The 72,089-nt window shown below is 31.8% G+C and overlaps 5 protein-coding genes and 1 non-coding gene across 6 annotated transcripts; 2 read left to right on the forward strand and 4 right to left on the reverse strand.

Moving 5' to 3' along the window:
- Positions 1-14,242: 14,242 nt before the first annotated feature.
- TRNAI-UAU (transfer RNA isoleucine (anticodon UAU)) lies at positions 14,243-14,316 on the reverse strand. Its single transcript has one exon. It is a non-coding gene; the product is annotated as a tRNA-Ile (tRNA).
- Positions 14,317-20,790: 6,474 nt separating this feature from the next.
- Positions 20,791-21,726, reverse strand: LOC104880030 (transcription factor LAX PANICLE 1). Its single transcript, XM_010655132.3, has one exon. It carries the CDS (start codon positions 21,490-21,492, stop codon positions 21,007-21,009), a length of 486 nt encoding a protein of 161 aa, XP_010653434.1. The 5' UTR covers positions 21,493-21,726; the 3' UTR covers positions 20,791-21,006.
- A 7,452-nt stretch (positions 21,727-29,178) lies between these two features.
- Positions 29,179-29,970, forward strand: LOC100265996 (uncharacterized). Its single transcript, XM_002271181.4, has 2 exons — positions 29,179-29,643; positions 29,793-29,970. The coding sequence occupies exons 1-2, from the start codon at positions 29,218-29,220 to the stop codon at positions 29,865-29,867; spliced, it is 501 nt and encodes a 166-aa protein (XP_002271217.1). The 5' UTR covers positions 29,179-29,217; the 3' UTR covers positions 29,868-29,970.
- Positions 29,971-34,780: 4,810 nt separating this feature from the next.
- LOC100243686 (BAG family molecular chaperone regulator 4) lies at positions 34,781-41,675 on the forward strand. The gene is made up of 4 exons (XM_002271040.5): positions 34,781-35,241; positions 35,987-36,243; positions 36,317-36,463; positions 41,233-41,675. Exons 1-4 carry the CDS (start codon positions 35,052-35,054, stop codon positions 41,428-41,430), a joined length of 792 nt encoding a protein of 263 aa, XP_002271076.1. The 5' UTR covers positions 34,781-35,051; the 3' UTR covers positions 41,431-41,675.
- Positions 41,507-44,348, reverse strand: LOC100248822 (ammonium transporter 3 member 3). The gene is made up of 3 exons (XM_002270968.4): positions 42,700-44,348; positions 42,329-42,614; positions 41,507-42,243 (listed from the first exon to the last, which is right to left on the reverse strand). Exons 1-3 carry the CDS (start codon positions 43,345-43,347, stop codon positions 41,747-41,749), a joined length of 1,431 nt encoding a protein of 476 aa, XP_002271004.1. The 5' UTR covers positions 43,348-44,348; the 3' UTR covers positions 41,507-41,746.
- A 9,893-nt stretch (positions 44,349-54,241) lies between these two features.
- Positions 54,242-57,029, reverse strand: LOC100250641 (ammonium transporter 2). Its single transcript, XM_059738932.1, has 4 exons — positions 56,177-57,029; positions 55,769-56,054; positions 55,570-55,673; positions 54,242-54,825 (listed from the first exon to the last, which is right to left on the reverse strand). Exons 1-4 carry the CDS (start codon positions 57,008-57,010, stop codon positions 54,373-54,375), a joined length of 1,677 nt encoding a protein of 558 aa, XP_059594915.1. The 5' UTR covers positions 57,011-57,029; the 3' UTR covers positions 54,242-54,372.
- Positions 57,030-72,089: the final 15,060 nt, after the last annotated feature.

The raw sequence follows: 72,089 nt of genomic DNA on the forward strand, positions 1-72,089 counted from the left end.
GTGAATTTAAGTTGCTATTACTTTGTAGTTTTTATTTTTCTAAGGACTATTTCTATGTGAGTCTTGACACACAAATTAAACCCTAGGTATAAGATGAACAACTAGTTTAACCTTGAGACTTTGACTAAATTATCTTTATAGCATGGATTGAATTTGAATTATGTTAAGATACCTTGAAAAGAGGCCAATGAGCCCATAATTGAAAGAAAAAAAAATTAAAAAAAGGTTGATGAATAAAAAAGTTATGTTTACTTTGAAATTTGAGCAAGGCTTGGGGAGTATATGACTCAAAGGTCTTTAAAGCCTAATACACTAAGCCATGTTAGTTTAGAGTCACCAATCTCAATGCTTGGTACAAGGGTGGATGGGTAGAATATGAGCTCAATTATAGGTGCTAAGGTATCAAACCCTATTTGTAGAGTCTGGGGTGAAGTCCAAGAAGTCAGTAGCTAGTGAAATAGTCTCATAAACTCAGTGCTCTATGTCTTTTGGTTAGGAGTCATCAATGGATCCTCACTACATGGACTATATACTTAGGAGATACCATTAGCATTGCCCTCTTATTATAAGTCTTTTAAAAAAAATATAAATAAATAAAAATGGGTGTCTTCTTGACCTATGAGAGAGTGATTGTATTGCTTGAGATGATTTGAGTGAGTTTGGGGTAAGGATTAGTTTTAAATAGCATATCAAGGTGCTATCTTAATTAGACTCAAGATTTGTGTAGAAAGATTGCTTTAGGGAGTGGAAATGGATATGTCTTTGATGTTTTAATTTGCATGACATTCTTTCCATTAGTAAGAGAAAATAGGGTAGGATTTTGATGATGTCTATGGATAGTAAGGTGTGTTTTTTTGTCAACCATTTATGCTATAAAAATTTTAGACATTTTCCAAATGATTTACTTATGTGACTAATGATTTCTTTTTTAGTATTCTTTTTGTTTAATGTCACTGCCAAGGACTAGCAATGTGTTGGTTAGGAGGAATGATTATTACTCAAAAAGTGCATATTATTGGTTTTTATATATTTCATACTTATTCTTGGGTAGTAATCATGCCTAAAATACTCAATTGACATGTTGCTCATGCAATGACTACTAACATTTTTTCTGAGTTATGGAGTGATTTTAAAATGCAATTGATGTCAAATTGTGCATAAAGAAAAAGGAGCTCATAAGAAGATAATGAAAATGATGTTCATGATGGAAAAGTGCTTAAATTTGTGCAAGTAATGAAGCCAAGATAATTGAAAATGTTCAAGCATGAAAATATCGGTAACTTGGTTTTAAGGATATATCGGTTAATATCGGTGGATATTTTGACACAAAATATTGATAGAGTGAAAATTATAAAAACTCATAAAAATGTTGGAAAACTTTTAAGAAATGATATAAGAAGTAATAATAATACCTATATTATAATTGAAACATAAAGAAATTGATATATAAATTATATAATTTATGACATTTTATAATATTAATAGGTGATATTTAAAAATGCATTTAATACGAAAATGATAATTTGTAGAATTTGAAAATAAATTTAATAATAAAATGATAATTCATCTACTTTATGATATATGTATGCTTATCATATTTGTATATAATTCATGATTTTTCTATTTTTAATAATGAATTAAATGGAATTTGAAAATAAATAAGTAAAATTAATACATTTATTGAAACTTTATTTTAATGTTTTAATTTCTAAAATATATATAAAATTAAAGTGTAAACATAAAATATATAAAATGTAGGCGATTATATTACTATGTCATATGTTTGATGATAAATACTAATATATCGGTCAAATATCGAGAAACTCACGAAAAAATCGCATCTCATCACAATAAATACCAATATCTTTCCAAATATCACAGTAGGATCCACCGATATATCTCGACTATATATTCCCATTTTTTAATACTTGAGTCTCAAAATCAAAGCAATTTGTTTTGAGACTTCGATTTTTTAATACTCAAGTCTCAATAGCAACTTGTTTTGAGACTTAGATATTTTTAGAGTTATTTGTTTTTTAAATTTTTCACTTTTTGTAAGACAATTTTGTTTTGATGGATTTTTTTTTTACTTCATAACAAGAAAAAAAAATCAATTTTTCTATATTTTTTTCCTTTTTGGATCTTTAACTTTGTTATAATATTCCAATTATATTTTTCACACAAAATAAAACCAAATTCATTTTTTAAAAATTTTGCAGAACTTATGCCTTAAAATAAATCAAATTATCTTAATTTTGTGCAATTTACATGAAAAGCTAATTTACTATCAATTAATAAAATTGTCATTAAGAAAAAAATTAATAAAATTGAAATATCTTGATTTTTTATTTTTATTTTTATTTTTTTTATTTGTTGGTGAGGGGAAGAATTCTCCAGAAAGATTTTGAAATTTTTGAGTGAAAATTGAGAAGGGAAAAAGAAAAAAGTATAAAAGGAGAATTTAAAAAATTGAGAAAACTTTGAACCTTAAACTTTTGAAACTTTGGAGGAAAAAACGAGATCTCTAGAATTTTATTTAGGACATATGAGAGAGATTAAAGAGTGGAAGACTTGTTTGGCCAACAAGAAAGTTGTTGGAGAGATAAATTTGAGTGGAAAAAGGAAAGAATTCGCAGCCACTTTGATGCTACGTAGTATTTGATTCATGGAGAAAATTGCGTGTTTGCTAATGGAGCTCTGTTAGTGCGTGCTGCATATGGAGATTTTTTATGGTGGAAATTCAATTGGAAATGGAGAATAATTATGGCTGTCCATGGTGATTTTTGGTGGAGAATTATGGCCATTCATAGTCACATCTAGTGGATAATTAATGGCTTGAATGCTGAATTTTTAATGGTAAGAAATGAGTTGTACTCGGTGAGAATCAATGGCTTGAATGATGAGTTTTAATGGTGAAGAATGAATTGAATTCGGTGGAGAAATTTTGTGGATAAATGTTTTTAAAATAACGGAGAATTTTTTTTAAGGACAATTGGCTCTTAAAATTAAGATTTGATCCATATAAGTTCACTATTTAAACTCAAGACCTACAGAAAATGTGGAAATTGAGAAGAAGGATATAGATTTTTTATATTTCCAAAAATGATCTTTATTGACTATGGAAAAAAAAAACATTAATTTAAATTTTATTCATTTTGTAAACTTCAATAACTTTTAATTTAATTTAGTAATTTGGAAAAAAATACACCTTTTTACAAAAAAATAAAAATAAATTATTATTATTATTATTATTATTTAAAAATCAAACATCTTAGAAAATATATAATTTTTAAATTATGTATGTAAAAAATAACTAAAAATATGTCAAAATTATTTTTTTTTAAATGATATATATATTTTTTTTAAATAGTTTTCTACAAATAATAAATTTTCAGAATAATTATTAAAAAATTAAAATAAAAAAGTTTGTCAAACATTGTGATAGAAAATACTCAAAATAGTTTTGAATGGTATATTGGTCTCTTCACATTTTATATCATTTCCATCAATTATGCAACTTTCATGGATCAAATCTTAATTTTTGGGCTCAACCGGTTCAAAACACAATTATTCCTTTTTTTTATGCCACTTTTGAGTCGTAATGGAAGCTTGATTTTAATGGAGATTTCAGCCACTTTTCAGCTGTAATGGAAGCTTAATGTAGTGAAGAAATTCAGCCAATTTAAGCTAAAATGAAGCCATGTTTTAATAGAAGAGATGACTGCCACTTTGTGCACGTCGATGCCTTGGTTTAATGGAAGAATTTTGTCCACTTTGTGCTTGTTTAATGCTTTGTTTTAATGGAAGAATTCCGTCCACTTTCAGTCATGTTATTACTTTGATTTAATGGAGAATTTTAATCACTATGGTCTGTACTGATGCTTCGGTTTAATGGAGAATGGCAGCCACTTTGTAGCTTAGATAAGTCACACACCCCGCTTGGAGATCACTTTACCAAGTTTTGGAAGAAATTTCAGGTTAGTTATATTTTTAGTATTTTTTTATTTATTTTAATTTCTCCTTTTTTTTCTTGATTATAGAAATATTAGGACATGTTTGGTGTGGATGTATAGGCCACACATGAGTATTGTTGAATTATTAATTAAATGTTGTTTGATTACATCTTATTGTTTAATAAATTATAATTGAAATTATATTAATTTTCTTCAATTTTTTTTTACACTTTTGGATCATAATTTGCTACCTAAATTAGGTTATAATTGGTCACTTGTATAGCTGCACTTTAGATCCTTAATGTAGGACACTTGAGTTTCACATTAGTTCACTAGAATTCACATTCATACACTTACACTTTTTCTTTATTATTTGTGTTCGATATTTTATGTGTTTTACTATTTTTAAAATTGTTTTTAACCCTTTCCATAAATAAATTAATCCTCAAATTTCCCTTTAAATTTCATCTTAGGTCATTTAGATATGAAAATCTATTTTTCAAAGGTTATGCTACCAATTTCAATCGATATGCACTTTTACATTAATTTTCAAATGAATTTCGATTTTGAAACACATGAAATAAATCCATGGCTCTACATCAATGGAGTAATTCCTTTCCTTGGTGAGGTTATCTAATAATCACATAAGGTTAAGAAAGCATGGATAATTTCCATGGACATTAATTGGGGAATTGGTAAATCCCTACATTAAAGTTCTTCAAGAACAAACACTTTGTTTGATTTGTTAAACCTTTGAAATGAAAAATTAGATTTGAATTATTTATAGGCATTCTAAAAATTTTATAATGATTTCATGATATTATACACTTCCTAAATATGTTAATGAAACTTTGTTTAAGTCAAAAATCATTTCCAAATTAGGAGATATCAATCAATCTTTTCATGAGTCCTTTTTCATTCTATTCTAAACACTTGGAATTATTATATAAAATTAAATTATTGAATGATACCCTTAATTTATTTTGATATTTTTTTCCTTAATATATACTTCTTGAATTTAATTTTATACATATAAAATGTTAAAAAAATTATTTCTCAAATACGAGATATGGGTTTTTTTTCTTTGCACCTACTGCATAGGTCCTTCTCTAGAGTTAGGGGGCTATTTATTTAATTTTAAATATTCTACGTGAATGATCATGCTCTGTGATTATTTTTATATAAATTAGACCTATTAAATAAGTTTTTTTGAATTTTGGTAAGATTTTAACACATATCTAAGTTAGCTAAATAAATCAATCTTTATATGCTATGGAAAAATGCCCTGTTCTAGACCAATTGTGGCATTATGAAAGTTGTTACTAATTGAGACATAATTCATTAATTTGGACTTTTGGTTTGTAATATAGACACATAATAAAGGTTGACTAATTTTTTGGGATTTATTTTGCAAAGTTTCCTATTCTGATCATATGCTGATTAATTTGTGTAGTGATTCTATTGTGATTTAATCTAGTATTAATTGAGATACAATTAATTAATTTGACTTTTTGGATAATGATCTAAACATATTAAAGATATTGCCCAATTTTTATTTGGATGAAATAATCTTTCTAGATATTTCTTTAGGAATTATTTTGTAGATACTTTTATTCTGCCATATTAATGATGATTTACATGTCTTTGGTAATTTGATCATGCTTGACCATGTTTGTGACTTCTTTTTATGATTGATTCAGATTGCATATATATTCAACACATAAGTTGAACTTTCTTTTAGATCAAAACTCTTCATTTAATATTTTATTTAGATTAACTCTTATAAAAGAATGCATAAGTTAGCTTGTAAACATGATTATTGAATCTTATTCTCTTGAATTCGTTCTTTGTCATCTTTTACTCCATGATTAGAGATGTATCAAGATATATCATTAGGTTTTGCTTATGGTCTTAAATTAATTACTATTAGTTGTGAATTAAATCATTTTTTATGCAAGAGCTTTATATGCTATCGAGGTACACTTCCTTCCCTTATCTCCTTATTTTCATTAGTATGTATGTTATATTATCATGACTGATTCATCTTGCTTAGCTTGATTTCTATGTTGTTATATCCTTGCTTCATGATTTGGATGAAATGCATATTATTTATACTATGAGACTATTGCTTGTGAATTAACTCTTTTGTTTTATGGCGGTGCTTAACATGCTATTGAGTTACGTTTTTTTTTCCTTTCCTTGTGAAATTCTTTGAGTGTGAATAACTTACTTGATTGATCCTTAATTATGTTTTCACTATTTTTTTTATATATTCCTTCATTCTTTGGTATCTACTGATTTACAAATCAATTGTCATACTTACCTCAATTTAATTAGTAAAGACCTATTTTAAGGCTTTGAAGAGTGTTATCTTATGGTACCTTCCCAACAAGTAACTTGGACTCGGTTTTCAAAAACATGATTTTCCAAATAAGGAGTCATTTTAGGTTTTTATTTATAATTTTTTTTTTCCTTCAAAAAATAAACAAAGATAAGTGGTGAGTCCAATTTTTCACTAAAAAGCAAGTCTTGTCATCAAGTGGGAACACACGTGAAAAAAATGCAAGTTCATACCAATACTATCATCATCTAAAATACCAACACACCTTACCCCACTCTTATCACCATTAATGTCGTTGCACAATTTCCTCTCAAACTTACATCCATGAATTACCTCACATAGAAACTACATTTCCAATCTCTCTTCATTGGCTATGATCTACTTGGTTATAATAACAACACTAAGCCTTGCCCAACTACCACCATTACTACCAATGGTGTCACCTCACCAAACTTGATATTCTCTCTCATGATTCATCAAAGATCAATTGATTCTCAATGCTATCATTGGTTTTCTCTTTCCATCTATTATGTCATTTATTGTTGGGCTCACCACCTCTTGTGAGGCATGGACCATTCTTAGCAACACATGCTAAATTATCTCATGGTTGCCTTAAACAAGTGAAAATTCATCTTAAAAACCCTATTCAAGGTTCTCAAAGTGCTGTTGAATTTCTTCAACATGTCAAATCTCATATTGATGAACCTGCTATTCCTAGAGTACCAATGGAGGAAGAAGAACTCACCAAGAAAAATTTGGATGATCTCAATGATGAATACATAGAACTTATCTAGGCAATGCAAGCCTATGAAACTACAATTACATTTATAAAACTACATGAAAAATTGTTGAATTTTAAGGCCTCTTTGTAAGCTCCATCATCTCAACCATCTTCTTTTCCAATCACTGCAAATCCAAACTGAAACACCATTGGGTGGCATCCTTCCACCATTGGTATCAACCCCAGAAGCAGGCGCCCATCGCCCTTTTTCAACGACCCATTGTAGCCAATTGCACCTCGGCCCCAACGAGACCACCCTTTACCTAAGCCATTCATCAGATGTTGTCAACTATGTGGTACTTAAGGCTACAAGCAAATCGGTGCCCCTTTTTTCAGTTCACCACAATACATTCAACTCCTTCTTCCATGGCCATAGATTTTATTTCTCCAACACCATGGCCTCCACAAGCCAATGTCGCTACTACTGCTCCTAACATTACTACACCTCCGTCATGGCTCCTTGATAGTGGTGTCTCTCACCATATTATTATAAATCTATGGCATCTTTCTCTTCATTCCCCATATAGTGGCTCTAATGACATCTTAATTGGTGATGGAATGGGTCTTCCCATTACTAGTTCCACAACTCTAATGTCTCTTACTACTACTTTTACTTTAAATAATGTCTTTTATATTCCCAACATGACAAAGAACCTTATATCAATTTCTCAATTTTTTTCATATTGATAATACCTCTATTGAATTATTAACATCTCTTTTTTTTTGTGAAGGATCTTCGTATGAGAGCCATCCTTTTGAGGGTTTAGACGAATGATAGAGTATATTAATGGCCGATTAATTCTATTGCTAGTTCCACTTCGTTAATTGTCTTTTCTAGTGTCAAAACCACTTTGTCCGAGTTGCATCATAGGTTATGTCATCCCACTTTCCCAAAGTTAAAACATATCATTTCTAGTTCCAATATTATTGTCTTTTGAGTCTTAACTTTATTTGCAACTCTTGTTAATGCAATAAAAGTCATAAATTATTGTTTTCTATATCTTCTCTTACTTCTTCTTAACCTCTAAAAATTATATTTTATGATGTTTAGGTCTTTTTGATACTATCACATGATAACTTTAAATATTATGTCATATTTGTTGGTTACTACACCAAAGACATTTGGTTCTACCCACTTAAGCATAAATCCCATGTCTATGATGTCTTTATCTGATTTAAAGCCACTATTGAAAACCATTTCGATCATAAAATACTTACCTTATATTCTAATAAGAGTGGTGAATATCAAGGACTTGTCTCCTTTCTGGTTCTTCATAATATCTCCTACCACACTTGCCTACCTCACACACTAGAACATAATAGGTATTTTGAGTGTCGTCATGAACATATTATCGAAACGGGGCTCTCATTACTTTCTCATGTTTTACTTGATCTGTTTCAATATTGGTGCCATTTGTTTACTACCACCATCTATCTTATCAATCACATGCCCACTCCCACGTTAAATTTTTCCTTTCCTTACACACAACTCTTTGGCACCTCCTCAAACTATTCCAAACATTAGGTCTTTGGTTGTCAATGTCATCCTTGGCTTTGGCCCTACTTCACTCACAAATTAAACTCTCGCTTGAAACTATGTGTTTTCTTAAGCTACTCTCTCACTCAAAGTGTCTATCTATGTCTAAATCATTCCATCTCTAAAATATTTGTCTCTCATCATGTAAATTTTGTCAAGTCTGTGTTTCCTTTTTGTTTTCTCCAAAGTTCTCTACCTCGTCCTCAACTCACCACCATATCCACATGGATGCTTTCCATTCCACTTCCTACTTTCTACTTCGTCCCTAGTTCACCATTGTGTCCATATGGGTGTCTTCCATTCCACTTCCTACTCTCTACCTCATCCTCTGTTCACCACTATGTCCATATTATTCCCCCTTCCACTACTCTTATATAATGATCTAGAGCACTACCTTATGGCAACTTCTCTTCCTATGGTTGCAACCTAACCTCACCAACCCACCACAACCACCCTACCCACCACATTACAACCATTCCTCATAGAAACCTTTGTTTTCCCCATACATGATGTCTCTATTATCCCCTCATGTAGCCTCCCTACTACCTCACAACCCTATACCTTCAGCCCACCATCCTCTCTTTCTAATACCCACCCTATGACCTCCTGATCCAAAGATGATATTCGTAAACTCATATACAAACTAAATCTCTTTACTCAAGTTTCCCCTACCACAAATATAAACCCCACCATTACCACCTAAACCCTCAAGGATCAAAAATGGAATCAGGTCATGTCTAAGGAGTATGATGCCCTTGTTTGGAATGGAACATGGAATTTAGTTTCATTTATACCCACACAAAATCTTGTCAGGTGCAGGTGAATTTTTTGAACTAAGCAATACCCTAATTGTTCCATTAACAAGTTGGTTATATAAGGATTTCATTAATAACTAGGAGTCAACTATCACAATGCATTTAGTCTGATGATTAAGCCTACCACCATGTGTCTAGTTTTCTATCTTGTTGTTAGTTGTGGATGTTTTCTACGTCAATTGGATATCAACAACATTTTTATCTAAGGTCATTTTATAAAAGATGTATATGGCTCAACCCCCAAGCTTTACTGATGCAAATTATTCATCTCATGTGTGCAAGCTTCATAAGGCTATTTATAGCCTCAAGCAAGCACCATTGGCTTGGTACCACAAGTTTCATTGGTTTCTTGTTTCGTCTCCTTCTGACACTTCCTTGTATGTCCTCAACACTGCTAGTAAAATTATATATCTTCTTATGTATGTTCATGACATTATTATCATAGGTTATTATGCTCTTTCTATCCAATGTTTTGTGGACCTTCTTGCGCAATGGTCCTCACTCAAGGACCTTAAGCCTTTTGCCCGTTTCCTTAGTGTCAAAGTAATTCCACATCAAAATGGGCTATTTTTGTCTCAATGACAATATGTTATGGATCTTCTTGCCAACACTAAGATGACTGAGGTGAAACCTATCTCCACAATGCTTCCTACAAGTATGACATTCTCCCTTCATGTTGACTCTATTTTTTCTAATCCAATTGAATATCATATTGTTCTTGGAAGTTTTTAGTACTTGTGCTTACACAACTTGACATAGCATTTACAATATACAAACTATCTTAGTTCATGCATCGACCCCACTATCGAACATTGGGCTTACGTTAAGTGCCTATTGCGTTATGTATATGGCACTTCTAATCATGGCATTTTATTTTATCAATACTCTCCACTAGCTTTACATGCTTTCTTCGATTTGATTAGGCAAGAAACAAAGATGATTTTTCATCCATTAGTACCTACATCGTGTATCTTGGACATAATCCACTTGGAGCTCCAAGAAACAACACACAGTTTTCCATTCATCCACAAAAGTCGGATGTAGATTTATTGTCACCATTATTACTGAACTTAACTGGATGTGTTATCTACTAACCAAACTATATGTTCAGATTCCTTATCCACTTGTGATTTTTTACGATGATGTTGGTGCAATGCAGTTGTGCTCCAACCTAGTGTTTCACTCTTGCATGAAGCATGTGGCCATTGATTTTCATTCATAATTAGATTTAAAATGTTGTTCTTCGTGTTGGTCGTGTGTTGTCAAAAGACCAATTAGCGGATGCTCTGACAAAACCACTAAATTGCAATCGCTTTTTTTTGCTCAAGATCCAAGATTGGAATCTCCGATTAGAGCTCCATCTTGTAGGAGAATTTAGCAAAAGCTAATATTTATCCTTATTTAAATATCAATATTTATTTATTATTAGTTTGAACTAGAATAGGAGATAGAACGGTGTTTGAAGTAGAATAGAAGATAAAGTTTGAATTAGAATATGAGATAGACTTGTATTCAAATTAGAATAGAAGATAAGTTTGAATTAGAGTAGAAAATAAACTTGTTCTTTATTTAAATATTCATCAATCATCAATAATAAGGTTATACCCTATTTTTCTTTATCTTCTTCTTTCTCTATAGTTGTCTCTCATTGTACTTGTTTGTGTATGTTTGTCCCTATTAATCTAACATATTGGTATACTAAATTCATAAGAAAAAAATGATAAGTAAGATATATCTATTTCAAGTCCCTTAAGTCAAAAAAAAAAAAAAAAAAAGATAATTATGATACTTAGAGTATTAAAACGAAGACTTGGCTTGGTTAGTAAGATTCATGGCAGGTTGTATAGAAAGGTTACAAAGAGCCACAAAAGGAAGCTAATCTATCCGAAAATCAAAGGTTTTTGAAAGATACAGGGAAAAAAAACAAGAAAGTTTTTACTTTCATCTATCACAATGAATGAAGGTACCTTTAAGAAACTTTGAAATGCAACCATTGCCAACGAAGTATGAGAGATATTATAAAACACATGCAATAGAGTTAATAAGGCAAGAAAAGTTAGTCTTCAAACTTTTAAAGAAGATTTGAGAGTTTGAGTATGGAAGAATTGGAATCAATATTTGATTATTTTTCAAGAGCATTGGTGATCGAGAATGTAATAAAAATTTTGCCAAAATTTAAATAATATTCACATGATTGAAGAAAAAAAATCAAAATTCACATGATTAAAAAAATACTTTCATTATTTGATTATATTATAGTGATTATTGAAGAGTCTAAATATTTGATTTCTATAACCATTGATCAACTTATAAGATTATTACAAGCTTATCAAGAAAGATTAAAAAGGGAAAATCAAGAAAAATTGGAACAAGTTCTTGAAACAAATATTACATTAGAGGAAAGAAAAAAAAAAATCTTGGTTACAAAAAATAAAAAATAAAAAATAAAAAATAAATAAATAAATAAATAAATAAATAAAAATAAAATAAAAACCAAAATAATAGTAGATGTGGTTGTAGATGTAGAAATAGGAGAAAAAAAGGCTTCAATTTATCAAATAATGAAATATAAGTCAAAATTTACATTCCTCGAAAGGATGCAATTCAAGGCAAAATGAAGGGGGAGTGTATGAGAAATATCAATTTTAATGATATATTTTTCAAAAAAAAAAAATGGTCATTATACATATCAAGGTAAAGTGATAACAATTGTGCAATGGATATGTATTTTGAAAACATGTCTAAAAAAAATTTCGAAATGAAGCAACTAAAAGAATAAAAAGGCCTCTAAAGCTTATTCTTGTGGATGCAATTCATTTAAACTCTTTCGATAAGAATAAATATTTTTTATTTATTATTGATTATTTTAGTAAAAACAAACTAGGGTGTATTTTTTGAAATAAAAATTTAAAAGTGCTTTTAAGACATTTAAACCATTTGTTGAAAAAAGAAAGAGGTTATCATATAAAGGTGATAAGATACGACAAAAAAATGTAAATTTATATAAATAAATAAAAATTGAAGAATATTATGAAAATCATAGGACTCGTCAGTCTTTAACTATTTAAAATTCTTCACAATAAAATGGAGTTATTAAAAGAAAAAAATAAGTTATTTTTAACATGACCCAAAGAAAGTTAAAACATAAGAAAATGCTTAAATAATTTGTAGTTGAAGAAGTTAATTAAATAATTTATTTGTCAAATTATTCTCCTAATCAAAGTTTATAAAATAAAACATTATAACATATATGGAATGGAAAAACAATCTAGTTGTGTTCACTTTAGAGTGTTTGGAAATATTACATATGATCATGTGTTGAATAAAACAATCAAAGTTAGATAACAAGAGTGAAAAATATATTTTCATAAGGTATAACTTAAGTTTCAATGGTTACAAGTGGTACAATTTAAGTGATTAAAATATCCCTATTAGTAGAGACACCAAGTTTAATGAAAAGGTAACATATGATTAGGGTACTCAAAAAGACAATTATGATACTTCTCCCCAAAAAGAACAAACAACAAATCACCACTCCACATCCAATACCACTTCCATCAAATTGATCAAGTTCTAATAACATCACCTTCATTAGACAACTCAAACAAAAAAGATATCATGTATCATGAGTCTACAAGAAATTTATAAGGAAATATCAAATGTAATGAGTCAAGCTTTGTGGTTACAAGTTATAAAAGTCAAACAATAGAAATATCATCATTAGTAGATATGTCAAGTTTAATAAAGAAGAGATGTGGGATTGGAGTATCCAAGACAATAGCTGTAATATCTCTTCACTTTTTAAAGAAGTACAAATAAGAGAAGGCTTTCAAAAGATCATTATTCCTCTTCCATCATCTCCTCAATTAAATAATATCATCTTCATTGAAAAATTCAAACAAAATAACACCAAATTTAAAGAGTCTGCAAGAAATTTATAAGGTAATAAAAAAATATATTTTCACAAATTGCAAGTTAAGCTCCAAATGTTACAAGTTGTATTATCTAAGTAATAAAAATATCATCACTAATAGATATATCAAGTTTAATAAAAAAGAAACATAGGATTGTGTGCCCTAGAAGACATCTACTATATTTCTCCACTTTTGAACAAGGCTCTTTTTTAATCACCAACCTCATCAATTAATGAAGTTTCATTAACATTATCTTCATTTGATAGATTAAACAAAAGAGTGGTAACATCTCAAGAATCTATAAAAAATTTGTTAGATGACAAAAAATCAAAATGCTCTTTCTTTTGTCTTATTGTAAATTTAGTATTAATAAGTTTTAAAGAAGCATTGCAAGATAAAAAAAAAATTAAAAAGGAAAAATAAAGGATTCATTGAAGCCTAGCTAGTAAATTGGGTTAGGCCTGAAACTAGATCTCTTGGGCTTGACCATCTTATAGCTTTGGGCTCATCTTGAACTAGCCGCAGGGGTCTGTTCCATCCTTCTGTCTCAAAATAGACTATATGTCTTGCATCAAAATAAGAGTAGGAGCTGAAACCCCATATCCCTCAATGTAAATTTGACGTAATTCGGGCCGCACTCAGCAAACCTTGAGCTCAAATTTGGGCCAAATGTGCCATGGCCATGATACAGCTGTTGGGCTGCAATCGGGCTGGCTTAAAATAAGAGGGAACCTTGGGCTCGATTTTGGGCCAAATGTGCCATGGCCATTATAGAACTATTGGGCTGTTATTGGGCTGGCTTGAAAAAAAGAGGGAATGGGAGAGGTAGTAATAGTAGTCAAATTGAATTTGGCTACATCAACCAACTAAGATAAAAAAAAATTGAAACATTAATGAGCCATGGTCCCGGCGGGGCTCGAACCCGCGACCTTCGGCTCATAAGACCAACGCTCTAACCAACTGAGCTACGGGACCAAGACATTCATTAAAATTGAAATCTCGTTATTTAAATGCTTCTTGGGTCTGTAAGATATCGTTTGAGATGGCCGTTGACTTCATTCAGACCAGCTTTGCTTTCTTCCGTCTGCATTAAGCTTTACATTGATTCACTTAGAAAGTAAACTAATTATTTTCTACATTCCACATTCTTCAAAATCAAATTTTCATAATTCTTTTACTAACACAAGGATGATAATCTCATAACGATAACGGATTAAAATTTACATAAGGAAAAGTTGAACAAAATTTACCCTAAGTTTATAGATGGCACTCTTTATCTATATTCAAATTATCCACGTATTTTTTTCTTTAATTTAATTGTATGAGTCTTGTGAAAGCTAGGGAAAAAAACATTATAAATCAACGATATTGTCTTAATTTCATTAAAAAAAAAATCATTGATTTTTTATGAAAAATCTTAACAAAACAGTCTAGTTGATAATTAAGTGTAGTTCTAAATTGAGATTACTTAGAAAAAATAAAGGCTAAATTGAAATACGGCTAAAATACAAAAGTGATTTTTACAATGTATTCTTATAGATACTTGAATTTCGTATTATCAATTATTTGTATAGGAATAGGTATATATGTGAATAAATCCTTCAAGATAAAATATTGGCAGTGAGTTATCCCACACTACCCACTTTAGGGTGGTCTCCATTGTTTTGTTTTCATATAGGCTTTTTGAAACCTAGACTTCTATTTTCTTATTATGTTACCTATCTTTGGGTAGATGCACGCTTTTATGTGGAGCGAAGTCTCCTTCCCACTTATAGTGGAAGCATCCACTTGATGATGTCAATGAAAGGAGGGGTCATCCCAACATGTTAAGATGGGTGATGAAGGGTCACATCCCCATCTTCACTTGTTGCCTTCAGTAACTCCTCGCATTGTTGAAGGGAGACTTGTATCACTTTTCTTCATCCTTCATCGTAAGGGAAGTCCTTTTAAGATTAATATCATCAAAACGTTTTACCCATGTAAGTTTGAGGAACCTCATCTGGTTTGGTGCACCTTGATTGTAGGTTTTGTCGGTGAAAAATCACACTAACTAAACGTAATGAAATAAAATCAAATAAAGAAAACAAAATATTTTATATATTTTGGCATAACCATCTACGTTCACATAAAAGAGAGATCAAATTTATTAATAAATTTTAATAATACACACTTCGAACTCTCTCAATACACCCTTTGTTAATCACTCTCTTTCACTCTTTTCTCTCTTTTTTCTTTTCTCTCCATAATTCTTATATAAACCACATATTTATAGAATCTTGTGAAACTGATAGTTTTTTATCCTAGTCAAACTCGAAAAGAAATTTATTAAAACAAAAACTCTACTAATATTAAATTTCCTATAAATAAATAAAATATTAATTTGAGTTAAATCCCAACAATCTCCACCTTACTTGAATTGAATTCTCTCGATTCTACATAATTAATGAAAATAAACATATGTCGAGTTCAAACTCTTGTCAAACTTGACTTAAAAAATTGTTTTTATCTTCCTTATAACTTCATTTCTTCTACAATTACTTTCATTTTTGTGCCAATGAGTACTCTTAGCCAAAAATAAAGTCATCATCATCTTCTCACACTCTTCTACTTTGACAACTTCATTAACACCAACAAAAGATCCTTTATGGAATGGTTCCACCTTCATTACTCTACCGAAATCTATCTTCCTAATCAAAGTGTATAAATTTTTCATCTTTTTCCCTTTTATAACTATTAAAACACCTTTATTGATTAGGAAGAAGGTATCAAACCACTCATAAAATAGACACATATGAAAAGAACATTTAGAATCTAAAATCTAAAAGTCAACAAAATTTTCATCAACTATAATAAAGAGAATATCACCTTCTTTATCAAACTCTTCATCAACAATATTACTAGAATTTGAAGTCTCTTGGGTTTCAAAAATTTTCCCTCTTTTTAGGTACTTGGTCAATTTTTGGCAATACCTTTTGATATGACCCTTTTTGTGGTAGTAATAACTCTTCATATCCCTTCAAAAGTGTGAATGAGAATGATCATCTCTTCCATTATAATATCTCTCTCACAATTTTGTCCAATCATGTCGTGATTCAAAATTCATCATAAGAGCTTATCCAAACAAATTACTTAACTACTTAATATTTTTTTGTATATAAAAGAGCATTTGACATTTCATCCACTATCAACGTTGTATTTCTAACTAAAAGTGTAGTCATCATTGTATTATATGATTTTGATTTTGTTGCGACAGTAAAAGCTTTCATGCGAATATCGTTAATCAAGAAAACAAAGATAAAACAATAACACATACAGTACATAATGTTTTAATGTGGTTCGATCAACCATGCCTATGTCCACAAATGAGAGAGAATTATTTCACTATATAATAGAGAACATTACATATAATAAAACCAAAACATTACAGAAGATATAACCAGATACAACTATTGGGTTCCTGAAACATCACATGTTTTCCCACTTTTTGTATCCTTACCCTACCACGAACCCTCTCACTCCACCAAGTACCTCTCGATATTCCTCACATCTCTATCCACCTTGTACAGTCTTTATAAGTTTATCTCTATCTCATAAATTTTTCCCTTCATGACCTAAAATATTTATAGAGATATTTCCAACAATCTTCCTTATTTCATAAGGAAATCTAATATTACAATATATATCAACCTAGAAATAGTCTATATAATATTCTTTACAAAAAAAGAATTTATACTAATGAGGAATTTAAGACACTTCCTAACAATCTCCACCTTTAACCAAATTCCATGAAGTCAATCTTCAAACTCTCCATGATATAAGCTTTTTGTATCATATCATCACAAGAGAGCAATCGACTCCACCTTCATTGAAATTCTTGTTGTTTTCATCTTATGTGTTTTGTGATCTTTTTCTCTTTCAAAAATCTTCAACTCATACCAGTTTGTTATAACGGCGGAAGTTTTGATTCAAACATCGTTTATCAAGAACATATATAGATTTACGTGGAAAACTGTAGACAAAAAAAGTCACATGAAGAGGAGAAGAATAATCCAATATATCAAAAATTAGTACAAAATGAGAGAGTATCAAGTGGCTACAATATAAATCCCTGAAAACCTATATATCATCTCAAAAATATAAATGGGAGAAAATAAATAAATAAAGCAAGGAAAAATCATATTTTATACATATATCGCACTGCGAACTTTTCGAGTTGAACCAAAAAAGGAAATCGGGTCACCAAGCTCTAATGGATTTAAATGCCAATAAAATAATGACTTGATCTTTTTCATTAATCTTAACCTCTACGTTTAATAATTAGGTGATACACTGGCTAAATTTATTTTATATGATTCTTAACATTTATTTTTCATTCATCTTCAATTCGAATAGTTGTTTCTTTATATATATATATATATAACCTTTTTTTCTAACTTCTCCCATAATTTAAAATGAAACTTCTCATTCAAAATACTAAAATTTATTTTATGAATTAGACTTAATCTAATGGTACTTACTACTCTTGCTTCTAATTCTCTTCTCATTCCTTATTTGTCACCCTCTTTAATTTCTTGTCATATAATGCTTTGATAAGTTCTTGTTACATCAAAACATCTTTAATAATACTTCATTAAATACCAAAATTATTTTTTCTATCAAATGAATCAATATCATATTTTATTCTTAACATCATCTTCAATATATATATATATATATATATATATATATATATATTACCATCTTCACATTTTCCACTTTGATACCACTTATTACAAAAATTCACAACATCCTAATATAATAGAAAAATAAAATAAAATAGAGAAAACCTGCTAATATTACATGATTCGGTGAAATCACATACGTGGACGTGGACGGGAAATGAGCTTCAAAGGCCACAAATCTAAAGAGCTAAAATTTTTACCATATTAAGCATTTGCTTTTTAAAGAGTAGTTCCACTATTCTCCACTTCCTCTTATCTGTCAATCCACTCTACTCTTCCTTCAAACAGGGACCTTCCCATCAAAGAATTCAGGAATAAATAACCCTTAAATTAAAGTGATAAAAATTCAAATTTATGATTCGATAATCCAAAATCGAAAATTAGAACAACAAAGTTCAAATTGATATATCATTTCTAATCTTGAGCTAAATTTAATCAAACGCACAAATGGTACAATATGATTGAGGAAGGTTTGGAAAATTAAGAAATGATTGTAGAAGCGATTGACAAAGATCCGATTGAAAGAACTGAAAGATAAAATTGAAAACAAAGTGAGACTACTAAATATTTTAAATGAATTTGAGCCTTATATTTGAAAATTATACCACTAAAATTATTAAAGAAAAGAAAAAATTTAGTGATTAAGAAAGAATAAATAAGATTGAAACAAAAAAAATGTTTGATAAAACTTAATACTTATTGTTTAATGAATTAAGTGGATTTTAAATTAAGTTATATTTAAATTATTGACTGAAAACTTATTACTAAAATTGTTGAGTCTTGAGCCCACAAAATGGCCAAGGTAGGGGGTTGGGCTTTGTTATAAAATAACGGGTCCCAATGATGGGCTTTTGCCAAAAATTTATGTATAGTGGAGCCTTCCATGCTTATAAAAAGAGGGGGCAACTTGAACCATTCAATTCATGTAGAACCGTTCAATTCCATTGGGCCACTGGTCCAATGGTTGATTTAGGCGGTTCGTGACTAGTTCAATGCTCAAACAATTTAATAGAGCAAACCGGACCAAAAAATGCTACCAATCGACAGTTGAACCGGTTGGACCGGCTAGTCCAACCCAATTTTCAAAAGAATGGCTTTAAGATGCAGTGATGCTTGCATCTTCTATGAGGATAGTTTTTATAAGCATCCTATTCCTCTCAGAATCCGATGTGAGATTGCTAACAGTAATCAATGGAAAATAATTAACAAATCCACCCAAGAGAGTTTGAACCTTGACCCAGGTTGAGTAACCAACCTAAGACACCAATCGACTACAAGCCTTCTGATATCTAATATGTCAAACAAAACAAAATATATCCAATTTTAAAAAAAAATCATAATATTAAATAAAAATAATATAATATTTTTAAAAATTATAAAATTAGTTTAAATTAAATAATTTAATTTTCTTTCATTTTTAATATATTCACATTTAAATATTATAAATATTTTATTTAAAAAAATTTAAAATATTAATATGATTTAATTTGATAATATCAAAGATAAAAATAATATTATTGATTTTTAATTTATTTATATATTTTTTAAATTTTTTATAATTATTTTTAATTTTAATAATATATAAATTACATATTTATGACATCACCGATTTGATCGCAGTTCAACCAAATCGTAAACCGATAATTTTCGATCAGTCCAATTTTAAAAGCATTGCTTAAAACATATTCTAAATTATAAAATTTGTATATTTATCCTTATAAATCATAATTAGAATAATAAAAAAATTGTAATAATAGGAATGATAAAGTAATGAAAAAGTTTGTAAGTAAGGAAAATAAAAGTAAAAAAATAAAATAAAAACACAAACTTAAGAATAACTTATTTTTTATTTTAAATCATAATATTAAATTATTTTATTATATATATTTAATTTATTTATTAGATTATTTAAATTGATTTACCAAAAACCGAGAAGGAATAACGAGATCTAGAAGGATGGGCCAAATTGAAAGAAGTGATAAATCCATTAGCTTCAATATCTTTACTAATTCTATGGTGCCAAATCATTCTAATAGTTATGCAAAGTAATAAAATAAATCATTAAGTAACATCCGTGGCAGAATATAATTCATCATTGCGCATTGATATATCAATGGTTTCCACCAAATTTTTGTTTAAACTTTAAAGCAAATCAGCACTTTTCCCAAGTCAAGTCTTCAATTTTTGTTTAAACTTTGAAGCAAATCAGCACTTTTCCCAAGTCAAGTCTTGTACGCTGGACGACTCTTTCGCTTACAAACAACATAATTCTGGTCTTATTCTGCCTCGGCAAACTACACTCTTCTTTTCAGATAAACATTCACCGCCCAGAGAAGATATCGGATGCTACATACGATAATCTCCCTGCCCATCAAATGGTTGAGTCCTTTTCACCAGTCGCATTCCATGAAACTTTCTTATACTGGTGAAACAAACAACTTCACCTTTTAATACCATACACAGAAGTCAAAAATTCATTCTTCAATGTTGAAAATACTTCACAACAAGATGTTGGAGATACTACTTTGAGATATAAAGATGATCAAAGCTTGCAATGTGTCCAACTGATTTGTGCATATATACCAATTGTTTCAAGTAATACCCATCATTTCATAATGATAACTAAGACGTGGGAGAGAAGAAAAAAAGCTGGCCTGTAGAAAATTCATGACGCGGACCAACACAAGCTTCTGTAGAAGAGTACAAAATCATTCAAGGAAGATCCACAGAAGCAAAATTTAACTCATAATTACACATTACTTTGATCTTCTTTTAGAGTTATACAGAGATTACTGGATAGTGTAACTATCTAATTAGTCGATCCCATGAACAATATTCAGAACCACATAATATATAACAACTAGCTAGTTTTGATTCAACAATTACAGACACGGGCCTAAGCATCCAGAGACATAAGGACAGGCGAGAGAAATAGACTAAAACACTAATAGTAGTTCACGGACGCGTCAGAAAACATGGTTTCTTCACCTTGAAAGCAATAAGAATCTCGTACCGGCGCTGTAGTGGTTATGTAAGGTTGCATCATGGCTAAGGTTTCATCAGGTGAGTAGAAAGCTTCTTGTTGGTGAGAAGGAAGAGAATCTGACTGGTAGAGCAGAGACGGGTCATCGTCCACGAAGTTGATCATGGTTTGGTGAAGCCATATCTGGGTCTTGAGGTACTTGACATAGTGAATAGCCTCCTCCAACATGGAAACAGTGTCCATCTTGGTTCCACCAGGAACCAAGCTCTGCAAGATCTTGAAGCGGTCACTGATGCGGTGCCTCCTCTCTCTGGCCGCCACGCTCTGTGGGTCGGTGGAGAGCTTCACCCCTTTGCTTCTCTTCCCACCCTTCTTCTTATCCTTGCCGATGTTTGCCACTGAAGAGGACAGCGAGGAGCTGGGGTTGCTGCTGCTGGGATAATCCATTTTGAAAGAGCCTCACCACAAGCCTTCAAGACGTTTTGGAGCGTAGAAGATGAGTCAAGTTACCTTCAATTCATGTATATATAATAGGCAAATAAGAAAAGTGGCACGTTGATTTGAACAAATAGAGATATCGTCACATGAGTTCAGCCGATCTTTAGAGCAGGATACGGGTGTCTAACCTAGGGACATAGAGTATCAGAGTTAGGGTCTAAGACGCTAGCCCTTAAGCCAAGAGTGCTGCTTTGCCTTATTTGCTCAAACTTTAATTATATATATATGGTCATACTCAGCCTCAGGTATCTGTCTTGGGTCTAGCATGTGGCCCTAGGAGGCCTCCACTAGGCAGCAGTGGCCCTCTAGAGTCGGCAAGAGAGAGAGAGAGGAAATCAGTGAATTCGTCTTTACAAAGAAGTTGGGTAGTGGGCCTTGTGGGTGGTGGGGTGGGGGATGGGGGGTGGGTGGTGGGGGTCCTCGCTCTGAAATGGAAGTGGATGTGTCATAGTTGCAGGTGAGTCTATATCTAAGGACAAAATCGTTGCTGGGCTTTTACTGTACGAACAATGCTTTTTCCCTAGGATATATACTGTTTGCTGAAAGAGAATAACTATTCATGTCCCCAGTCATGACTACTCTTTTGCAAGAAAAGGGTAGAGGCATAATGTCCCTTCACCCAGAGCTCTTCTTTTAAGGGGTTAATTTTTTTTTCCCCTCTTTTTTTTTTTTGGGTCCTAATTTTACTTGATCCAACGCTGCATTCGAGCTAGATCCACTCTCTAATCACTGAAAAAGGTGAAAACTCCATGCTCCAAACGACACTGATCCAAGTGTTGTGTCTTGGTTTGGTTAATCGATTTGGAAATCATTATTGGTTGAACCTTCAAATCCACCGGGGGTGTTTTCTCCGGAATAAATGTGCAGTTGTAAGTAGCAAAGAGTCAAACCTTTAATTAATTTGACTGTAATGAATAACATAAGTAATATTAGCTTTACAAGTTCAAAATAATTAAAGCCCAACAAACATACAAACAAAATTCCGCTCGGCACTTTTAAGGGGAACATATCATTTTTCAAACTCTTCAATAAAAAACAATCTACAAATCCATCTTCTTGATTCATGTCATGTCATTTAGTGCCTTGCAAAAGTAACTGAGAGAGCTTGACAAAAAAATTCAGCACTTTTCTTTCAAGGGTCACGAGTGTTTCTCAGTAGATTTGGTCACAGAATGTTAAATCAATGTAACCGAGGAAAGCACTAGAATGGTGTTCAGATAATTTCACTGAAGTTTCAATTTCCTGCTCCATTTTCAAACTTTTCATATAATTCACATGTTCTCATGTCTGAAAATGCATTGAAGAAAGATTTTCTGAAAGTTGAAACCACAAAATGAATAGAAGAGAGAGAGAGAGAGAGAGAGAGAGAGAGAGAGAGAGAGAGGGCCACGGTGCAGGCAAGGGCACATGTGGGCTCTCCGGTATTCACGTTAAGAGTGGGGTGGGTAGAAGGCTAATAATTCTTTCTTGTTCAACTCAAGTTACCTGCTTTAGCTGTCCACTCAATCCTCCTCCCACATCAGTCACAACTTTCCCTAACCTTTAGCTAGCCCAAACCCTTTGGGTTTAACAGACCTAGCCTTTGACTCCAAAACTGCAAAAATCCACCATCAAACCAAAGATCAAAAAAGAGACCAGAATAGTGGGGTGTCCACAGTGGTCAGTAGTGCAATAGAGTTTGGATTGGATTTGGCCATTTGATGTGAATACTGAATGGAGAGGAGAGGAAGAGGCAGCGGGGCAGACAGTGAAGTTGGGTTTCACGTGGAGGGTAGCAAATATGTGGTTGCTTAGCCATTAGTGGTGGAGACATAGAGGGTTGAATAAGGTATGCTTTTGGTTTGGTTTGAAGTTTGAAGCTTCAAGTCGCTATCTATAGGCACACATGCATCTTCTTTTAACCCCCTTAGTCAATACAGGTAACTGTTGTTCCTGTTTTGAGTAACAGAAACGCTACCTAACCCTAGTAAGTTGACACCCTATCTCCAACGTCACTGCTTCAGTTTAGCCCAAAGTTTTTGACTTTTTTTCTTTTCCTTTCTTTTCGTTCGACCGTATGTAACTTCAAAATACCTATACACGAAACTATATTTGTTTCTTTAAAAAATCAAATACAAATTTTTATAAAACCCACTTTTAAATGATCGAGTCCTTTTCATGTGCTCTAATCGATCAATCACCCATTTTTCTAAAAATTTAAACTTACAAGTTACAACTCTCCCTCTCGTATGTAGGCTATATCAAGTACTAAGCACAATTTGAATTTATATCAAATAAAATAAAACTCAATTTTAATATCATATTGAACTATCAATTTTAGTTCAGTATGCGTACCATACTCTTTAATAGTGACCATATAATTGACATAGCATTATCCAAAGCATAAGGATTATATTGTATTATTTGAATTGATATATTGAGGGAATTTGTAAAATTATTATATGAGATGAGGGTTAGGAATCGAAATTTTTTTAATGTTATTTGTATTGCTACTAATAAGATGAGTATGAGATAAGGATAAATCAAATTTAGATAAGTTTGTAAATTCTTTTGGTAATTTTCATTCAATGCCTTTAAAGTTTTGGACAATTTATTTGATTTCATTGGTTTAAAAATTTATTAAATATTTTTCTTATTTTGAGTGAGAGGTAATGTAAATAAAAATAACAAATAAAAATGATAAAAGGTGTATTTAATAAAATTTTAAACTAATGAAAATTAAATATATTTAACCAAAATTTTAGGAAAATTAAATGAATTTAACTCAATTTTTTTACGGCACAAGCCTCCTATCCCAATTATATATATAATTATTTTTTTAACATGTGAAATAAAAATTTCACTTCTAAAAAAATAAATTAAAAATTTTATGTTATTTACTTATTTATAAACTATATTTATTTTTTATTTTTAAAAAATAAAAATAAATTTAAATAATAGAGACAATGGTTAATTATCACTAACCAGCTAGTAGTAATTTCTTATGTGAAATATTAATGTAGTTAAATAATTATAATTATATTTTAATTTTATTACGTTATGTAACGATTCGTATTCAACTGTATAAATATTGTCCGTTTTAAGTTTAAATAAGTCATCATGTAATAACTTTAACATGTATTTATTAGGTTAAGAAGAGTTCGTACTTGTATAACATAAAAAAAATTCTCCAAACAGACATCTCACGAGACCAAACGAATACCCACATTGCAATTAGAGATCAATTTTGATATTATTTGTAATGACTTGCTTTCAATTGTGTAAATATTATCCATTTTTTATTCAATGGATCCTTACAATTTTTAAATTCGTTTACAATATTAAAAAAAAGTTCATACTTATAAAGTATTTTCTCTTCTATCCAATGTGTAATATCATGACTTAAGAGGTGTTAAGCATCTAATGTAATAGATTTTTCAATTTTTGAGAAATTTTTTTTTGGGGGGGGTGGGGGATTTTTATTTTTTCTTAACGTGTTGATAATTGTTCTAATTTTTCAAAATTATCACATTGATGACTTAAAAAATTAACTTGATTGAACTAAAAAATGAAATTGTAATAACTATTTATGAAAAAAAAATTCAACAAAAAAAACTAATTGATTTGATAAAAGGAATTAAAAATAAATTTTTCAATAATTTTTTAATTTAATTAAAAATATAATAAATATACAATTGTCAAATAAAAGCTTTAAAGAAATTTTCCCAAAAAATTTAAATAAAAAAATAATTGATATAAAATTTTATTTTAAAACTATAAGTTTCAATAATTTTTATAACTTAAAAAACTAGTTGAAGTCCTGTACATTTAATATAATTTATAAAAAGTCCTCCTATCAATTTAAGATACTTTTTGTGAAAAGTTAGTTAAATATAGTTAGCATTATTGGTTGTTTTATCCTTACGAAAGTTGTATCCAAAAGTTTTAATTATTTTTATCATTTTTTACCAAACTTTGTATCAACATCCATGTTTTTATAAAATTGAATCATCAATGTTTTTGCAATAATACTTTGACTAATTTGATCATGCCAATAAAGGTTGCTAACTTAAATACAAAATAATCTTTTCCCCCAATGTATCAATGCGATCAACAAATAGTTGGGATAGAATAAGGGTCACCTCCTTGTCTCCCATAAGATTGGAATAGGTGTCACCTATCCCAAACTTGTCTCATCCATAGATTGATTTGATTTATTTTATTTAAAGACGATTCATATATTAATATTAATATGATCAACAAATAGTAGAGATGATAATGGAATGAAATTAGGGTCACCTCTCTCCTATAGGATTGGAATAGGGTCTACTCCCTTGTCTCCCGTGAGATTGGAATAGGGGTCACTTGTCCCCAACTTGTCTTGTGCAAAATCTATCTTATTGACTTCCTTAACAAATAATAATGACTTATTTTTTTATGACATAATTTCTTTTTTTTTATTCCTCTATCGAAAGTTTATAATTTTCAACCGTTATTTATTCTACTTAAAGATAATTCATGTGTCAATATGATGCACGAGTAGTGATAATGACTCTACTAAGGTGATAATAAAACTTGGACAGTTGTCTTGATGCAAATATCAATAAATGTTTGAGACAATATAAATGTAGTTTTTCTTTAAAGGTGAATCTAGTGTTTGAGATTATATGAATGTGATGTTTTTTTTTTTTTTTTTTTTTTTGTGAAATGCTTTAAAAATCTTGTGCAAATATATCTTATTGACTTCCTTAACAAATAATAATGACTTATTTTTTTATGATATAATTTCTTTTTTTTTTATCCCCAATCGAAAGTTTATAATTTTCAACCGTCAGTTACTCTACTTAAAGATAATTCATGTGTCAATATGATTCACGAGTAGTGATAATGACTCTACTAAGATGATAACAAAACTTAGCTTGAAAGTTGTCTTGATGCAAAGATCAATAAATGTTTGAGACAATACAAATGTAGTTTTTCTTTAAAGGTGAATATAGTGTTTGAGATTATATGAATGTGATGTTTTTTTTTTCTTTCTTTTTGTGAAATGCTTTAAAAATCTTGTGCAAATCTATCTTATTGACTTCCTTAACAAATAATAATGACTTATTTTTTTATGACATAATTTCTTTTTTTTATCCCCAATCGGAAGTTTATAATTTTCAACCGTCAATTACTCTACTTAAAGATAATTCATGTGCCAATATGATTCACGAGTAGTGATAATGACTCTACTAAGATGATAACAAAACTTGGCTTGAAAGTTGTCTTGATGCAAAGATCAATAAATGTTTGAGACAATACAAATGTAGTTTTTCTATCTAGTGTTTGAGATCATATTTATTTATTTTTATTTTTTTTGTCTTTTTGTCTTTTTGTGAAATGCTTTAAAAATCTTTCATTCAACAGTGTTAGATGTACTTTTGATTAAATTCATCAATATTGAGTTATAATGTTATACTTGTGGTGGATAAAAACTAGAGTGTTTGATAAATTGATTTAGAATCATTTAATCATTTAATTTAAGTTATTAAATATATAAAATATATTTAGTAAAGTTATTTAATATTATAATTTAAAAATAATTTGTTTTAATTTTCAATTTTTTTATATACATGTCCATTTTAAAGATCATCAATTTTAAAAAGAAAAAAGGAAAAAAAAAAAAAGAATGCAAGACATTTTCTTTCTAAGGGCCTAATTCACTCTTCTAGTTGGTCTTTCTTTTTTCTTTTTTTCTCAAAAGGAAAAATAAAAAGCTCAACTTTTTATTCATTCAAGGTGGAAAAATTGTCTGGTAAAAAGTACGTAGGTTTCAGGAGAGGGAAAAGAAAATAAAACATCTATGTTGACTTTTGCGAAAAAGAAACGACAGAGGGGGGCAAAAACTAAAAACCAGCATTTAATTTTATATGATTTTGAAAAGATAAAAAAGAAAAAAAAAAAAAAGAAGAAGAAGAAAGGAGAATCAAAAGGCTTTTGGGTGGATGGAATAGGGATCTGACTTTCGCCTTACTTTGAAGCCAAAAAAAAAAAAAAGAGAGAGATTTAGATGTGGCGAAGAGGTGAGTAGTTGAGACTGTAGACATGGCATCTTAAGAGGAAGCAGAGGGTGATGAGAGGATTGATTGATGGATAATGGGCTTCATGAGTCCTGAGTCATGACCCATCGCCATGACCGTACCTGCGTGCGTATTTATTTATTTTTATGTTTTTTCCCCATGAGATCACCAGCTTGAGACGTATCAGAAACACCGGGAACTGTCCAACCATTTCCAAATCATGTCCTTTCCCTCTTTTATTTCACTCTTAACTCTTACCTGCTTTTCTTTTCTCTTTTCTCTTTTGCTTTTTGTACGGATGGTCATTCTATTCCCATATTCAACACATCCACATAAACACAATACCAATTATAATAAAATTTTAAAAATTTAAATTTAAATACCATCTGATTATTAAACAAATAAATTTTAAAATATAGATTTAAATACTATCAAATTATTAAATAAATTGTATTTTATATAATATATTTAATAATTAGATTGAATTTGACTTTATATTACTCTACATATTAACCTTTCATTATAACATATTTATAATTTAATTGACATATTTATTTCAAATTTATATTAAGAAAACTAATATGATTATATTCATCAAATCTATGAACACATATCACATTTGAGTTGCATTGAGTGATGCATTATTGAACCAAATTCAATTCACACTGATAGAGACAGAATCATTAAATAAAACCTTACTACCCTAATTTTTTCCTATCATAAATTTATCGTAAAATCAAACTTTAACCTTTACATATTATGAAGATTCATTCGACACAAATTTCATCCAAATATAATTATATTCAACTCAGATCTACGAGAACATGTCATATTCGAGTCATATTGAGTGACATATGGTATCAAACCTTACCACCATAATTTCTACCCACATATTCGCCGCAAAATCAAACTTTAATCTAAACAAAAAATTACTTATAAAATCGTAGACCGGGTGCAGGCCCATCATCCTAACAAGATTTTGATCCCTTCAGACTATATTTAAAACTTCAACTTTTTGTAAAATATAGTGCAGTAAAATTATTGAGGATTTTTAGTTTCTTATGTTTGGTGTATTCTCTAGTTATGAAATAAACTGACAGCTCATACAATGGTTTTGAGCTTCGATTAAGCCACATGGGCCGAGTCTGGGTAGGTCTTGGCCCAAGACCTACCCAGAAATTAGCTTTGGGCTAAACCTGAAGCACAGACCCTGACTGCCTTATATAAACAGACCATAGCCCTACCTGCTCCGACTTGACTTGAATTTGAAAGGTTGGATTTTAATTTTGCAAAAATCAAAGACATTTGAATTTTGAACCGAGGCTAATTTAACAAAAGAAAATTAAAATTAGTAAATTTTTCTTGACCTCGTTAACAATATGTGGTTATGATTTTTGGCAGATTAAAAATTCATATATTATTTTATTCACGCAAATGAATCACAAAATTTCATCAACCCCACAACACCCCAGCTTCGTGACACGTGGGAGACACGCGTTGATATACCACGAAGCTCTCGTCTTCTCTCGATACTTCATCCAACACGCGTCACCTGCTTCCATACATGTAAATAGAGACTCGGTTCTTTAAGAACAAATTAACTCCAGATCAATCCAGCTTCGGAGTTTAAGCCATGGCCAGCGATGAATTTAGACTGGTGTCACCCCAAGTAAACAACGAAGGAAGATTACCAAGAAAGTACACAGCCGAAGGCCAAGGTGCCCAGAAGCACATATCTCCGCCCTTGGAGTGGTACAACCTTCCAGATGGAACCAAGACTCTGGCCCTCGTGGTTCAGGACATCGACGCCCCCGATCCCAAAGACCCTATTGTGCCGTGGGTCCATTGGGTGGTGGTCAACATTCCACCGACCCTGAAGGGCCTGCCAGAGGGGTTCTCGGGGAAGGAGGAGGTCTACAGCGGCGATTATGCCGGGATTAAGGAAGGGTACAACGATTTCAAGCTGCCTGGGTGGCGCGGCACCAAGCTGCCAAGCCATGGGCACAGGTTCGAGTTCAAGCTCTATGCTTTGGACGAGGAAGTGAAGCTTGGAAACAAGGTAATATATAAGTGTTTGAGGTTGACGTGAATGTGTGGGCTTTGCATGCATGCAATGCTATTTGGGTGGTGAATTTCTTGGATGATTCAATTGGAATTTGCAAGATTCGAATCCGATTTTCATTATTATTTTTTTTTGGGTGTACGCAGGTTACGAAGGATAAGCTACTGGATGCGATTCAAGGGCATGTTTTGGGAGAAGCCGTCTTGATTGCTATCTTCTAGATATTGAGTTTTTCTATATGCAGTGTCTCTTGCTTTGATCTTGTCTGGTTTTTTGAGGTGTGATATTAATGCGATTTTATAAAAATTTGAAGTTCCAAGGTAATATCACTTTTTCTTTCCTGTATTTGTGTTTGGAGAACAATATCCAAGGGAGTAGCAGCAATATGAAGGTAGCCCACACATACCGCGTATGGACTCATCCTTTTCACAAGTTCAATCGGAAATGGGGTTAAAGTGGATTTGTAAGAACTGCCTGGTTCTGCAAATTTGGGCCTTGGGCATATGGTTACTGATGGCTAGTCTTCTTTCAGTTTTTGAACTTGAAGCCTTTTAGGGAAGGAAAATTTTGATTCAAAGTCTAAATATCCATGTTTTTTAAACCGTTCCTTTTATTGAACAGACCACCTCTCTCTTTTAGATTATTCACAAGTTCAGCTTTCATTGATTCTTAATTCATAATTCATGGTTCATAAAGTAAGTTTGAAGAGCTTCTCCAATGACAGCTTTTGCTTGAAAAAGAGCGAGTCTAATACGTGATTTATCAAATACTTTAGATAAGGTATATAATATCTTCTGTTCATTTTTACTTTAACTAATTTTTAAAAAATTTTAAAATTATTTTTTCTAAAAAAATTATTTTTAAACATAAATTACATAAAAAACAATTATTTATTTATTTATTTATTTTATATTTTTGTATTGTTAAAAACAAAAAATAAAAGCTACCAATTCTAGAGTGATATTTTTATTTTACTGTGCCATGTATATTAATGTGGTTATCCAATCATATTAAGATCCGTGAAATTAATAATCAAAATTTTATATTAAAGAAATCTTATGAAGAATATTAATAATTTAAGAAAAATATTAATAATTTAATTTTTTATTCTTCTTAAAATTAAGGGAGAATTGTGTTTTAGGTTTAAGTTCAAAAATTAAGATGTGCTTCATATATCTTACATAATTAAGTCCAACACCCAAAAAAAATTTGAAAATTGAGAAGAAGGATATGGTTTTTCATTAATTCCTAAAATACCCTTAACCCTTACATAGACACACAGTGAGTGTGAATTTTATTTTATTTTTATATTTTTTTCCCTTTTCTATTCCCTAATTACTCATTTCTAACTTTTTCTTTTTCTTTTTCTTCCTATCTATATTTCTATTTTATGACAAATAAAAAGCAATAAGGTTTTTCTTTTTCATTGTTTCATTTTTAAAGATATTGAATCTTTTTACTCTTATCTTAAGCAAGAATAAAAATTTTGGGATTTTTCATCCAAACATTTTTTATCTTTTTGTATTTATCTTTTAGTTTAATTTTCATTTTTTATTTTAAATTTATATTACCCTTTCATTTATACTTTTCTCTTATTTTTAATTATTTTTTATATTTTCTACATTAACCATATTTTAAAATTTTAAAAATATACTATCACTTCACTCTTATTATATATATATATATATATATCCTTTTAGCTTTTTAATTTTTAATGTTTTTATTTTAAAAAAAATTAAAAGATAAATTTATTGAAAAAAATAACTAAGATATGAAGTTCTAATATTATATTAATAATTTTTCTTATCTAGATAGACTAATGTAAAGTATTTTGACTCACAACAAAAAAATTGTCAATACAATTTTTTAGTGAAACTTTAGAAATTAAATTTCAAATAAAATATATTATGTAAAATTTTATCTAAAAATTATTGAAAGTGGTATTTAATTTTTTTTATTGACTTTCAAACTTATCTAATTTTTTACTTGAAAGGTAATAGAACATGTTTACAAAAAAATTAGTTTTTCATTTTTAAAATAAATGAGTATAAATATATTAAAAGAATTAAAGATAATTTTAGTAAAAAATTTGATAAATATGATTATAATTTAAAATATAGATTCATTTGGATAAAATTTCACAAAAAAAAATAGTGGAAAGAAATAACATTGCTCAAACTACAAAAACAAAATATGCAATTACAAAAATTTGATGATGAAATTTAAAAATAAAATTCGAAACAATTCTTGAGCGAGAGAATTTGAGTGCGGAAAAATCCTTGGGTGGAAAAAAATGGGAAAGTTTTTCAAAATCACTTGAAATCCTTAACAAAAAGCAATCTTGTACACCCTTGTACAATTAGTAAATTTGTCTTGTACAGTTAATGTAATACCTTTGTACAATAACTCAAACTTCATACATCATCTCATAAATATCTAACAATAAGTCGGTTAACCATGTTTGCATTGGTTTTGTTTTAAAAAAGAAGAAAAATTGTTGTATAATTTTGTTTTACAATCATCATAAGTGAGGTACCTATTCAAATGACCATATACAAGTTAGATAAAGTATATGAGATGAATGTATGCTTAACCAATGTGTGTAAGGAATGTCATCTATCATCAATTAGGGGAAATAAGTAAACAAGTTTTTTCAGAATCACTTAAAATCCTTCATAAATAATAGTCTTGTACACTCTTGTACAGTTAGTATATTTATCATGTACATTTAGTGTAAATACCTTGTACAGTGACTCAAATTCCATATACCCTCTACTCAATGTATAACCATAGGTAGATTAACCATGTTTTCATTGGTTTGGTTCAAAAAATAGTGGAAGATGGAAAAACAAAATTTTTTCTCAAGCATCATTAGTGAGATAAGTATTCGAATTGTCATATATGAGTTAAAAAAGTGTATAAGATGAGTGTATGATAAAGGAATGTGTACCTTGAGAGTGTGCAATTCTTATATGACAAGACAAAAAAAAAAAATTGTTCAAAATTAATTGAAATCTTTCACAGAGGATAGCCTTGTATACCCCTTGTATAGTTAGAACATTTGTCTTGTACAGTTAGAACATTTATCTTGTATAGTTAATATAACATCCTTGTACAATGGTACAAATTTCATCCCTATGCATACATTATGTGCCAAATGTGATGTGTGAACTATGTTTCCAATGGTTTGATTTAAAAAATGATATAAAACGTAAAAACAAAATTTTTTCATAAATATAATTATTAAGGTAAGTATTTGAATTATTAAATGCGAGTTAAATAAAATACATGAAATAAAAGAATTTGTGGTAGTAGAGCATATAATCCTTAAATGACAAGAAAAAAAAAATTGTTCAAAATGTACAGTCTTGTACACCCTTTGTACAATTAGTGTAATAACCTTGTAAAATGATATAGATTTCATATATATGCAAAAATTATATTTACATGAGTGTGTAAACTATGTTCCCAATAGTTTGACATTTAAAATAATTAAAACAAATAAAACGTTATTTTATTTTATTTTCAATGCAAAATGTAATTAAAAATAAGACAAAGAAATTACTTAAAAACTATTATTTAAGCCAAGTTTATTTATTTATTTCCTTTTATTTTTGGAAAGAAAGAAAAAAATAAAAATTTTATTTAACCATAAGAAATATAAATATAAGATTAGTTAGAAAATACAAAATTTATTTATTTATTTCATTTTATTTTTGGAATTAAAGAAAAAAAATAAAAAATTGATTTAACCATAAAAAATATTAATATAAGATATGTTAAAAAATAGAAATAACCCCAAATTTATTTACTTATTTCATTTTATTTATTTAAATTAGAAAGTAATTTATTTTAATAGATCAAAAAGTGCATAATTAATCTATTACTTTGTTAATTATGGATGTATTAAAATTTTCTATTAAACAAAAAATAAATAAAGAAAATAAAATTAAAAGAGTAATAAATATATATAATTGAGTTATTTAATTATTTTTCATGTAAAAGATAGTCACACAAAAAATACATAATTGACCAATTCCTTTATTTAATTATAAACATTTTATATTTTTTCATTTTATTATTAAAATAACTAATGGAAAAAAATGGATTTCATATAAAAAATAGTACTAAACAAGGTTTTCAATTTTTATTTTTAAAAATAGTTTTCATTTTTTAATTAAGTGTTTTTTCAAAAAGAAAATATAAAAAATATAAACCGTATTACCATTTTTCTAGAAAGTATTTTTTAAAATAGTTTTTGAACATAATTTTTCTTTATTTATAATTTAAATAGAAAATAATGCTTATTTTCGATTATTTATATAAAAAATTTAAAAACAATAAAAAATCCAAATTGTTAAAATAGAATTATTATGGTTGCGTGAATAATGATGCAATAAAAACAAAAAAAGCTTATGTGAAAGGTAATTTAGTATTTTAGTTCATCACTATTTTATATCCTTAAAAGGTAATATATGAAAATTTGAATGGTATATTAGTCTCTTAACATCTTATATCATTTTCATTAATTATGTAAGTTATATGGACCAAATGTTAATTTTTGGACCCAAAACACAATTGTCTTTAAAATTAAACTTTCTTATTATTTTAAAATTTTTAGTTTTGTGAAATAAAATTAATTTAATTAAGCAAAACATTCAAGAAGGGGTGAATCGAGTTTTTAAACTTTTTTGAAAATATCCTTAATAAAACAAGTAACAAGATAAGGATATAAACATTGTAAAATAAGATTTTATAATGATTTGTCAATTTATGATTGTGCCCATTCTTCTCAAGCTTCTTTTGAGTGAGGGTTTTACTATATTGAAGCTTCCAAGCCTTTAAGTTTCCAATGACGGTTACAAATCTTTCTTCAAGTTAAATCCCACATTCTCTCAAATGAAATTAAATTTTATTTCTAAAAATAAATAAGAATGATTCAAAGGTTATTTTTTAGGAACTACTTAAAAAAATATTTTCTAACATACCATTACCGTGTAGAAAATAGTTTCAAAACATACCATTACCATGCTATAATAATAATAACATTTTTTTTTCACCCAACAAATACAACAAGATAGAGACAAAGATGGACTTAATAATATAGTTGGAATCCAACTTAATATATCGAATTTCAGGAGAAATAATCTTAAATTCCAGGAAAATAAAGGAGCCACTAGCAATCCAATTCATGGGATGTGGATGCAACAAGAAGTTCCACTGACAGCGGAGACAGATAGGCAGGCAGAAGTGGGGCTCCTAAAACGACGACGTTTTGACTCTGCTGGCACTTTGGCACCGATCTCCCTCAGCCGTTATTACTCATCCATCCTGAGTTTTAGTAAAAAACTGTGATAAAAGGAGAAAAATAATCGACTGGGAAGCTGTTGGGGGGGTGGGGGAAGATGAATAGGGAAGAGGATTTGGAGTGGGAACTGAGGCCAGGTGGGATGCTGGTTCAGAAGAGAGAAGATGGTGATAATAATGGTGGGGTTGGTGGTGGTGATTCTGGGTCAGGGTCGGCCATGATCAACATCAAGGTCTGTCATGGTTCTAACCACCACCAACTCCATGTCCCCATTCAATCCACTTTTGGTACTCCTTTAACCCTTTCCTTTGGGTATTGCTTCTCAGGAAAGAATGCCAGAAAAAGGGAAGGAAAAATGATTCGATTTGGAATTGTTTTTTTTCCCCTTTCTTTCCCGAGAACCAAACGCGATCTCTTTGAGGTTTTCATGTGTGGATATATATAATTATGCATATGTATGTTTGTGTGTTAAATTGTTACGTGTACTAGATATTGGGGTTTATTCTTTGTCTGGATTTCTGCCCTTTTGGCCTTTTATGGTGGTATTCATCGTTTTCCCTACTGGTTTTCCCCTCTTTTCACACAATCACCGAATGACAGTTATTTTAAAATTTATTTTTTCTGTGATGGGTTGCGGTTTTTGTGATCTTGTTCAAGCGAGGGGTTTTTTGGATGTTTTAAATTTGGATTTTTTGAATCGGCCTTTGAGTGGATTTGGTTTATGTATGCTTTTAATTGACTATTGATTAAATGGATTTGGAGTTGATTTTGCCCATTTGTGGATGTGCTGGCCTGTGAGAGCTTTTTAGGTTGTTCTGAAACTTAATTATTGAGGTTTATTTTTCAAATTTATCTGTTATTGGGAGGGTTGAGATTTTCATGTCACTTTTTGGGTTTATGGTGATGGAACAATAATGTAATGCTCTCTTGTTCTTCAAAATAATTTTCCAATGAACTGTGCTTGTATATACAGGCTATGCTTTATATTCATTGAAATTGATGCATATTTGCTTATGGTTCTTATAATGGAAGGGGATCTGAAGAAGCGTCTTGTCCAAGAAACTGGTTTGGAGCCCAAGGACCAAAGACTCTTGTTCAGGGGAAAGGAGATAGATGATCAGGAGTGTTTGCAACAGGTAGGGGTGAAGGATAGATCAAAGTTGTTGCTCTTGGAGGAAATGGCAAGCAAAGAGAGGAAGCTTGAAGAGGCGAGAAGAAGTGATGAGATATCAAAGGCATGTAAAGCTGTCGCTGAAGTCAAAGCAGAAGTTGATAAGCTCTTGGAAAAGGTGGTTCTGTTTGTCCCCTACAACCATTTGATCTTTGATCATGGATGCTGATTTGGGTTGCTTTATCTTGTAGGTGGTTGCCTTAGAAGCAACTGTGAATGGTGGGACTACTGTTGAGAACAAGGAGTTTGTTGTCTTAACAGAGTTGCTCATGAGGCAGTTATTGAAATTGGATGGCATTGAGGCTGAAGGAGAAGCAAAAGTGCAGAGAAGGGCTGAGGTTAGTAGCCAATGCCAGAGCGTAACTTTTTTTAGTTAAGATATTTTATCCTTGTTTTTCAAGCTTGTTGTAGATGTACAATTTTATATTGTTTCCAGGATCATGAGTCCAGATTCAAATATTTCTTTACATATGTGGTTTGTTAGTGTGAATCTGATTAAGTTTCAGATTAATGCTTGCTTTGTATGAGTTGAATTTTTTTTTGCAAGATTAGCATATTTTACTTGCTGAGTATTATAATCTAAGGAGTACATGTAATTTACTTTTTATGATTGGTATCTAACCGTTAACAGAATAGTGGGACCTGGTGTCATTTAAAGTACTTAAATGACAGATTTATGAGGTATTAGATTCCAGTTTTATTAAGAGTTTTGTTGTCCCAAAATTTTAAAAAAATTGTTGATGACTTCTTGTTTTGAAGAATTTATTATCCTAAAGTACTTAAAAGCAAAAAAAAAAAAAAAAAAAAAAAAAAGCCAAAGACAAATTTATTAAGCTAAACAAAATGGCACAACCAAAGCATGAAAGCAATAGACAGAAGGTGCCACACGGCAAAGGAAAAAGATAAACTGAAGAAAAACCTCCCTCTCCTTAACTAGAGTCCAACCAGTTGATAAAGTCTAGCAAAGAGAAGGTAGCCACATCAATTCACTATTTATACCAAAGAAAAAAGAGACATCAATTCACTATTTATACCAAAGAAAAAAGAGAAGATAGGAAAAAAATTTTGAGTGCTTAACATGGTTGTTACACATTTTCAAATGATCTATGGTTTCTCTCCTATATAGTCCAAAAAAGCATAATGGAGTAGTCCTCCAAGTCTTCCTAAGAATCTTCCTCGCAAGATTCCCATGCCCTGCCAATGGAGTTTCTCTTATTGAAGAGTCATTATCCATTCAACTCCAAATAAAGAGAATAAGAGATGGCATATAATCCTTGTGTTATCACACTGCAAGAGAATGTGATTAGTTGATTCTTATACATTTTAGCAAAGATAGCACCAATTCACCAGTAATTGTTAGTCAAGATTCTCCCTCACACCACTTCCTAGCCCAAAAAAAAAAAAAAACCCTCTTTTTATTGGGTCTACAAGTTCCAAATATAAAGACCTCTCCTTCTAGTTCCTCATAATAATGGAATGTTTTGATCAATAAATTTTCCATCCTTACCAACTCAACAATTCTAATTTCTCTTGTATCCTCTCAAGAAAAGACCCTTCATCTTCCAGCTTCCAACTTCCAATCGTGGAATTATCTTTAGAAAGAAGGGTTTCAATGCTCTACCCCAACTTGATACCTCCTCCACATATGCAGCCCAAGCTTTCTTGGAAGTAGCAATGACAAAAAAAGAGGAGGAGGGACTCAAGGGCAAATCACCACACCAAACATCCTGCCACAAGTTCACTCTCCTTCCATCTCCCACAACTAAACTTGTTCCACTTCTAAAGTTCTCGTCCTCTCCTTATGGCTTTTCACAAGCCCACCCTTCCTACTTTTGAACGCCAACTTCATGCTTCTTCCCAAACTTTTGATCAACAATCAACTCCACGATGACTCTCTTCTTGAGGCAAATCTCCAACTTCATTTGCCGAGCAAAATTTTATCTAGAATAGATAAGGCTTTGATACTGCACTCTTTTCTTATCCAAGCAAAAAACCAACCAATTCACTAAACATGGATTTTTTCAAGGGATTCATCTTCCAATGGGAATCCCTCTAGATCTTCTCCAATCTCAATTGTACCTTGTTTGGAATATCAAGAAGAAACACAAAATAGATTGGCAAGTTAGACGAAGTGCTCCTTATAAGTCTACCACTCTTTTAGAATTATTGCTGCTTCCACATTGCTAATCTTTTGTGAAATCTCTCCTTAATTACATTCCAAATTGTTGAAGACTAGGAAGGTGCTCCTAAAGCAACACCAAGGTGGGTGACTAGGAACTTTCCAATCCCACATTGAAACAAAAAAGCTTATTCCTCCACACCCGGAACCTACCATACAGGAAGTAATATTACTTTTCCCAAATTAATTGTCAACTTTGAAACTTCCGTGAACCATATAAAAATCTAGCTCAAATACACCAAACTTATTTTTTTGATTGGAAAAATGAAAGTAAATATATATAATCCAGTGCCTAATGTACACCAATTTGTACTATACAATTGATGGGTAGGTATCATAGAAAAGGAGTGTGTCATATGCAAAATGAAGATGAGAAATCCCTATCCCCTTCACCACTTCTCTCTCCCACCTTAAATCCCCAATTGTAGAAAAAGAGTGTATCATAGAAATCCCCAATTGTTCTAGACATGTATCACAGAAAAAGAGTGTTTCATTTTCCAAAAGAAGATGAAAAATCTTTATCCCTTCACCACTTCTCTCTCCCACCTTAAATCCAGAAATTAAACTTCCTGTTATAACCTTTCTAAAAAAACAACCGAAACCCTTCATGACCAACACCAACAAATAGGGAGAAAAAGGATCACCCTACCTCAACCCTCTTGTACTCTAGAAAAAGCTAATATAGGCATCTTCTTTACTAACACAAAATCTTGCTTTTGAGATGCAAAACTTTATCCATTCAATCCATCAGTAACCAAATCTCATCTTATCTAGCTCTACCTTTAGGAAACTCCAACTAACATTGTTGTGAGGCTTCTCAATAGCCAACTTACAAATTCCAATCCCCTGAGGCAGATAGGAAATTTGTAAAAAGCTTGACACTCCTTCCTTAATCTTAGTCTTTCCTGAGCCATTCATCATTTCATATAATTTGAATGATTTGATGTACATTTTATATCATATCATGCTATAGAATTTTTGTTCATTTGTCAATTAGGTAAAAATTGTCAGATTTGAAAGTGAATTGGACATCTTCCCCTTAGTTTAAAGAAATTCCTTGTTGGATTTTTTTTTTTTTTTTTTTGGTTCTTATGGATAGATGAGGGCTACTGATACCAAAACAGGTTTGGGCTGTGGTATTATGTATATGTACCAAAGATTGATATTGGTAGAATAGTCACTGAAGCATATGCAAAAGATTGATGTTGGTGGAATATCAATTGAAGCTTTTAGATTGTGTGCTTATGGAAACTTTAATTTGGAAGCTCCAATAAAATATTGAAAATATCTTGGAAAAGAGATTACACTTGGCTATATATACTATGAATCTCTTGGGTTGTGAATGATATGAAGCTCATTATTGGCTTGTTCAGTTCATATTGGTTGATTTGGCCTGAGCTCAAGTCAACCAAAGCTTGGACATGAGCTCTACTTCCCACTTCAAGCTTGGGTGTTGAAGGTTATAGGTGAAATCAAGCTTCTCAATGAACTGAACCAAGGTGGCTCATAAGCCTAATCCAACACTTGTTTGTCTGTTAGGATCTAGCATGCTCATCTTTACCAATCAAGTTAGTGGCTACAACATAACATTGATACTCAAGAGATTCTTTATGATTCTTTATATGTACAAGTGGCCTTGCATCATTCAATCCAAATTCCTGTAGAGAAACATTATTTGTTGAACTTTTTCTTTTTAATTACATAGATATGTGTATATATATTTGTGTATGTATGTGTGTGTATATATATATGTGTGTGTGTGTATATTCTTTTGGCCTATCTTACCTCCTCTTTGTTTTGAACTTAAGTGGAAGATTGATTCATTTGACTGAGAAGTTTCAATGAGCTTCTTCAAATCAAGCTGAGTTGTTCATGAGCAACTCTCATTCATTTTTTAGCTCTATGATTCTTGCATTAATATTTTCAAAACATCCTTTGCCAGAAGTCTCATCTTACTGTAAGTTTGTCCTACTTGGTTTAAAAGTTTGAAGTTAATGCTGGAGCTGATAGACCTTTACACTTGCTTTCCCTCCTTTCAGGTTTATGCTATTAGTAATCCAATTTTACCTCCTTGTCCTATTACATATCATTTATTGTTGGAAAGTGTGTCATTTTTATTTAGTTCAATTACTAGTTTCATAAGAATTCCTTTTGATAAAATATTGTAGAGAATATTTCCTATACCAATGTTTTCTTATTAAACCAGGAAAAGTGTTAGGAATATCTCTAAAAATATATTATGCCATCAAGGGAAAAGTTATGAGATGGTGATGTATATGGGAATTATCAATGGTAGAGATATAAGAAAGAGATGGGAAAACCAATGGAGCAGGTCTTGGGTTTAAAATGTGAATACTAGGAGTAAGGAATTATGAGATTGCTTCTGGGCTTGAGTTTTGATCTATGATAGAGCAGATTGATTATCTCACGAATATGGATGTAGACGTGGTTGGTTGAACCATATTAAATCTTGCGTCTCCTTGTATGTGTGGATTTGCTTCGTCTTTACTAATATTTGGAAAGTTAGTTAAAACATTTAACTGGCACAACAAAGTGGCATCAAAAGCTTCTGTTGTGACAACAATCATGGGGAAGGAAGGTACATACTTTGTGAGCTGATTATCTTCATGCTCAAATTTTGGTTGGGTTCTTAATCTAGCTTTGTGGTTCTGTTGTGATATCTAATGGTAGTGAAAAATTTGTGGGTCAGCCTTTTCAGATGCTGAGACTTTATGGTCTGAGTTTGTCTTTTATGTTTTCTGGAAAGTATGAAACGTGGAATTGCACTTTTGTCAGTACTCCCCTCTATAAATGGTTAAAAGTTAAGTTAGCTTCTGCCTTTCTAGTAAAAATGTCTGTTGGCCATACAACTTGAATCACATATATATTGCTAATAAAGACTGCTGATCAACTCAAATCCCCGAACAGGTTCGACGTGTCCAGAGCCTTGTGGAGATGCTAGACACCCTGAAAGCAAGAAACTCCAATCCATTTAGCACTAAGAGCAATGCGGTGTCAGTGACAACCAAATGGGAGACATTTGAATCTGGACTGGGAAGCCTGACCGCCCCACCCCCAATGCCATCTTCCACAGCAGTGAATCAGGATTGGGAAACATTTGATTAGTCTTAAGCCTCCCGCATTGTTTGGTATATGGAACTTGGTAAGGTATACAAGTCATAATATAATATGGTACCTGGAATGAATTTAATATTGTTGTATGCTTCATTGGTAGTTCATATTTTGCTGTGGGGTACAGACCTCAAGACTGTAAATGAAACTTCATTTTACTAGACCAACAATTGGTACTCATACCATAGATTTATCGAATGTTGAACTGCTTATTAAGCATATTACTTTTGAGCCTTCAATTTCCTACTATTTCATGTATTTCATACGATTGCTGAAGGATATACGTCTCTCTTTTCCTTGAAATCAAGAATCAAAGCTCAAAGCCTGAGGCGTTTTGCAGCTGCATATTATTGTATGTAGATTTTTCTCTTGCTCCTTGTCCAGCAAGAGCATAAGCTTCTTCTCCATGCGCTGCATCATCCCCTATTATGAGCTCTTCCTCAGACATACGAAGGGGTATAAACTTGCTAATCACCAGGAGGATGATGGATGTAACTATTACATTCCAACCTATTATGAAGCTTGCACCAACCAACTGCTTCAGAAATTGGACACCGCCCCGACCACCATAGAAGGCCCCTCTGGAATTGGGTACCACTATGAATAAGGCAGAGAGATCTGGATGAGCAAAGAGTCCCGTAAGAGCCCCACCCAAGGTTCCAGCCACAGCATGAGTATGGAAGACACCGAGGGTGTCATCAATCTTCTGCAGGAAGGGGAGTTTCTTACTAAGACACATCATGGTGTACCAGGGGACACTTCCAGATGCAATGCCCATTATCAATGCAGCCCATCCCTGAACAAGACCTGTTGCAACCAGTGTCAGGAACTAAGGAAGTGGTTAAGAGAAGAAAGTTCAAGACAGAGCTGTTAGGAGGTGCCCCACTCTTACCTGCACCAGGGGTGATGCAGACCAACCCAGTTATCATTCCCTGGATGGCGCCAATTGCTGAGGGCTTCTTGAAGAAAAACGTATCCCAGAAAGTCCATACAAGGAGACTGGTTGTTGCGCATATATGAGTATTGAGAACTGCAAGGGAGGAATCGACATTTGCAGCAAAAGGGTCACCTCCATTGAAACCTGTCCACCCCATCCAAAGAATACCAGCACCAGCCAGTGCCAGTAGAAGATTGTTTGGTGGGAATTGTTCCCGGTCTACCTGCAATCTCGGTCCCACCTACAGAAATTGAAAAAGAGAGATAGCTTAGTCTTAGTCTATATTTATATATATAGATGTATGAGCACAGAGAGATCCCACGTACCCAATAAGCTGCTGTGAATCCTGCAGCACCAGAAGCTAAATGGACGACATAACCACCGGAATAGTCCATGATGCCCCATTGAAAGAGGAAACCGCCGCCCCATATACTGAAAGCGCCAATGCTGTAAGAAAAAGTAATCCATAGTGGTACAAAGGCCATCCAAGCTTTGATGCTCATTCGACCCAGCACAGACCCAGCAAGGAGTATCACAGTCACAGCAGCAAAAGCAAACTGGAAGAAAACCATGGTAGCCATGGGGTACAATGGACTAGCTGCTTGCGCTATAAAATCCCCATTTACATAACGTGTCGAGGGGAGAGTAGCTCGGGGGATTAAGAAATCTTGGGAAACGGCAAGGCCTGCTTTGCCCCAGAAAGGTAGAAGGCGATGGCCAAACGACATCTTGTAAGCCCAGAGGACCCAACAAGGCATGACTGCGGCAAAGGCATAGAGGGCCATGAAGGCTGAGTTGAGTGCCCATTTCTTCTTGACAAGGCCAGCATACAGGATTACCAGTCCAGGCATGCCTTGCATGGCCACCAGGGCGGCAGAGATCATCTGCCATGTGTTATCACCCTTGTTTAGCCAGTCAGGTACAGTGGGGAGCGATGTCTGGTATGCTACCGGAACAACAGATGCAGCTGCCATTGCTGAGTCTTGAAAAAAGAAAAGTCTGAAATTAGCCCCTAACCTTCACAGAGCTCAAACACGAGCACTTGCTTATATAGATGCCAAACATGTTTAAGAGTGTGGCTGTGGTGTTCCATGTCAGAATCCAAGAATAAACAATGGTATCTTCAAGCATGAATCTTCCTTGTTGAGCGGTTGTAGCTGTAGATGACACAGACTAGGCCGGGGTCCTACCTTGTTTGGCGTGAATGGTGCAATCCTCAGATCCCATTGACCAAAAGAGTGAGACTAGGGTGAAGCAGCTTTTGTGATGGGGATTGAATTGCAGTGTGATGAGCATCAAATGGTGGATCTAATCCTGAATATGGTGTTAAGCTTATTGGTGAATATACCCAAGTCTTTCTCCACATGGGAAGATTCCGTGGAGATTCGCAACCAAGTCAAGATCCTTTTAAGTCAAGAAAGTGGGACAGAGGTTAATTAATGTGAGTAGTCCTTGGTAATAAGGTTCAAAGCTACTTGGGGTCTGAACATGGAAAACTCTGCACATAAAATCAATGGAATATGTTCTGTGGGACACAAGGTGTTTTGTCTATGTGTGAGTTCGGAGAATCAGAAGTTTTTCTCCATGCTGGGGGTAGAATCACAACCTCATAAAATGAGCCCAGTCAGTGCAGTTTCAATCAGTGAGAAAGATAGGCTCTAAATTGTCTGATATTAAGTTTATTTCTTTTACCTCTTGATTGTTTCTTAAAGAGCGAACAGTCTTACAGGTCCCAGATTCCTAGAGTAGTCTGTTTTCCCACTAAGCTTTTTCATTGTTGCTATTCCAGCTATTCAAATTTGTTGTATAGGACTCCCCTCTTGGTGCAAATTCATGATGATCAGAGTTGAATTGTGACACCATTATTAGATCAGAACCAGGGAACTATATCACAGAGAATTGGCCTTAAATTAGAGGGTGATACCCAGTTTGAAAGATGACTTGATAGAACTAAATTACTGAAATTTGAGTTGAGTTTTTTCTTCATTTTTCCCACTTTTCCCAGTTGTCTGAATACTTCAAAGCAAAGACCATTCCATCAGACTTTAATATTCTCTTCTTTTTCTTATGAAGTTTGAGGATTAAACAACTTGGTTTAAATCTTAGGATTTAATATTGCAGATCTCCAGGAGTGGGAATCAAGGAAACCGCCAATTTTCAAGCGTTTAATACTAAATTATGTGGCACAAATGGCTTGTAAATAGAGGTCCTGGATCTAGTATCCAAAAAAATTTTAATTTAGTTGTTAGCTTGTACTATCTCATTGCATACACGGTGATAAACATCTATTCAAATCCAAGTGCAGAAACAATAGGCATTTAAATACAGATTTACAGAATAGGAAGCCAGCTTGGGAGAATCAATCATTCAAAGAAGCAAGTCAACAAAGACTTTGTGGCCTGCGTGACCTTGATGTCCGCTCGGCAGTGACGAGGTATGAGTTGAGTGACCTAGAAGTGCGGTCGACGGTGACATCTCCCTTGGTTAGCCTTTTACCGAAGATCACTTTCGATGACGTGACAAACAGCCTATATAGGAACTTCAGAAATTTAAGTCCGGAATAAGGAAGGTATGATAAAGACACGGTGCAGGCACCAACCGCCAGATTCATGAGAAAAACAGAGCCCCTAAGAAGAATTTAAACTCAAGGATCTTTAGGTTAGTCAAAATTGTTGGGTTTTTTTCTTTTTCTTTTTGGTTTCTCCCGGATGAAGATATGTAGTAGAGTTGACCTATATTGTAAAATGCGGAACCAAGTGCAAATTTCACGACTGTAAGTGGTGAAGATGTGAAATTCATTTGTTATAGGCTTCAATGATTGTTATGCATGGGATGCACTCCAATGATGGCTTTGAACATAGGGTGCTTTTACATGTGATGCTTTGGATACTAGATAGGAGTGGTGAAAACAACTTCCATTCTTGCAACTTCTTCTCTAGATTGATGGACATAAAATGGTGAAGGATCAATTCCATTGCCATTCATTTTCTATGTATGTAGAGTTTCTTTCTATTAATAAGTATCACTTCTGTGGTAAGGTTGATTTTTAGCTTTTTCAGGCTATATATTATGACCTATTACACATTGCTAGTCTAGACTCGAATACATTTGACTTTTAGGATGTTTGTATGAGGGATACCAATAACTCAGGTTGTGGTGCACTGCTTATTAATTAAAGGGATGATTTGTCTTGGTCATCATGATAGTTTTTCTATAGTAAATGCATTAGTGTATGTGATGCACATTAGGCAGGATCTAAGGTGAATCATAACGTAAGACTATTAGTTGTTGTGATTTACTAAGTTATTATATTGCATGGATTCTCAACCTTGAGAGGATATTGAGCCTAGGCCAAAGTTAATAGGAGACTTTGACTGATGGGTGAAATCATAAGGTGGTCACATATCCTTATGAATTAGGTTATTGTTAATGGAGGCTGGTGACCATAGGTATTCTCAAATAAAGACACCATGATATCTCATGGGTTTGAGACAATGTGTTCCCTTGAGTGATCCAAAGGACATGCAATCTAGAAGACTATGGCTATAACATTTCACTTAGTGAAATTTGACATATGCTTCTTAGAGGTAGAGTATGTTAAATACCTCTAGGGTTTATATAGAGTTGTCTTCCACCTCTACCATCCCAAACACCCACTATTTGGAGTGCAAGGTTCGAGGTTGAGTTATCGAGCAAAAGATCATGGGTTTACGAGACTTCCAATAATTTGAGATTTGGTCTTCTTAGAATGGATTTGATTTGGAAACATCCAAATCAAAGGTAATGTTTTCTATACACAAATCTAGATCCTTTAATTGCTAAAAAGTGTATTTTTGCTTCCATTGCATAGGATCTAGATGCCCTAAGGGAGTTTTGTAGGGAAACCCAGATCTCTTCATTTCCTATGCCTGGATTAGGTTAGGAACATGCAAAAACTTTCTTATGCTAATCTAAACCCTATGCATAATGGGAACATGCATATAAAAACAAAACTAGGATTTATATATTAAAGTTAGTATGCTTACCTTGGATTCAGATGTTCCTAAATCAAATCCATGTGGTGAAGATAAAGATCGTTGTCCTAGGAAGTCTCGTAAACCCACAATCTTTTGCCCAATAACTCTTCCTCGAACTTAGCACACTTCCGATAGGAAGGGGAGGGGGAGAAGCAGGAGAAAAGATGAAGACAATGACTTTCTTTCTCTTTGGAAGTGGAAGACAACTCTATAGAAACCCAAACTTGTAAGGGGGTATTTATAGGGTTCCTAACTAGGCTTAAGTGACTTGATCTCACTAAGGGCTTGAGTTACTTAATTTAACTCAAAATGAGTCCTAATTGATTAATTAATCTATTAAAGCTTACTAATTAATCAATTAGCCTAATCAAAAGACTTTGTTCACTTACCCCTCTGCAACCTTATGTAATTATCAAAATGCCTATATGCACAAAAGTGAACCCAAAGCCAATTTAACCATTTTAGACCGTGCCATCAAGGTATATATGAACTTGAGTTAGGATCACTGAGACCTATAGGATAGTACTAGCTCTCTCATAATCGAATATGGAAGTTGATTCAACATCCTACTGTAGAGAATCAATTGCATTTTAATACTCTATGTAAATAAAGTGTTCGGGTTTGAGACTTGTTATCCATTGCGTTCAATCTTCTCATGAACTAGTATTTGTAGTCTAACAAGGTGATAACTATCAACCTTTCATGACTACCTTTATTATCCTTAAGTTATAGATCCTCCTATTGTGTGTTCAACTAACATATTTTAGTTTTCTAAGAGTATATGTCAAGTTCCATTTAAGAAACTACTATAACCATAGTTTACATGAACACACCTACTTAGGAACACCCAATAGGACACCTGTCTTAATCCCATAAGATATCATGATGCCTCTATTGAAAATAACTATTACTATTGACTTCCATCAACGGTGACCTAGTCCAAAGGAAATATATGATCAACTTACGATCTTACTTATAGGTCAAAGCCACTGCTAACTTTAGAATATACTCAATATTCTCTCAAGGTTGAGAGACAATATAATGAAGCAGGTTGGTGAAGTTATGACTACTTGCTAACGTTAAGAAATGACTTACCATAGGTTCTGTCCAATGTGTAAACATACACACTACTGCACCTACCATGAAAAACTCATCCCAATAGCCAAGACCAACCATATCTCAAATTAGGAGGTAGTGCACTACAACCTCTAATGGATTACCTAAGCTCATGAATCGACTATGAACAAGTAATTTATTTATAAAGAATCTATGACTTAGTCTTTCGTGCAACTTCTAATGTACCTAAGTCACATACAATGTAATAGATGAAGGCTAGAATATTTACAAGGTATGATGTGTGGAATTAGGATAGATAAAAGTGATTTGAAAATGTATTAATAAATAATAAAAATCTAACAGTTTATTACATCATGTCATACTTTTAAGGGTTATATCCTAATAATTTTCATGCACTTAACTTGAGCTTGGGATAGGGAATAGGGAGACTGAGTTATCTTACAATCATGTCATTAGATATCGGGTGATTATGATTCACAAAGCTACTATGCTGCACGGATTCTTGACCTTGAGAGAATATTTAAGCAAGTGTTAAGGTCATCGGTGGTTTTGACCTATAGGTGAGACCTTAAGGTGATCATATATTCGCTACGGAATGGGCCAATATTGATTAAAGTAGGTAACAATAGATGTTCTCCATAGAGGCACCATGATAGTGTAGGGAATCCCATATCACTGTGTTCTCTGGCCTTAGTTTAGTTAGGTGCATATAAATCTTCCTAAGTTTTTCTAAATCTATGCACAATAGAAACAATTAATATTAAAAACAATTTTAGAGCTCAAAAATTTAGTTTAGATGTGCTTAAAAAGATCTTAATGCTCTCAAATCATTTCCTATTAATGTAGAAAACCTCAAAGTTGTAAAAGATCTTGTAGACGTAGTAATCTTCCACCTAATGACTCATATTTTAATCTTAGCATTCAAATGGTGAAGATTTAGGGGGTGGAGGCTAAGGTTCTTTGTTTGGAATGTAATAGAGAATAACAAAATAGTATAAAACCCTAACACTTAAAATGGGTATTTATGGGCTTCCCATGAGCTTAAGTGACTTGAGCCCATCTTAGGCTTGGGTCACTTAATCTAGCCCAACAAGGGTCTTAAATGATTAATTAAACTAATAGGATTTCAATTAATCAATTAACCTAGTCCAAAAATATTGTTCATTAACCTTTGTGTAACATTTATATTTACCAAAATGCCCTTATGCACATAAGTAAACCAAGAACCAATCCAACCTTCTTAAACTGTGCTATCAAGGAATATGAGTTTGAGATTTGATATTCACTATAAAAAGTTTTCCCATGAACTAGCATCCATAATCTAACAAGATGAAAGCTATCAGCTTTTCAAGATTACCTTTACCATCCTTGAGTTATAGATCCTCCTATCGTGTGATCAACTGATATGTTCTAGCTCACAAACAACTTATGTCAAGTTTCACTTAAGGAACTACTATGACCATAATTTATTTGAACACACTCTCTAAGGATCACGTAAGAGGACACACTATCTCAAAGTTTATGAGATATCATAGTGCCTTTATTATTAAGAATACCTATTGCTATTAGCTTCCATCAACAATGACCTAATTCATAGGAAATATATGATCACTTTAGGATCTCACCCGTTGGTTAAAGCAACTGTAAATTTTGGCACAAACCCAATATTTTCTCATGGTTGAAAGACAATATAGTATAATAGTTTGGTGAAGTCATTACTATCCGATAATCTTAAGTCATAGCTCACTGTAAGTCTTATCTAATGTGTAATTGAACACATTATTGTACTCACCATGGGAACCTCATCTCGATGGCTAAGACTAACTAGCCCTTCAATTAGGAGGTGCACTTTAGCCTGAAATGGAATGCCTAAGTCCATGAATCAATTGTGAACAAATCATTTGCCTTTAAGGAACCTATGACTTGGAGCTTCTGAGCGATTCCTAATGCACACAAGTTATGTATAATGTAAAATATGCCAAACTAGAATGCTTATATGATATAATGTATGGAAGAAGGATATATAAGAGTGAAATTATAGAATCATTAAATAAATAATAAATATTGAATTTGTTACATCTATCTTGCTTTTAAGGGCTCTATCCTAATAGATATCTAATGGGTTTGTAATGGGTTTGAGACAGTGTGTTCTCTTGGGTTATCCTAAGGACATGTGATTAGGAAAACTATGTTCATAGTAATTCCTTGGTTGGAATCTGACACATGTTCTTTGTGAGCTAGAATATATCAGTTGATCACATAATAAAAGGATTTGTAACTCAAGGATTGGAGAGGTAATCTTGAGAGGTTGATATCACATACCTTAGTTCAAGGGCTATCTACATGTATAGGATAGTAGATTGTAGATTACCTCTAAGGCCATGGGATAAACAAGAAACCCTGAAAACAAAGATGAGCCTAGAAATGATCTAGCATAATTTTTCCCTAACTTAGGGTTTTAATACTAGTTGTTGGAATCCTTGGAAAATTCTATTCCAAGACTTTATAATCATTGGGTTCATGGATCTACAATCCTAAGGGTACTAGATCTATGAAAAAGAAGTATTAAAACCATAAAACTTAGATCTAGGTACTAGAAAACATGCCTTTGATTTGTAGATCTTAATATAATCTTTTGCTCGATGGCTCTTTCCTGGACCTTGGCATGTGAGAATGATGGAGTTCTCTCTATAGGGATGGGGGCTAAGGCCCCTCTCTTTGCAAGACAGAAAGGCTGAAGTGTCTAACCCTAAATCTATAAGATGGTTTATATAGAATTCTTAATGGACTTAAGTGACTTGTGAGCGTATCTTGGACATAACTCACTTAATCTAGCCCATTAGGCTCTAATTAATTAATTATCCCTATCGAACTCTAACTAATTAATTAACCTAATCTTGAAACACCATTCATAAACTCTTGTGTAACGTTACATATTTATTAGAATGTCCTTATATCCACATATGAATAAAGAACCTAAATATCTCTTAAATAGTATGTCACCAAGGAATATGACCTTGAGTAGAAACCGTTAAGACTCATAAGAAATTACTGGCTTTTTCAAAATTCTAATTCTAAAGTAAACTCAATATCTTACGAAAAAAAGTCAACTATATTCTAGTATCTTATGATATGAAATCGAGATATAAAGTTTAGATCCGTGACCCATTAACAATTGTATGCAAACTCTCTACGAATTGGTGTCCATAATTTAATGAAGTAAATACTATCAACCTCTTAAGATTACCTCTATAATTCTCTAGTCTCAAATCTTCCTATTACATGATTAATTGATCTTGTGGAATGAATTATGATATTAGAAAAGTCTTTTAACAAAGTGGAATCTTAAGGGAGTCTTGTTTCATTATAGTTAGTTAGGAAAAAGAAAAGTTGGAGAAGTTATTAGAAGAGACCCCTAGGGTAAAAGAATATTATGAAGTTAGGCTATTCTGTGAGGACAAACATTCTAGAGAGATGAGATTAGCTCTGAGATTTTTAAGGGATTAACAACAGATTTTACTACTTTAGATAAGCATAATTAGAATGAGGGGTACACCTTAGGATGGGTAGAGATGCATTTGAAGTTAGGCATCAAATGCTTTGATCCTTCTTATTTTGTGCTCTGATAGTGCAAGTTGCTTTGAAGTCTTGATTGGTCATTGCTTAGTGGACAACAATATTCTTGAAGATGGTGTTGGTCTTTTAAGATTAGATTTGGAGGTATTGATATTGTCTTTGTTTAATCTTTTTATTTTTTGTAGCCATAGAATATTGAGTTTGTGATATTTTGCTTTGTCTAAGACTTGGTAGTGTCCCTGGTTCAACTTAAGTCCCAGGCTAGTGATGCAGTGGGAAGATATTGTTGGATCTTGTTGTGGTCAAGATTGCAATGGAAGTTGAAGATAAAGAAACTATTATGGAGAAGGGTGAAAAAGAGGTAGTTGTTCTTCCTTTATTCGGTCAATAACAACATGTTTAATCTTGTGGCATTACCAAAGTACTTGAAAGGAGAATCTTGGTGAACATGTTGATCCCCAAGTTAGATTTGGTGAAGGATGATGATAATAACACTATATCCTTCAACATCACTCTACTAATAAAGGTGTTTGCATTTGAATGGTCTTTGATTGAAAATGTTTTGGTCTTTTTCCTTCTTGCGGTGAATGGAGTAGAATTTTGAATATTTGATTCTTTCTTGCACTTGTTTTCTTTTAATCTTGTTTATGGTGTTGTTTTACTTATATTATGTTTCCTTGGCCTCTTATGCTTAGCCAAGGTTATCAACAAACTTTGTAATTAGATATAAAGTTTTGGCTTGTCCCTACTTTTTGCTTGGTTCTTTGGAATTGCTCTTTGATATATTTATGTATTATGGTGGCATCTCTTTGGCCAAAAGAGGTTGTTGGTTGTAGTTGGTAAGATTGACCATGATCATGGTATACATGCGTATTTATTTCAGGTGAGATCCAAGCTTAATATAGGCTTAACCACATATCCGCTTGCAAGGTTGGTTACCCTAAAAAATAGAATTGTATCTTGGAAGTTCCCTTCAAGCTATGTCTCGATGCTGTGATATCTAGTTTGCAAAGAGGACCACACTTGACACCACCTTTTGAAGTAAGAACTTTCAAGAAGAGTAATTGATACAATTCTATTGTGTAGGGGAGCCATGTCTCATGCCATGATTTCTCTTTGCTGAAAGGATTGGCACTTGGCACTGCCTTTTAAAGTAGTTCCCATGGAAGTCTTGTTCATGATGTGCATTCTTTGATTTCTTGATTTGGGTCTATTTTTTTTTCTTGCAATTTAATTTAGGGTGATATTTTCAAGGAATTTTGGATATAATCATTATTTGTTTGGATCTCGTTTACATAAAATCAACTTATGCAATGCACAACTACTTTCCCATTCTTTTACTTACGTGTAAGCCACCATGCTATTACATTCCAACTCATTATCATTATGTATCTTTTGGTTTCCATAGGATAAGTAATGAGACATCAAAATTTCCTCAACTTATTAGTAGAGACCAAGTCTATCTTAAGTTTATAGGGATGTGTTGGACTTTGTTAATAAGTAATTTGACCCTTGAACTTGTTTCTTCTTTGTAGGCATTATCTTATTATTTCATTATAGGGTTTTTTTTTCCCTTAAAAATATAAAACAAAGTAAATGATAACTCTAAATTATAAATTAAACTTAATTTAAAACATAAAACACTTTTTTAAAATAAAGAGTCTTATCATTGAGTAAGGACACATGTGGAAAAAAAATACGTGTTCACAACTTTTCACTAACATCAAGCAACCACAATAAATAAGATATTTAGATATAGTAGGCAATTGAAAGAGAAATCTTTATCATATTCGTTCAATAAAGTTAGGTATAAGCATCATGAAAAAGAGTGGTTCCACAAGTAATAGAAGCATGTGAGGCGCTAAACCATGACCATGAGGCAAAGGTGAGAGCTAAGATGTTGAAAGTGCTTCTATCCACTTTCCAGGTACATAGTCATAGAAAAACATATTTAAGGAAAATTGTCAAAAGATTATTTGCAGAAGGTATCATCAAGATGGAATTTGGACGAGTTGTGTTGGCCTAACTAGAATCCAACTCATCATTTGCATTGGTTATAATGACAACCACTTTTAATAGTGACGTTGGTATTGGGTTAAGCTCATGAACTCAATTTTGCTTGGGATTGAGTTCAGGGTTCAAACAATTTGACTCTAATCAAAACTTTATTAATTATTTCAATTATTTATAATTAGTATTATCATAATAATTATTATTTCATTTTAAAAATAATTTTATAGAAAAAAATATGAATCCTAATTATATTATGCACTATTTCACCTTATAAAAATAAAAATAAAAATTATCTATTATGATTACTTTAAATAGTTTAATTATTTACCATTTTAATTTTTGTATATGACAAATGTTAGAAAAATATTACAAGCGATTCAACTCAATTCAAGTTGACATTTGATCCATATCACCCAATTAATATGATCAATCCACGTACAGCCTGATCCACTTGACCTCAAACATAACGCAATGCCAGATTGCGGGCTAGGATGGGACACAATCTAAATTAAGTATTAAGGTGACATTCAAAATGCAGACAATGCTACAGAATCTTAAAAATATTGGTTTCTAGGGCATACAAGAACGGTATATATTTAGGAGAGAGATTTAGGTGATTATGAATGAACCCACAATTCCAAACTATAGAAAAAGAATACAAACAGAAGCTTCCACCTGATTTTGATTATGGGGTAAATGAGTGGAAGGAATAATCCCACAACCTGACAAGAAAGAAAAGTCAGAAGCACATAAATTCGGATTTCGCAAAAGTGGACTGTGGTGGGTCTCACAAAGGAAAAAAAACGCCCCGTGGAAGGACATTGAACGCATCCTAATGTGCCTGTCTTCTTCAAAACTTTTTCCACACTTAATCTTCTTATCAATTAATATTGTCGAATTGAATACGCGGTTTGGCTGACTTTCGAGTCATGGGAACAGTTCTATTCTGTCATGCGTTTCCACATGCTTTACTTTTCGGTTTCTAGCTATCTTTGGAGACATTAATTGGGCGGAGGTCTCGGTCAAATCTGATGGCTGGAAACATGAATCATAGTCATTTCTACCTAAATTATAAGTCCATGAATGCTATGTGCACCCAGAACTTTATTAGATTTCATGTACACTTCTAAAAAAGAAGCCCCTCTAACTAGTAGCCTTCAAAATTAAAGGTAGTCTTCGAAGGTCATGACACAAGGCCCCAAACTATCATTTTCAAAATGCTTCAAGGGTATGTAATTGTGTCTTTATGGTATATACACACCATTCTCTGACATTCTAAAGTAATTGGCGAGCTTGTATATGATACACATAGTTGAGTTACAACTCCACAGTTACTCCTCTTGCACCACTGCCATAAGGGGATTGGGCTATTTCCCCAGAATACGATGACACGTGCCAATCTTGCTTTGTTGGGTCATGCTTTGTTGGGTCATACCTCTCTCCGTCACCCCAAAGGGCATACGCTTCCTCTCCATGGACAGCATCATCTCCTATAACCAGCTCCTCGTCTGGCATCCTCAAAGGTAGGAATAGCTTTATAGCTAGGAGAATCAGTGTGGTGATTACTATGTTCCAACCGATCACAAAAAGGGCTGCAACGATTTGCTTCATGAATTGCTTGCCACCATTCCCACCATAAAATGCACCCCTCGTATTGCTTTCTGGTTTTAAGAGCCTGCAAAGCGCTGGTTCTGCTAAGAGTCCAGTCAGGAGGCCACCCAACAGTCCCGCCACTGCATGCGTGTGAAATACACCTAGTGTGTCGTCAACCTACACACCATTGAGTGGCATTATTAATATGGGTGCCTTGAAATTATCCTTCTAGCTACTGGGGCAACTAATCAAATTCTATGTTGATGATATGCAAATTTCAAGAGCAAATTTTGATTGAATGATCAAGGTTTCGCACAGGCCTCTTGGGGAATTTTGCACCAAATTGCTTAAATACATGCATGTCACCTACAATTAATTACTTAATGAGACATTTTGCAGCTGCAAGCACAAAGCAAAGGGTGCTGCATCAATATGAAGGAAAAATGTATTATTTTCTGTACAGCACTTGATAAGGAGAATTACTCCTTGTCTTTTAGTTCAAAGGTTAAAATCTTTGAAGTCTCCAAAAAATGCACTTTGTTGGGTGGAGCAATTTGCATGTTCTCCACATTTTTATGCATGCAATTAGCCTCAACGTGTCCATACATAGTTTTTAACATCACAAAAGTGGAAAGGAACAAATACCATTATCCAACAGCTAGCCTTTCACCAATAATAATTGTGGTCATATATATCAGTTGGTCTTGGGGGCCTAAGTATGTCAATAGGTAGGCCACCTACCTGCCGTCTCCCTTTCCTCAAGATTGGAATTGGGATAGGAAAGCTGTGCAGACTAGCAGCCTAACACCTAGCAATTGAACAATTGTGTGGACATATGCACTAGAGGTATATGACGAAGATGTATAATATGTAGTAACAGTATGAAAATTAAAGGGCTGGGTGTGAAACAATACTATATACCTTTTGTAGTAATTTGGACTTTTTATGAAGGATCATCATGGACACCCATGGAATGCTGCCGGAAAGTATTCCCATCACTATTGCCGCCCAAGATTGCACTACGCCTAAAACCGCAACAACAACAGTATCCTTCATCAGTTCTATAGCTATGACAAATTTTCAGGTTAAGATATGCCCTTTATAGTTGTTTCAAAATTACCTGCTCCTGGAGTAATGCAAACAAGGCCTGTCATCATTCCCTGAACAGCTCCGATCACGGATGGTTTCTTGAAGAAGATGACATCCAAAGAAGTCCATACAAGGAGGCTGGTTGCTGCACATATGTTTGTGTTGAGAACTGCTATTGAAGCAGCAATGTTAGCTGCATATGGCGCTCCGCCATTGAAACCTGACCAGCCCATCCATAGGAGTCCAGCACCCGCCAGCATCAGCAATACGTTGTTTGGAGGAAACCTCTCCCTATCACTCTTCAATCTGGGTCCGACCTGTACCAAACATTAGGCGAGTTTAGCAACTCCATGAGCGCTTTTTAAGAAAATGCTTAGGCGCATTCAGAACAAAGAACGGGCAAATTTGACTGAACCAATGATCGAATATACAGTAGTACCCAATAAGCTGCAGTGAGACCAGCAATTCCTGAAGAGAGGTGGATGACATAACCTCCGGAGTAATCGATGACGCCCCACTGGTAGAGGAAGCCACCACCCCAAAGACTGAAGGCGCCAACAGTGTAGGAGAAGATGAGCCAAAGAGGCACAAAGGCCATCCATGCCTTAATGTTCATCCGACCAAGAACGGACCCAGCAAGCAGGATAAGCGTAATGGCCGCAAAAGTGAACTGAAAGTAGACAAGCGTGGCCATGGGATAGAAAGGCTCGCTGCCGGTCTCGGGCACAGCCGCTTGGCGGATGAGGTACTTCTGGCCCAAAGCTGGGGCACCCTTCCCCCAAAAAGGCAGGAGCTGGTCACCAAAGGCCATGCGGTAGCACACAAGAACCCAGCAAATGAGGACGGCCGCGAAGGCGTAGAGGGCCATGAAAGCTGAATTCACAGCCCATTTCTTCTTCACAATGCTTCCGTAAAGGATGACAAGGCCCGGAACGCTTTGGATGCTCACAAGGGTGGATGCAGTCATTTGCCATGCGTTGTCGCCCTTGTTTAGCCATTCAGGGACTGCTGGGAGGAGGGCGTCGTAGGCGCCTGTTGTTCCCATGGCTATGAGTTTGATGATGAGTTTCAAGTCAGAAAAACTGGCCTGATATCTATGCGAATGTTGATGGGGTGTGAAAAGGTTGAAGGGGCGGCGGCAGAGGTCGGAGGGTGGGAGGCGTGTTTGGGGAGGAAGCTTCGTTTGCAAGGGCCGTGACAGAGGACCGAGGATACGGAATTCGTGTGAAAGTCTTCGGTCTAACATCGCACGTGACCATGGTCTATAGGCCATGACATTTCAACCAATTCTCATCTTCATCTCCCTCTTCATAAAGTATCAGTGCCCAATTTTCTTTTGTAGACTTTATTTTAAAAATACTTTATCATGTGGACAACTTTACCCTTTGTTTTATAATGCACTTGTCCCCTTTGTCTTTTTTCTTAATTTTTATTTTAATTTTTAAACGTAGATAAGTGGCTGCTAAAATATTAAGTCAATGTTTGAAAATTCCATTATTACCCGCTTAAAGTATTGATAAACCTTTAAATTCTATTCTTAATGTTTATCTAATCATCATAATGGAAAATGAGTTGTATATTTTAGTCATTCCATCCTTGTTACAAGAAAGATATCATTACTTATTAAATATTTCTTATTTAAAATAATCGATGCTAATGGAATGGTTTTATAATCCCTCCTCATCCTACCCACTCTAATTATTTAAGTTTATGGGTGCCATGGGTACGTCAGAGTAGATATGAGAATTTTTCGTATTTGATCTATCTCGTATAATTATTTTTAAAAATAATTATAATTTATAAATAAATATATATTATAAATTATTTTTAAAACAGATAAATTTAATTTAATTTATTATGCTAAAAAAATAAATTAAATATTTTATTTATATATATCTTCTTACAAAGTGATGCAACTCCTAAAAAATACTCACTTCATTATTATTCTTATTTAAATAATATTTAAAAAAATTAAAATTATTCTAATCAAGTAACGAAATATTGAAAATTTGTTAATTTACAATTAAATTACTATGTTTTCTAATTAAAAAGTTTTAAAGCAAACTTTCTTTCTTCCTATCAATTAATCCCCGTGCAACTAATTTTGAAAATTCTATGAAATGGGGCCAATGTAATTATTGGCACGGACCATTTCCTGGAGGAGAGGGCATGTTTTAAATTCGTATATAACTCAACTCAGGTTCAAGTCAAACCCTATCTTTTATGTCACGCCACTGAGGCCTTTTCATACAGGCAAATTAAGCGTCATCTCTTAGAAATTGCAAAGAAATCAAGAAAATGGATTACTTGTTGTACAAGGGTACATTTGCCAGGCTCCTTTCCTTCTCATTTTTGAGCTCTTGAAACCATATACAAGAAATTTTGCCACTCCTTTGTGACAACTTGGTCTTGGTATTTGTCAATGCTTGTATGTAGCCATGGTTTAGAACAAGAAGCTATGGTAATTCTTGAAAAATATCAAGAAAAGAAAAAAAATTTATTTACTTATACTTGATTTTTATCCTAAAAAATATAAAAGAAAGTCAAATATAATTTAAATTAATAAAATCTTTACATATTTTTAAATTATTTAATCTTGACAAAGAATATTTAAATAAGTAAAATGAGTTTAAATTAATATATAAAAATGATTAATTGATTTTAAATTTATTTTATATTTTATTTTATTTTCTTATGTTTCAAACTTTGGTTCTAAAAGAGGAAATAACAGAAAATAATGGTCGCTACACTACCTATTGCTTGTATTAAATTTCAACAATTTTCTTATCATTCTTCTCATCCTTATTCCTATTCTTAATCTTTTAATTTATTGTCACCAAAATAGGTAAAGAGAAAGTGATAAAATACAGTGTTTTAAAAACTAGATCGGATTGGTTGGTCCAACCGTCGACAAAGTGGACCGTTCTGGGATTGAACAACAAATCATGATGTTGTTAAATATGTTATCATATTAAACACAAATGAGAATATAAGATCACTTCAACATGTTAAACAAAGGTTAATTTCATTACTTATGTTTAATAGTAAAGTACGTTTAGTTTCATTGGCAATAATATTGGTAGGGCATCTCTTCAATTTCAAATTTGATATTTATGTCATCATGATTTGTTGTTCTTCTCATCCTTAGATTTAATTCAATATAACATCATTTCCTATCCTTAAGCTTTTAATTTCTTGTTACCAAATTTGAAAACCAAACCATTTCCCATCCTTAAGCTTTTAATTTCTTGTCACCAAATTTGAAAACCTTAGAGTATATTTAGTTTCATTGGCAGTAATATTGGTGGAACATCTCTTCAATTTCAAATTTGATATTTTTTATGTCATCATGATTTGTTGTTCTTCTCATTCTTAGATTTAATTCAATACAACATCATTTCCCATCCTTAAGCTTTTAATTAACCAGACCAGCGTTGCAAAAAAAAAAAAAAATTTAACCGGACCAGGAATTGAATTGTCATTAAACCATCTGACTTAGAGTGGACCATCCTGGAATTGAATTGTCATTAAACCATCTAACTTGGCGATCAGACTGTTGAACTGAAAGGAATGCTAAATGGTCACATGGTGAGGGCCCAACCATTGTGCTATACAATTCCTTTGATGGATATATGTAACAATATATTATATTAATGCTCTTTGCAAATTTTTATAATATAAATAATTTTAAAAAATATAAATATTTATATTGATGCTTATTTTTATAATAATTATTAACAATAAATATGAAAATAATATGAATTAATTAATATAATAATTTTTAAAATTTTAATATTATATATATATAGATATATATATATATATATCTATCTAAATTTCTTAAAATTATTTTTAATTTTAATAAAATATAAATTATATATTTATGATATCATTAATTTGACTGTGATTCAACCATTGGTCCAACTAGTGAATCCTAAATCGATAACTTTTCTCATTTAATGATTGATCTAATTCTGAAAACATTAGTATAATATATTACTCATGTATTTCCATAAAATGAAAATGGAAGGGATTGTGACAACAAATGTGCAAGGGACAATATATAAACTACATTAATATATCATTCAAACTATGAAACTGTAGTTGAGACTAAAACCTCTTTAGTCTTTTCTTTGGATTTCTTTTCCTTATAGGATATTTTTGTGTAGGTTATTATTCAAATTGAAGAAATCATGAAATGTGTATATGAAAGCAAAAAGCTGCTTTTATAGGATATTGAACATGATTTTATATATGTTTTGAGTGTAAGATTAATTAATCTAATCGGAGGGCCTGATTGACATTGCAGTTATGTTGAACTAATATTAAAGTGGGAATTCATTGTTTCTAATAACGAGCTTGAGGCATGATGAGCCATCATGACCCATTTTTTCTCTAAAAATTCGTCCTCTTTAGATTGTAAAGTAGATGACGGTTTGTTTCTAGAAGGTGAAATGGAAACTATAAACTCAAAGGACCTAAAATAAAAGAGTAATTTGTAATTTTATATGATAAAAATTTAATTAAATATAAAACAATTTTTTTCAAGATTTCTTGATATTTGAAAAAAAAAATGAATGAATGTCCATATAAAATAGAATTGTCCTTTAGTTAAGAAAATACCAAACAATATACAATTAGAGGATTAAAATGTAACTATTAATTTTAGATTTCAAATTGGTTTTGCAATTTAATATATACATATATGTATATCATGTTCAAAAGTAATTTTTTTGTTTGTTTGTTATGAATTCATTGGGAAGATGTTGATATTAGGCTTTGGGTCACCATTCAATGTGCAAATGCAAAGAAAATACATTTCACATGTATGCAAATATCTAAACAATGTTTGAAGTGGTTCGGTGTCAAAAGCAAACAAGTAAAATGAAGAAAGAAAACACTCAAATAGATTCATAATATGGTGGCTTTTACATGATTAGTATAATTAATATAAATGTTTTGTAAAATTAGAACAATTATCTTGTATAGCGCAAGTATGAAGATATTGAATTGAACATATGTGTGCTTGTGTGTCAAATGATATTTTCCAATGGTTTTGTATGAATACAAATATGAAAATCAAGAAAATATTCAAAAAATAAATAATAGAGTGACTTGTACATAATTTATATAATTAATACAAATACCTTATATATTTAACACAAATACCTTATACACTTAGTACAAATACTTTATACATTAAATACGAATGTGGAGGAAATGAATTTCACATTTGTGCATATATGTCACACAATGTTGGTAGGTCACTACAAGAAAAAAGAACAGCCTTTATCATTTTATGTGTTATAAGTCCTTATATCTTTTTGGACTTATATGTCATCTATCAATCGTAAGGTCAAGGTAGGGGTATTAGCAAACTTGACATATAAATGTGCCCTCCTACTACCATCCATATGTCAATATAACCACTTTGTATTATTCATAACATGTCACGATTTGTGTTTAAATAGGTCATGACTTTTTTAAACATATCTCAAAATAAGTATCTTCTACCATAGATTATACATTGGAATTAGAAGCATATGTCATGATAGCCTTTGAGAAATTTAGAATTAAGCTTTTAATGTTGCAATGAAGTATGATGTAAAAGATAACCTGTTGGTCTTCAAATTGATAAATGGTAGTTTTTTCATTCATTTTTTCATTCGTTCATGTACAGAGTATATGTAGAGGATAATCACCATTCTAAGAATGAGAAAGAATGATATAAAGAAATAACAACTAATATCCTAATATCTCAACTTTCCTAATATTTCAATATTCCTAATATCTCAATATTCCTAACATTTCAACTTTCCTAATATCTAAACATTCCTAATATCTCAACACTAAATGATACAAGGAAAGAATGATATAAGGAAAGCATTCCTAATATCTCAACACTCCCCCTCAAGTTGGTGCATAGATGTCACACATGCCCAACTTGTTAAAATTTTTTTGAGAACACTTGACTTGAGACAGCTTTGGTGAGGATATCAGCCAATTGATCTTCTGATCGAATCTTAGGCAATTCCACAATCTTATCATCCAACTTTTCCTTAATGAAGAATCTATCCACCTCGACATGCTTTGTACGATCATGTTGTACTGGATTATGAGCAATGTCACATGCGGCTTTATTGTCACAAAACAATCGGATTGGTTGCCTAGATAGGTAACCTAAATCCTGTAAGAGGAGTCTTAGCCATAATGCCTCACAAAGTCCTGGAGCCATACCTCTAAATTCCGCTTCTGCACTTGAACGAGCGATGACATTCTGCTTCTTACTTTTCCATGTCACAAGATTACTACCTACAAAGGTAAAGTAACCAGATGTAGATCGCCTATCATCCACTGCACCGGCCCAATCAACATCAATACATACTTCTATACTCTGATGATCAACATTTTTAGCGAACAAAATTCCCTTCCCAGGAGCATTCTTCAAATACCTCAAAATACGCATGATTGCATTCATATGTTGCTCTCCAGGATTATGCATGTATTGACTCACTACACTTAATGCATAAGCAAGATCTGGTCTTGTATGAGCTAAGTACATTAATCTCCCCATAAGTCTCTGATATCTTCCCTTATCAGTTGATACTTGATTAGGCTCAACACACAATTTTAGACCTTCTTCTATTGGTGTATTAACAGGTTGACATCCTGACATTCTAGTCTCCTGTAAAAGATCTAAGGTATACTTTCTTTGAGACAAAAATTCCTTCACTTGATCGAGAAACTTCAATCCCAAGAAAGTATTTCAGAGGACCTAGATCTTTCATTTCGAATTCTCTAAATAGATAATTTTGCAAAGCTTTTCTTTCTTCAGGATCATTTCCTGTAACTACCATGTCATCCACATATACGATAAGTGTCGTAATCTTACCATGTTTTTTTTTTCAGGAACAAAGTGTGATTTGAATTACTTTGACGATAACCAAAAGCTCTCATTGGTTTTGTGAACCTTCCAAACCATGCTCTCGGGGATTGCTTCAACCCATAGAATGACTTCTTCAATTTGCACACCTTCTGACATTGCTTTTTTGACACCATGCATCCTAGTGGAAGATCCATATATACTTCTTCAGATAACTCGCCATGCAGAAAGACATTTTTCACATCGAACTGTTGTAATGACCAATCTAGGTTTGCAGCTAAAGATAGTAATACTCGAACTGTGTTGATCTTAGCTACAGGTGCAAATGTCTCTGTGTAGTCAATTCCTTAAGTTTGAGTGTACTCTTTTGCTACCAGTCTTGCTTTAAATCATTTAATATTACCATTTGCCTTGTACTTCACAGTATAGATCCAACGACACCCAACTGGCTTCTTTCCTGGTGGACATTCTACGAGTTCCCATGTTTCATTCTTCTGCAATGATTTCATCTCTTCATTCATGGCTGCTTTCCACCTTGGATAAGCTAAGGCTTCTTGCACATTGTTAGGAATAACTACAGTAGATAATTGATTTACAAATGACTTATTTGATTTAGACAAACGATGGTTAGACACAGTTGCTCATGGGATATTTGACTTTGGTAGACAATTCAGGTTCATATGTGGGTTTAGGAATACCTCTATTATGACGGTGTGCTAACCATTTTATGAATGGATTAGGTTCCAAATTAAGAACACCCTCAGCAGACGACGATTAGTTTGGTATTTCAGTGAAAACATCTTCGGACCCAAATTGTTGACCACTCATATTCAACTCCCCCGCTTCTTGGTTTACTAGTTCAGATTGTCCAGATTCATCATCCTCAGAGATATGATAATCATAATTGAGAGTCTGAATTTCCTATGGTACTCCCCCTGAAGTTCAGACTCAGATGAAAAATACATCGAATCTTCATGAAACACCACATCCATTGTAATAAACATTCGTCGAGTTGGAGGATGGTAACATCGATATCCCTTTTTGTGTAATGCATATCCAACAAACACACATTGCAATGCATGGGAAGTTAACTTGGTGCGTTGGTGTTTGTGTAGATGCACAAATGCCACGCAACCAAAAACACGAGGAGGTAGATTTGGGATGATTGGGGCAACTACGACATTAGTAAGAGCTTGGAGAGGTGTTTGGAAGTTAATTGAGCTAAAAGGTACCTGATTGATCAAGTATGCGGCAGATGTGATTGCTTCTCCCTAATAAGATTTCGGTATTTTTGCTGCTATCAAGGAAGCACGAACAACCTCTAACAAGTGCCGATTTTTTTGTTCAGCGACTCCATTTTTCTGGGGTGTATTGGAACAAGTAGTCTGATGAATGATGTCATGTTCTTCCAAAGACTTTTGAAGATTAGAACTTTGATATTCTCCACCATTATCACTATGCAAAACTCGAACCTTTGCATTGTACTGAGTTTCAATCATTTTATAAAAATTTTGAAACAATAAGTTCACTTCATCTTTGGTCTTCATCAAGCATAGCCATGTCATTCTGGTACAATCATCAATAAAAGTAACAAACCAACGTGAGCCACTCAAAGTTGGGACTTTGGATGGGTCCCAAACATCAGAATGTATAACCATAAAAGGAAGCGGACTTTTATTCAAAATTAATGGAAACGAAGCACGATGGCTTTTAGTCAATTCACAAATATCACAATGGAAACCAGAAATATCACTCTTTGCAAACAAACTAGGAAACAATTTTTTTAAATAACCAAAGGAAGCATGTCCTAGACGTCGATGCCACAACCAAATTTCAGACTTTTTCTTCTCCTCCTCAGATCCATTTGCCATCAAGGCTTGTTGCAACTTATTTGAATCATTTGACTGCAAGTCCAAGTAATAGAGTTTTCCCCGCTTAATACCACAACCAATCGTCTGTCTTGTTTGGATGTCCTTAATCACACAAAATTCAGGCAAGAAAATGACAATACAAGATAAGGCTGCAGTGATTTGAGAAACTGACAAAAGATTGTAATCTAGAGATGAAACAACTAAAACAGAATCCAAATTCAAAGTATCAGTAAGAGTTAAGGATCCTTCCCCAATGACTGGGGTTGTGTTACCATTAGCCATGGAAACAATTTTTTGTGAGGAAGGTCTAAGGGGTGAAACCTGTTTAGAATCAAAAGTCATATAATTTGTAGCACTAGATTCAATTATCCATGCACTATTAATAACAGGTGTAAAATTATTTAAAAACTTACCACCATGATCTGTAGCGGCTACCAATGTAGAGGCTTTCTCAACAACATTAGCCTTTGTTTTTATTTCGGCAACAGTTGCAGTCGAGGTTTTCTTGGAATCCTTCTTCCGTTGATCACGATTATTATCATTAATAACAAAGTGGTGATAGCCTAAACATGATCTTAAAGTCCATGGTTCAAACCCTTGGTTCCTCATTGTTTTCCTAGTTATACCAAGAGTCGTTGCTTTGAAATTGTGGGATATCCAGACTAGTGGGATCAATCTTATTGCAGTGAGTGCATTTGAAGGTTGACTTATCAATATTAGGGTTTGTCTTAGGATGGTTGCTCGCTGTTGGACTATCATAGCGACAAAATATCGAGGATTTCAATTCCATAGCTCTAATACCATTTTCAAATTGATAAATGGTAGTTTTTTCATTCATTTTTTCATTTGTTCATGTACATAGTATATATAGAGGATAATCACCATTCTAAGAATGGGAAAGAATGATACAAGGAAAGAATGATATAAGGAAATAACAACTAATATCCTAATATCTCAACTTTCCTAATATCTTAATATTCCTAATATCTAAACATTCCTAATATCTCAACAGTTGGTATAATGAAAATTGTTGCTTAATTTAAACACTTACTACAAAATATACCCTATTTTCGTAAATAAAGTGTTATCTTTTTAACCATAACGCACTTTATAAATATATGCATTTAACTATTAAAAACATATTTGCATATATTGTGCCCATCTGAATTAAGTTGTCCTCCTTTTCAATATATAAACAAAATAACATATTTGAAAAATGAGTTAAATCAATTTTACTTTGAATAAAAAAAATTCCAAAAAATAATGTAAATCAAGTTCTTTCTATAGTATATACATCAAAAACGAAAACTCATACAAGCGATAAATAAACTACACAACCAAAATAATAGCTATTAAAAAAAAATTAATAATCCATATGTATATACATCTTTAAATGTTTCTATTCACAAAAGGATCTTGAGTCTTTCACTAACCTGAAACCTCTAGTAATAAATAAATAAATAAATAAATAAATAAATAATACTAATTAATTATTGGTTGAAGATGAAATCCATGTAAGAAAATCTTAGTGATTATGTAAATCTTTATTTTACCAAAATAAAAATTGTACAACAAAAAAATATTAGTAACCCAAATGTATATATACCATCTTGAGTGTTTCATTAGCTCAAACCTATACCAAAAAAGGAAAAAAAAAATTAACTAATTATTGGTTCAAGATGAAATCTATCTAATGAAACTTTAATGATTATACAAACTTTTATCTTGAAAAATAACAATTGTACAAAACATTAATAATATATATATATATATATATCTATCTGGAAATCTCTTTATAGAAAAAACTGTCTTATGCCTTTCACTAGCTAAACTTGTACCAAATAAAATAAATAAATTATATTAATTAATTATTGGTTCAAGATAAAATCCATCCATCTAATTATTCCTCGATAACCACAAAAACTTTCATCTTACTAAAATAGAAATTGTACGATCAAAATATGAATAATCCAAATGTACATAATCTTGAAATCTCTCTACAGAAAACCATCTTGAGCCTTTCACTAACCTGAAACTTGTACCAAATAAAAGAAGTAAATGATATTAACTAATTATTGGTTCACGATGAAGTTCATCTAATAAAATTTAGAAACACGAAATTTCATCTTAACAAATAACAACTATATAATTAAAATATTAATAACTTAGATGCATAGACATCTTCAAATTTCACTATGCAAAAGGTCACCTGGAGGCTTTTACTAGCCTAGAACCTATAACAAAAATAAATAAATAAACACTATCAACTAAATATTAGTTGAAAATCAAATTCATTTAATGAAATCTTAGTAATTATAGAAACTTTGATCATACCAAAATAAAACCTATACAAACCAAAAGGAATACATCCAAATACATTACTTTATACAAATTTTATTGGTTCATGATGAAATTCATATAATAAAACTTAGTAACACAAACTTTCATCTTACCAAAATAACAACTATATAATCAAAATAGTAATAACTTAGATGTATATACACCTTGAAGTCTCATTATACATAAGGCCACCTTGAGACTTTTACTAGCGTAAAACCTATAACAAAAAATAAGTAAATAAACACTTTCAGCTAAATATTAGTTGAAAATCAAATGCATTTAATGAAATCTTAGTAACTATAGAAACTTTTATCACAACAAAATAAAACTTATACAAAAGAAAAGGAATACATCCAAATACATTATATATATAAAATAAAGAGGCTTAATGCAAAATTAGTCCATCTAGCCGTTGAAGCGAGAAAGTGTTGACAAAATCTACCCACTCTAATGTTAATAATGTTAACATAACAACATTGTAATTCCCGAATTTTTAGTGACACATCATATTTAGGGATCACAAAAGTTTTCCTAAAATTGTAAGTAAAATAGTAAAAAACAATGGTAAAGATTTACATGTCAACTTTTAATTGGAAGAAATTTTAAAAAAGTCGGTCAAAAATCAATAATTTGAAATTTTTGCCACATTAGATTTAAAAAGTAGGAATTTCAAGAATTAGATTTAAATTTGGAGAGAAATTTAACTAGAAAATGATAGAGATTAGATTTTAAAAAAACATTGAACATTAAATATATTGTAAAAATTAATTTAATTATTACTAGGTAATTATTAGAGATCCTTAGTAAGAAAAACATGATAAAATTTGTATTTTGATAAATTGTTATAATATATTGTTAAAAAGAAATTGAATTTAATATGACAACGAATCAATTTAATTTTTATAGTTGGGATTGGACCTTGTAGAATTACAAAACATGAAACAAAATTAAATTAAGATTAAATATGTTATATGGATTTAGAAATTTATACAAAAAGGTAAATTAATTAAATATAAATATTATCATTTAGCAGGTTGAACTTTTGAAAGGTTGATTTAATTAAGGCATGATTCACAAATGAAGTGAGTTAAATTAATGTCATCCTAAAGGGTTAAAAATCTAATTATTATAAGTTAAAAGATTAAATAATTGACAGTTAGTGGATTACTAGTTAAAGTTAAGATATTGGAGAAAAAAAAAAATAGAAATAGAAGCTTAATCATGAGTATGGAAACGTTTTCACTGAATTGTAAGCGTGGGGAGAGGGACTAAGAATTCCTTGATTTATAAGTGTAGTTGATTCATTCCATTAATGAACTATTAACTAATTGTGAATTTCAAAATGAATCTAATTAAAATTTATGTATGAGAAAATAAATCAGAGTATTTAATAATAGGAAACTTAATTTTTAAGAAAGAAAACTTTAGGTGGTCATTAAGACCACTTTTAGTTCTAACAAGATTTTGATCACTAAGATAAGGGAAATGAAGAGGAAGTGACTTGAGAGTGCAAAAAGAAAGAAAAGAAGCAACAACAACAACGACGACAACAACAACAACAACAACAACAATAATAAAGTTGTCTTGCATAATACCCACGAATAAAATAGAGAAAAAAAATAAAAGGGAAAGGAAAAAAAGAGAAAAAGGGAGGCAGATGGCAAAAGAAGAGAGGGAATAAAAAGAAAAAATAAAATAAAGAAGATGCAGTGAAGGCTGTGGGTTACCCACTACGAAAAGGCTTCATTTTGAGCCACTAAACATGCTCTAATTAGTGTGAAATTTTGAAGGGTTGTTCAATTAGTTGAGATGGACATTGCCACAATGTCGGATTTCACATCCAATGGTTGGATTTTCAAATTTTGGTAGGTTGGCTTATTCCTAAAATTTTCATTTCATATATTTTGTTTTATAGAAAAATTTGAGGATGTTGTTAAAAACTAGATCTATTCATCATTGTGATATTTTGAAAGTGATTTTATATGTCTGATTATTCTTTTGATTTCTTTTAATGAATATATGAATTTTGGATTGATTTTAGTGGAAATAATACAAGAGGAAAATTTAATAATGTCTAGTTGATGATATAGTTTGTATGAAAAAAAAAGGATATTTGTGTGAAATATTAGAATTATTTGAATTGTATTGGGAAGATAAAATTGAAAATTTAGGATAATCATTTATATTACATATATTGAAACAATGAAAATTATTAGTGGGAAAACAAAATAGTGATAATTTAAATTGTAGAAATTTCAAGATGTCTAAATTGTGAAAAATGTTGGTGCATTGCTCTATGTAGTATATTGTATCACCATATTCAATTTGCATCCATGGTTGTGTGTGAAGAAAAATAAGAAATGGTTGTATTAAATGGAAAAGAGAATGAAAAGACCTTAAAGAAGGAAAAAAAATGAAAATAAAAGAAATGAAGACCGAAAAAGAGGATGAATTAAAGAGGGAGTGAGATCCCAATCATGAAAGATACAAAAGTTTACCCTAGGAGAAGATTTTAAATGGAGAGTGTATTTGGGTATGAATGTGTATTCTTTGACTGATATCAATTGTAGGTTTGAATGTAACATTATTAGAAAATAAAATGATTTATTTATTTTGTAATCTTAGAAATATTGGACATGATATATATGATTAAATAAGAGAAATGATAATCTAAATTGATTTAATTCTATATGGTTGGGGCTTCTTTTAATGTTATAATGCAAATGGAATATTATTGTTTGACATATGATGGTTTTGCATAAATTTAGAATTTTTTTAGAGCCCTTTGGGTATAAGACAACTTATTAAGTAGTATGGAAATGCTCACCCTTTTTTTTTTCCTAAAATTTTTAGATACATATATAGTTTATGAGGAACAACAAGAAGATTAGGGAGTATTCCACATAGTCCTAGAAAGTGAAGAACGATAGTAATGATTGTTCAAATCTTTTCATACTTTGAGTTTTTCTGATTGAAAGTTGAAATGACTACCATGCCTTGGAGTAGGTTTTGGAGCATGACAAACATATTCATATATAAAACTTTATAATACTTAGAAAATGTTATAGTTGAGTTCATAACTTCAAATTAAATACACTCAAACAAAAAATTATCTCATTTATCTCATCACATAATAACCACAATGAATCCCTCCATGTTGTTGATGACCCTATAAGGAACTCATGCATTACTAGAAAATGTGTACATAAATAATATGATAAAAATTCCATGACCCTAAGAATTTACAATAAAACCAAAGGTAAAAATCTTATATTTATACAACTAAAGTAATTTTCAACTTTAATAGAAATTAAAATATAACATGAATTTAAAACACACCCAAGTGAATTATAAAAATATTAAATATTTTCATTAATTCATCAAATTTAGGTTTTTGAGCATACCAATTGACTAATAATATACTTTTCCTTGTGGCTTACAAAATTGAAATATTAGTTTTTGCAATAAAAATGAAAGAAGTAATTCTCGCTATTGTAGAAGAGAAATTACAATTCAATGGAGAAATAGAAGATAATAGATCATAATTAATTCCAAAGTAAATTTGCAAATGTAATGCTTATTATTATTAAGAAAATAAAACTTGAAAATAGATTAAAAGATTTCCATGCTAGCTTTAAAATGAAATATAGAACTTTATCAATAGAGATAATACAATGGGAAGGATGAAGAGTCCTTCAAAAGATGCAAATGGAAGAAAAATAACATATCTATACTAAAGTAGGAACCTAAAAAACAAAAAGATATTAATAAAAACTAATAATAATAATGTAAGTCAAGGGTTAGAAACCTAAAAAATTCTAGAGTGAAGGCCCTCCTTATATTTGATAATGTATGCCTCCTTTGTCTTCGAATACCATAGTGACTACAATTAATCCATGTTTAGTTCCCTAGATCTATCAAAACTTCCCTTATAAGATGAGTATATATTTTATAATCACATTTGCACAAACCTTTACCTACCAAGTAACCAATAAAGATTCAGTACAAATGTCATCCCCTTTCTTAGACCCTCTAGAAGTACACCGTTCTCAACTTCCCATATGTTGCTTTTTCTTTTTTTTGTATCTTAATATAGCTTTAGAGTAAAACTTTTCCAAAATTATTAATTGTTTCTATTTGCAACATTATTTGCTCATAACTAGCAAAATTAATTATTTTAAAGTTCACATATTGTTGGCTTCTAAAGCATAAAGTACAAAGTACTTAATGAAGTTTATTTCTCATAATAAAATCTAAGTTCTTGCTTAGCCAATCATTAAGATCATCCAAGGTTTTTTTCCTAGTTATATAGGATTACGACCTTTCATTTAGAATAGAATGTAAAAACAACATAGTTCACTTGAAAAAAAATCTACTTATAAAAGGAAAGAACAAAAACCAAAAAAAAAAAAAAAAAAAAAAAAAAAAAAGGAAAAAGAAAAATTGAAAGAAAAATAAGTCAATTGATGTTTAGAGAAGTTGCATACTTCATTACATGCAATATACAAGTTAAAGATATAGGTAACCTATAATTCATACATACACAAATACTCATATTATTTATTAATTTAAACACAATCAATGTTTTGTTAATTCTTAATATTCATCTCGAGATTTAAATTGTCTTATTAAAAAAAAAATAAAATTTGCATTAGAGATTTCAAAAGAAAGTATAGATTTTAAAAACTAGAAAAATAATCAATCAAAAATTAATTAAAAGAGAGAGATGAAAAATCCTACCAAGTTGCAAAGATTAATTGAACTTATATGAAAAATTCAAAAGCTTTTTTTTTCCTATCTTCATGTACTATTTAAATATATCAAATAGTTTAACAACTAGTGTGTTAAGACTCCAAAGTAATAAAAAATTAATAATCAATAGCTAATTTGCTTTTTATTTTATTTTATTTCTCATACGATAAGAAATAATCTATTGAGAAAAGATGAAAATTTCCTATAATTATTTAAATAATCGAACAACCAAACATAGTAGAAAACATTTATAGAAGCTAACTATGATAAGGTGCAATAAGTAAATCCTTAATATGCAAAACTGACCAAAATTTATAGATTGAAGCAGCAAAAACCATGAGAATTTCCAAGTACAGTGGTTAAAATGACTCAAAGGTAAACTAACCAAAATTTGAAGATTGAAACAATCAAAACCTTAAGAATTTACAAGTGGTTAAGATGACTCAATGTAACACCCCAAATTAACTTCAGGGTAAAATAATAAATTAAAATTAATTAATTAATTA

This window comes from Vitis vinifera, chromosome 8 (assembly GCF_030704535.1).
Source record: "Vitis vinifera cultivar Pinot Noir 40024 chromosome 8, ASM3070453v1".
Taxonomy (NCBI): domain Eukaryota; kingdom Viridiplantae; phylum Streptophyta; class Magnoliopsida; order Vitales; family Vitaceae; genus Vitis; species Vitis vinifera.

Bases quoted from the DNA above. Each gene is read 5' to 3' on its own strand.
- LOC100265996 (XM_002271181.4), top strand. From the start codon at position 29,218: ATGGCCAGCGATGAATTTAGACTGGTGTCACCCCAAGTAAACAACGAA. The intron at 29,644-29,792 runs GTAATATATAAG...GGGTGTACGCAG, and splicing joins AAGTGAAGCTTGGAAACAAG to GTTACGAAGGATAAGCTACT.
- LOC100248822 (XM_002270968.4), bottom strand. From the start codon at position 43,347: ATGGCAGCTGCATCTGTTGTTCCGGTAGCATACCAGACATCGCTCCCC. The intron at 42,615-42,699 runs GTACGTGGGATC...CAATTTCTGTAG, and splicing joins GATTCACAGCAGCTTATTGG to GTGGGACCGAGATTGCAGGT. The intron at 42,244-42,328 runs GTAAGAGTGGGG...TGGTTGCAACAG, and splicing joins CTGCATCACCCCTGGTGCAG to GTCTTGTTCAGGGATGGGCT.
- LOC104880030 (XM_010655132.3), bottom strand. From the start codon at position 21,492: ATGGATTATCCCAGCAGCAGCAACCCCAGCTCCTCGCTGTCCTCTTCA.
- LOC100243686 (XM_002271040.5), top strand. From the start codon at position 35,052: ATGAATAGGGAAGAGGATTTGGAGTGGGAACTGAGGCCAGGTGGGATG. The intron at 36,244-36,316 runs GTGGTTCTGTTT...TTTATCTTGTAG, and splicing joins TTGATAAGCTCTTGGAAAAG to GTGGTTGCCTTAGAAGCAAC. The intron at 36,464-41,232 runs GTTAGTAGCCAA...ATCCCCGAACAG, and splicing joins AAGTGCAGAGAAGGGCTGAG to GTTCGACGTGTCCAGAGCCT.
- LOC100250641 (XM_059738932.1), bottom strand. From the start codon at position 57,010: ATGGCCTATAGACCATGGTCACGTGCGATGTTAGACCGAAGACTTTCA. The intron at 56,055-56,176 runs GTACTACTGTAT...TGTTTGGTACAG, and splicing joins GTCTCACTGCAGCTTATTGG to GTCGGACCCAGATTGAAGAG. The intron at 54,826-55,569 runs GTATATAGTATT...AATGGTGTGTAG, and splicing joins AGTCCAAATTACTACAAAAG to GTTGACGACACACTAGGTGT.